This window comes from Phragmites australis, chromosome 2 (genome assembly GCF_958298935.1).
Source record: "Phragmites australis chromosome 2, lpPhrAust1.1, whole genome shotgun sequence".
In the NCBI taxonomy this organism is placed as follows: Eukaryota; Viridiplantae; Streptophyta; class Magnoliopsida; order Poales; family Poaceae; genus Phragmites; species Phragmites australis.
Genome location: NC_084922.1, coordinates 20,344,740 through 20,416,828, shown reverse-complemented (window position 1 = coordinate 20,416,828; position 72,089 = coordinate 20,344,740).

The following is a 72,089-nucleotide window of genomic DNA, read 5'->3' as shown; positions in this document are numbered from 1 at the left end:
CCAAATAAACTCCAAATTGCAAAAAAATAATAGGAATAGAATGATAGACTGGGATTTTTGTTTGGGCTGGGCAAGGAGAACATAATTTGACTGTAGTTTTTAAGGGGAAGGATAAGGTTGTAGGGATCTAGATGTTACTAAGGGAAAATGCTGGAGCAAGAGTTCGTCTTGCCCCAGCAAGTACGGCTAGAGTTTCTTCTAAGGAAGTGACTCAATCTTGGAGACGAAGTTTAAGAGGAAGGAACACCATGAATATATTGATGGTAGAAAAAATGGATCGATCTGGGGGAGTATCACAGCGTTCGTTGTAGGCATGTTCTGTGTCCGTCCAGCCCTCCCTCTTGCCCAGGCAACCAGAGCTCCTATTTATAGGGCCATGCGTAGCTTGGCATACAAGTCATCACAATGTACAAATATCTGGAATCCGACCGATTTACTGGGCCTTATCTCGCATAACTACTTTTCTACCCTACACGGGAGATAAATATCTACCGTTGTAACTATCATGGTGCCTGCCCCTGAAGGGGGTGAGCCGGTCACTAATTGCCGCCCGATGCCGCACCGCCAGGGGTGTCATGATAAGTACCATCGTCCTGGGGTGTCAGAGTGGTGTCCACTAGTCTAGGCATTTAATGCCAGTCACTTCCTCGCAGGCAATGTATGACTGGTTCTTCCCTTTTAGCAGATTTTTTCTGAGGCCTAATGACTCACCCAGTAACCTCCGGGAAGTCGGCCCGGGCAGTGTTAGGCCAAAGCCTCGGGACCGGGCCCTCGGGAGACTGAGCTCTGGAAGGTCAGGGCTTCGGAAGGGGAGGCTTCGAGAGGCTGAAGCCTCAGAGACCAAACCTATGGGAGCCTGGGCTTCGGAAGGCGGAGATAAGCTTAGCCTTTGGGAGGCTGACCTAATTAAGCCAAGGGGCTGTCGGGGATTCTTAATAACGACCCTCTACAGTAGCCCCTTGCAGGGGCGGCTAGTGGAGCGGTCAGGCCCGCGGTTCCTTTGGAGCAAGGCCCCCAGCGGTCCCTGGCTTGTGGTTGATGGCTCATGGTTCGAGAATCGCTTGGCTTGCCCAGGATGATTTGACCCGGGTGATGGAACAACATGTTAGATGACGTTGGCAACAGGAGGCATTGAATGCGCCCTGGGGAGAGGTGTAGTCCTGCCCTATCTGGCGGAGCATGGAACGCGTGTCGTCTTGTCATTGGGGGGGGGGCAAGGGAGTCGATTTTGCTCCCTCATGATTTTGGCCTGGCAGGCGAAAGGACAGCGCGTGCGCCTATCGTCCGGAGGGGGCAAGTTGCTCCCTATTTGTAGCAGGAGGGGGATTGCCCAGAGCAACCCTTTTGCCGACTCCTTGTTCTCATCTGCCTTTGTCTTTGACACCTTTTGCCTTGCGTGAGTTGTTCCTTGATCTCTACTCCCCTCTCTCTCGTAATTCAGCGCCTTTCGCCACCCTCTTGTGGTTCATATGGCTGACCTGAGTACCCCGAGTGTAGTCGAAACTCGGGCGGCGGGGAAGATGGCCGGAGTAGCCGTGGCGAGGGACCCTCAGGTGTCATCGGCTTCCCCGTTGCTGATGGGGCCGCCGCTGGGAGTGGAGCTCCGGCGTTCCAGCAAGAGCCACTCCTGGCAAACCACTGCGTTGGGATCGTCTGTCATCGGTGACGAGGAGCTCGACCGGATGGTTAGGGAGGGGAAGATCCCCTCCCGAGCCGTCGCTCTGCCTTCGCTGGGCAAGGAGGTCCCGAAGCCTCTAGCCCATAAGGTCGTGGTGTTTGAAGCCTTCTTCGAGGTGGGCCTGGGTTTTCCTTCAGTGCTATTGCTTGAAGAGGTGCTCCACCACTTCTACGTGGAGCTCTCGTAGCTCCACACCAAAGCCATTGCCCGCCTGGCCACCTTTGAGTGGGCCATGCGGCGGAGGGTTGTGAAGGGAGGGCAGATTTCTTAGCGGCCCTCCACTTTGCCAGCTGCCAGCCAAAGTTGATCAAGGTCAAGGGGACAAAGAGGCCCCTTAGTTTTGGGAGTATCAACATCCAGATACGGCCGCAATGTCGCGATGCCTTCCCGGTGAAGGCCATCAACGGCTGGTGGTATACCGCTGGTTACAGCGATGGTTTTACTACAGCGTCGGCCCTGCATCGCCCCTTCGCTCCACGAACCGAGATATCGCGTATGTTCCGGAGCTGGAGATGGGGATTACGGATGACCAGTTCGCCTCACGGCTGGCCCTTCTGTGGGGGCTGGCCGAGAAGATGAGCATGTGTGACCTCATGGAGGAGTTCACCATGTTGCGTGTTCAGCCCCTCCAAACGGGCTGGAATTGCGTTTATGAGCAAGGTGCAGATGAGGGACCGAAGGTGTATTCTAGTCCATCTGTCAGCGCTGGTCAGTTCCTTTTGTAGTTGGGTTCTCGATATGCTGATGTGAGCCGTCTTTTTTCTTTTAGAGAGTTGCCTCCCGCTGAAGCGCGTGGTCGAGATCGCGGAGGTGATCTTGGGCCCCTACTATTGCGGAGAGGGAGCGGCAGGTGGCCTTGGCATAAAGTTGGAAGCGGTACAATCGTGTCTGCTTTTACCTTGGCGTGAGGGCTTCGGTAGGCTGGGATCCTCCAGAGCCTGGGGCTGCTGGAAAATGAGCGCGTGCAGGGCCCCCCATTCGTACGAGGACGCTCCAAGCCCGGCGACCTTCAGCATCCGGAGGCTGCATACTAGTTTGATGTCAGAGTCATCGGAGATGCCCCTAGTACACAAGAAGTGCCTAAGGCGGGTTGGGAGTGTGAGCGATCAGTCCGGAGGTGAGGGCCAGGGTGGCGGTGATGATTGGGGGAAGGACCGGGCCTCCCCGGATATTGCGGGTCACGGCCAGAGCCAACGGCGAGGCATGGCCTCCGTGGACTTCGACTTCGATCTTGTTGACTCAGATGCTGAGGATGCTACAGGTCCTCTTGTAAGAGGTTCGGGGGAACCAGGTGTGGTTTGCTTTGTTAACCATTCCCTTTTGGTCGTGCGCTAGGATCTTAATTTGTATTTCTTTTTTGTAGTGATCTTCGAGGTGGATGCGACCTTGACTCCACCCCTTGGGGCCTTGGAGGCCCAGCGGAGATCGCAGACTCCTCCGGAGGGGTCTCCAAGGGCTATCTTGGGGGACGTGGCTTCGTTACTATGGAGCCCGGGGTCACCTAGTGGCCCACCCGCGGCGGCTAGTGCCCGAGGCGCCGTGCCCTCCGCCGGGAGTCCCTTCGAAGCAGTTGAGGGGGGCCCTGGCCTCGGGATATTGACTCCGGATGACTTCACGCTGCGCCCGAAGGCGTCAAGGGCTTTCGCTGTGACCTCCTCTCTGCTTCAGAGTGGGAAGGTCGAGCGATCGTTGGCCAAGCGTCCCCTGGAGGAGCCGGAGGCGCGGTTGGCAGCGACGTCCCTTCAGGTCGGTAGTATTCGTTATGATCGCCAGGTTCGGTGTTGGGTCCTGGGTAGCTTATCTTGTCTTTTTCCATCTTTTTGTGGTGCTTTGTAGCAAGTAATTTGACGAGGGTGCTGGGAGGTGGCGGATGCCAGGCTTTGGAAGAGGCTCGAAAATGGGTGTTCACGGAGGGCCATTTTCATGAGGATTTGGTGCTTCATGAGCGTGCGGAGGCTGAGGCGCAGAAGGCTGCCGAAGACCTCTGGGAGGCGAAGGAGGTTGTCGATGCGGCCAACGCAGCCCATGTGTCTATCGAGAGTGACGTTGACACCCTTCGGGCGACGGTGGTAAATATGTGGCGAGAGCTGGAGGAGGTTCGGGCATCGGAGGGGGCACTGCATTTGGAATGCTAGTAGTTAACGGCACTAGCGTCTGAGGTGGCCTGGATTACCTCTAATGCCTTGAGCGGCCTAGGGGCTCGGTGTCCGCCATTGCCCTCCAACTTGGAGGCATCATTCATGCCGCTCTTCTGGCTTTGGTCTGCAGCGAAGGTTATGGTTAGGGCCACGGAGGTCTATGCGAGGTCCAACGCTCATGTGTCTGCTGCACTTCAGCTGACCCTGCTACACCAGGCGGGGGTTGGTCCCTTCGAAGCACTGGAGTGGCAGGTGCCAGACTCCGTGGTCGAGGCCTTCCAGCCAGAGGTACCTCCGGTGGAGATTGGCGCAGCCTTGGAGAGCTTCCGTCACAGCGTATGGGCGAAGCATGGCCGGAGCGTGACGTTGCGCTTTATGGCCGGTCAGGGGACTCCGGGTGCCTCGGGGGGCCTTCACCCGAGTTCTTCATTGGGAGGCTAGGTGCTTCACCTGGAGTCCATGGGTGCTTCGTGGCCCTTTGGGGGAGATTTGTCTGGCGTTGTTGCCCCTCTAGAGCCAAGCGTGGATGCCCCGGAGGTGTAGCTCTATCGTGGCTGTCTTTGTTTTCTTTTCTTTCCCAGGGAGGGGGACTGAGTTCTATTTTGTTGACCGCCCCCTTCTGCTTTATGTATGTAATCTTTCCTTTATTTGATGGAAACCGCGCTTGTCTTCCTGTGTTTTACCTGTGTTGTTTTTGGGATGTTTGAGCCTTTGAGTTTTAACTAGAGTCTGCTCTGCGTGTATATGTATGGCGGCTTGAGGGCGGAGGAGGCCTCCTCCGTACCTTTGATAATGCCTCTGGGGAGGGATTGAGTGCGTCTGGTGCATCGGGGGCTACTCTATTCGTTCGTCGGTGGAGTCGCTTTGTTATGCCCCGCAATTCCGATGGGTGTGTTGACCCGCAGGTGGCTACCGACGTTTTGGTTAAGGTTGAACCAGAGGATCCCCTGGTGTTCACTCCAGATGTATGCTTTACCGCAAGAGATGACTCGTGTGCGTCCCGAACAGCTTGGGGGGTTGCTAGCTCATGCTTCTTACGGCGCTTCGTCCTTCCCCGGGTTCTGACGGAAGGGTGCCTTCGGAAATTCTCGAGTCTATCTTGGGTGAGGTGAAGGTGGAGGTGGCACAGGCCATGGAGAACTCGTCGGTGGGGTAGGGGAAGAGTTGGACTTCTCGGCCTTCAACTCGTATCCCTTCCTGGCGGATCTTTCATCTTCCCGGGGTCGAGTCTCTGTTTCGGGCAGTAGCCCCTTTGGTCGAGGGGGCTCGTGTTGGCCTCCCATGCGCAGTTGTCCTGGCCGACTCTCCAGGTCCCGTGGTGTGTCCTGAAGGCATGGCGGTCGGGCACCCTCGTCTTCCCGTAGTGGTACAAGGGGCATAGTAGGCTAGCCAGTTTGCTGAGTATAGATTCGATGTACAACGGTTAACTGTATAAATAGACCTTTTGTATGTTCTTTTTCCTCTCCCTTTTTTATGATTGATTGCGCTGATGTTTTGCTTGTGCCCCTTGTCCCAGCCCCTTTGCATCCTGTGGTTGTCTGGCGGCCACAAGGTGCGAGACATCGAGGGGCATCGAAAGGGTCGGGTGACAGACTCAATTTTGTTGGGGTTTTTATCCCCTCCCCATGCCTAGGGTGGCCTGGCCTTAGAAATGACAGGGGTTGTTATGCCTGTCCGGTATGAAGGCACTACCTTTAAGATGCCAGAGTGGTCTTTGCCTATCCGACATTTTAGGTTTGCTAGGCCCAAATGATGATGGACGGAATGCCTGTCCAGCACGGAGACTTTTGCCTTCAAGATGCTAGAGTGGTCTTTGCCTATCCGCCACGTAGGTTAGCTAGACCTTAAAGATGGCGAACGGAATGCCTGTCCAGCACGGAGGCTTATGCCTTCAAGATGCTGGAGCGGTCTTTGCCTATCTGCCACGTAGGTTAGCGAGACCTTAAAGATGGCGGACGGAATGTCTGTCCAGCACGGAGGCTTATGCCTTCAAGATGCTGGAGCGGTCTTTGCCTATCCACAACGTAGGTTGACGAGACCTTATAGATGGAGGACGGAATGCTTATCTAGCACGGAGGCTTATGCCTTCAAGATGCTGGAGCAGTCTTTGCCTATCCGCCATGTAGGTTGGCGAGACCTAAAAAATGGCGGATGGAATGCCTCTCCAGCACGGAGGCTTAAGCCTTTAAGATGCTGGGGTTTCTTTTAGGTATTGAGGTTGGGGTTCTTTATACATAATACTTGCGGAGGGTCTCTGCATTCCAACTGTGTTCGAGGGGGCTCCCCCTCTGTATCGGTCAGTCGGTAGGAGCCAGGTCTATTAGACTTGAGGACCAGGTATGGGCCTTCCCATTTGTTGCGTAGCTTTCCCAGGGCTAGGGCGCGTCGAAGCACTAGTTCGCCAGGTTTGATGTTTCGCGGCACAACCCTTGGATCGTACCAAGCCTTAGTTTTCTTAATGTAGTGATCTAGGTTTTGAATGGTGTGGAGCCGCGTGCCTTCGGCAAGGTCGAGGGAGAGCTCCCTGTCTCTGTTAGTTTGTGGGAGTTGTACCCTGATTGAGTAGGCCTTGACCTCGATGGGGGTCATGGCTTTGTCTTCGTATAGGAGGCGGAAGGGTGTGAACCCGGTGGCCCACGTTATAGTGGTGCGGAGGGACCATAAAACCTTGGGTAATTCGTCGACCCATAGGCCTCGAGCTAAGCTAACGAGGCATCGATTTAGACCCGAGAGGATGTTGCCGTTGGCCCTTTTGATGGCTCCATTAGATTGAGGGTGTTGAACCACTGCAAAGAATAATTCGATGCCGAGGTCATCGGAGAACTGTCTAAAAGGCCCGGAGTCGAATTGTATATCGCTGTCCACCGTGAGCTGTCGTGGGACGCTGAAGTGGTAGATTATGTTCTTCCAGAAGAATTTCTAGACATTTTTTTATGTGATCGCAGTGAGGGGTTCGGCCTCAACCCATTTGGAAAAATATTCCAATGCGACCATTGTGTACTGGAGGTTTCCTTTGGCACGGGGAAATGGACAAATGAGGTTCATACCCCGACGAGCCAGGGGCCAGACAGGGGCGATTGGTTGCAAAGGAGTTGGAAGTCGGTGGCTTCGTCGTCCCATCCATTGGCATCCTTGGCAGGTGCGAACAAGTTCTTCCGCGTCGGACATGATCGTAGGGCAATGGAGCCTCTGGCGAAGTGCCTTACCGGCTAGAGCACGAGGCGCCATATGATTGCCACACAGGCCTTCGTGTATTTCCTTGAGGAGGGTGGCTCCTTCTTGTTTAGTAATGCATCGAAGGAGGGGAGCGCAGACACCTATCTTGTAAAGGGCGTTATTTATGAGATGGTAGCCCCTGACGCGATGTTGGTGCAATTGGGTTGTCTGGTTCTGCTGTTCCTCTTAGGAACAATAGGAGGGGGGGCCTCCAGTCTGCAGTTTGGATGGGGAGGATGGCGACGGCTATCTCGTCAAGGGTTCTAGCGGTCGGCTGGTGTAGGGTTTCGATGAAGGTGCCTATTGGTGGGTTTTTGCTCGTGGCGGCAGCTTTTGCTAAGGCATCTGCCTGATTGTTGTCCGCCCGTGGTATGCTTCGTATTGATACGCCTCGAAAGTGTGCCTCGGCTTTGCGAATGGCCTCGAGGTATGTTATCATGTCTGGATGGTGGACTTGGAAGTCCTTGTTGACGTGACTGGCGATGATCTGAGAGTTGCTAGTTCGGATGATGACTCTGGCTGCTCCTAAGGCTCGGGCCTTTCAGAGGCCAAGGAGGACAGCCTTGTATTTGGCTATGTTGTTGGTCATCTTGAAATCTGGGCAAGCGGCGTGTTGAACCTGTTGGCCTGTGGGGGAGATTAGGACCACGCCAGGTCCAGCGCCCATAGAGTAGTATGCTCCGTCGGTGTAGATGGTCCATATGTCTTGGGTGGGCGTAGTGTTGGGTTCGGTTGTTGCCGGGGTCCATTCGGTGATGAAGTCTGCCAAGATTTGGGATTTTACGGTGGTGCAGGCTACAAACCTTATCACAAAGGGGGCTAACTCTATCGCCCACTTGCCGATGCGTCCCATCGCCTCCCAGTTGCGAAACATGTTGCCTAGCGGGTACGAGGTTGGGACAGTGATGGTGTAGGAAAGGAAGTAGGGCCGGAGCTTGCGCGAGGCCATCAGCAGGGCGTAGGATATTTTTTTGACCTCAGTGTAACATGTCTTGGCCTCGGCTAAGGCCTTCAAGACGTAGTATACAGCCCTTTGAGTAGGGTGATTGCCACTTTTTTCCTCTCGTAACATGGCGGCGCTAACGGCAGATGCGGAGACGGATAGGTACAGGAGTAGTCCTTCGCCAGGGAGGTGCATCATGAGTGTTTTGAGGTGGGAAAGGTGCGCTTTTAGGGCCTCGAATGCTGCCTGGTAGTCTGGTGTCCAGCTAAACGGCTCGGGGCCCCTTAGCGTTTTAAAGAAAGGGAGGTTGTGCTCAACGGATTTTGCGAGGAAGCGACTGAGGGCTACGAGGTGGCCGGCCAGGCGCTGTACTTCTTTAGGATTGACGGGAGGCGACATTTCTACGATATCACAAATCTTGCCTGGGTTGGCCTCGATGCCTCTTCGGGAGACAAGATACCCTATCATTTTTCCAACTCTAGCTCCAAATACACATTTTTCTGGGTTTAGCCGTAAGCTTGGAGATGAAGTTTAAGAGGAAGGAACACCACGAATGTATTGATGGTAGAAAAATGGATCGTTCTAGGGGGAGTATCACAGTGTTCACTATGATGCGTGTTCTGTGTCCGTCCAGCCCTCCCTCTTGCCCAGGCGACCAGGGCTCCTATTTATAGGGCCATGCTTAGCTTGGCATACAAGTTATCACAATGTACAAATATCTGGGATCCAACCGATTTACTAAGCCTTATCTCGCATAACTACTTTTCTACCCTACACCGGAGATAAATATCTACCATTGTAACTATCATGGTGCCTGGGGCGAGCTGGTTGCGAATTGCGGCCCGGCACCACACTGCCAGGGGTGTTAAGATAGGTACCATCGTGCTGGGGTGTCAAAGTGGTGTCCACTAGCCTAGGCATTTAATATCGGTCACTTCCTCGCACAAAAAGTACAACTGGTTCTTCCCTTTTTGGCAGATTTTTCCTAAGGCCAGATGACTCACCCAGTAACCTCCGGGAAGCCGGCCCGGGCAGCAGGAGGCCGAAGCCTGAAGAACCGGGCCTTCGGGAGGCTGAGCTCCGGAAGGCTGGGGCTTCAGAAGGGGGAGGCTTCGGGAGGCTGAAGCCTCGGATACCGAACCTTTGGGAGGCTAGGCTCCAAAAGGCCGGGGCTTTGGAATGCGGAGACAGGCTCAGCCTTTGGGAGGCTCAGCTAATTAAGCCAAGGGGCCGTCGGGAGTCATTAATATTGACCCCAACAGAAAACTACTGTAAAGATATGAGGACTGCTATCTAAACTAGCATGGTTGGATAGATCATATTTTTAGAATTTTTGAGCGTTAGAATCACTCAAACGGAGCTAAAAACGAAAAAGATATGAGACTTTGAAGTTCCAAGGACTTTTCTGCAAAATTCCCTAATTTCCTGGAATTTTTGAAATTATTTTTGTACTAGAAAAGTTTGAATTGCTGACTGGACGTTGACTGGGCTGGCTCTGCTGATGTGGCAAGTTGACTGGATTGACACATCAGCAAAGATGCTATCGTGGAAGGATGGTGTGGCGGTTGACATGGCACATATGCTGACTGGGTTAAAGTGGACACGTGGAAACACAGGGTTGGAGGATGAAGGGGTAAGTTTGGATCTAATCTGAGCTTTTGATTTTGGATCGGATAGTTGGGAAGAGGTGTGGAGACAAACAACACTGGCAGCACAGAGAATACGGCAACGACTGGCTTGGGGTGCGATGGAGGCTCACCGGACTTAAGCGAAAACCTCGTCGTTGGCTTCAGATCACGATGGTGAGTGGCAGAGAGGTAACAGGGACGAACGGGGATCATACCTTGACCAATCATTAAGGTCAGAGAGATGGCGAGATAGGTTGGCGGCGAGAGGAGGCGATGACGGCTCTCCAAAATCAGTGGAACAGGCACTCAGACAGCTGAGAGGAAAAAGCAACAGCTGCGGCGCACTTAGGAGGTCACGGCGAAGGTTTAGGCGAGCACGTGGACATCGCTGTGGCCTTTGTAGCATGATTGATGAGCTTGATAGGAGCTCGACAATGGAGGCGGCTAGGATTTTCGGCGATTCGGCGAAATTAGCATGGGGAGGCTGCGGCTTGCGGCAGAAATGGGATGAGGATGAGACAAGGCATGAGGGTGCTATATAAAGGCTGTGGGATGAGGAGTCTGGGGCACGCATGTCAAGAAAGGTGGTGGTGGCTCAGTTGGCTCGTGCTCGACCGAGAGTCAGGGTTAGGGACAAAGAAGGACACGACTCACATGGCGGTGAGATGACAAAGGTGGCTTGGCGCTGGGCATCTTCCACTAGTTTGCGGCTGGTGGAGGCGGCGTCTGGGCCGAAGTGAGTACGTGCAGCCTAGAGGGGAAAGCTGGGAGTGGTGTGGGAATGAGCTAGGGCGGTCGCGTCCAGGTGGAGAGGGAAGGGTGGAGGGAGAGAGGAGGGATGGCTCGGGCCGATTGGCCAGCTGGGCCAGGAGAAGGGAGAGTGGGCTGGATGGGTGTGGATTAGGCCAAAATGACGGGAACCGGATCGGGCCAAGGAGAGAGAGGGAAAAGATAGGTTGGGTTGGGTTTAGATTAGGGTTGGGCTAGGACTTAGATTAGGGCTTTGGAAATTTCTACATAAGGAAGATAGCAAATAAAATCTAAATAAGATACCAGATAAAGCCTATAAGTTCTAAACTAATTCCTGCAAGCTTTTGAAATCATTTAGAAGCCAAATAAAATGTTTTGAACTCATGAAAACATTTTGGTGTTTTGGAAAATAAATAATAACTCAAATGAAACCAAATAAAAACCAAATGAGCTCAAATAAAATCCAATAGAATCTGGATAACTCCAAATAAAATAAAACCCTAATGTCTACTATTCAGCATGAATGCATATAAACAACTATAACCTAATTCAAATTTGAATTTAAATTTGGAAAATAGGATTTTTTTTTTCTACTCTAATTATTTAAGCAATTAACTAATCTTGGAAAATTTTAGAAATCTGATAAATCTGAAAATCAGGCTGTGACAGAGGTTGACTCTCTATCCTCATGTGTTGAGAACCCCCACCCATGAAGGGCGATGGGACCCTCTTGCGCTTCTTTTCCTCCTAGTGGTTCTTCAACTTGAACTCCACTGTGAGAGAGGTGCTCACTAGCTTGTTGAAGTCAGTGAACTCATGTGCCAATAGCCGGTCTTGCATCTTAGAGTTGAGGTCGTTCACAAAGTGGTATTGCTTCCGTTCATCAGTGTTGACCTCATCCTGAGTATACTGTACAAGGTGATGGATCACCTGCACATATTCCACCATATATCTGCCTCCTTGCTTGAGTTTCATAAACTCCTTCCTCTTGATCTCCATAAGGCCCTTAGGAATATGAAAATCACGGAATGCCTGGCGAAACTCCACCCAAGACACCCGGTGATTGGCGGGGTGCATGGCTAGAAAGTTGAACCACCACACGTGGCCGCACCCTGAAGCTGATGGGCGGCGAAGAGCTCCTTCTCGTGGTCCTCGCACCTGAAGAGAGCAAGCTTCTACTCGATAGTCCAGAGCCAGTGGTCGGCATCCAGAGGATCCCCAACCGGCTTGAAGGTGGGCGGCTGAGTTTGGAGGAAATTCGTGAAGTCATCTCGGTGCCCGGCACCATGTTTTGCTCTATCTGCATCAACATATCTACTATGCTTAGCGGTTGGGGCGGCACGGAGTTATTCTCATTGGAACCTTCAGCATGATCTCTGAGATTTTAACGGGCCTCATCCTATTGTGGCGATAAGATAAAAAGAGAGGTGAAAAAGTCAAATTCCAACATGGATCGATGCTATCTTTGCTATGTCGGATTCAAACAAGTAATGCGCACTAAGGCATCGTATATCAAAGAAAATGCATGTTCAAATGTATGGTACAAAATGAACAATGGAACATGAAAGTATGCTCGATTCTTATCTTCACGTTTATTTTCCAAATGCATGTCTCCCCAAACAATCATCGCAAACATATACATCACCTTTCGCACGAAGATAATAAGTATTCGTATGAATGTTGCTTGTGCAACTCACCGCACAAGCGACACTTCATACGTGGTTGCCCAAATATTCACTTCCCGTACCTTCGCCTTACGTGACACCTCATGTAAACGCCACATAAGTAAACAACCATATCTACCATCGTATGGTAGAGGTTCATACGTTATCGCTAATGTATTCACTTTTCGTACCATCACCGTACGGAACACACCAGACCCCTACCTCACACTTGTTGAGCCCCCAATATGTGCCGCTATCGGGATGCATCAGTGCAACATAATCAACAAATGCATCACAATGAGAACACCACACAATGCATAAACAAACAATGCAAGTTCATCACTTAAGCATACGTTACACTTAGGGGCATAATATAGCAAGTTCATACATATTAATCATGAGGAGCCATAAAGGAAACTTTAGTGGGTTACTTAGTGGGTTTGACACATTTACTAAACAATACTCTTACCATTTTTAGGCTACTTCATTAAACCAAGCTCTGATACCACGTTATGAGGAATTGTCCAAACAATATTCTAATTAATTATTAATTCGATTATTTTTTAATCACAACTTCAATAATTAATCAGAATATCACTCTGGTAGTTCTAGCACGTGTTTGTGCCCAAGATCGGAACACATACCTTTCCAACATTGAACATCACAACAAAGCTTAAGAAAGAGCGAGTAATTAACATTATATTACAACTTCTTAAGCATGCACCAAGTTAATACAATTTACAGCAAAAGAGAGCTAAGAGAAAACTAAAACCGGGTCAACTTCTAACCAACAGAAACTACATAGCAAAAACAAAAGCTAAAGACAACAAAAGATGGGTGCAGCCATATGGCATTAGGTGTCACCCCGAACGCACAACCCCCAAGAGTATGATGCACTACTCATTCCCGCCACTCACATCGGTGGGTGTGAAGTAGCCAAAAACCAGCTCCTTCTCACCTACAAAACCTGTAGAGCAGCTGAGTACAAAGGTACTCGCAAGACTTAATTCATAACTGGCACATATAAGTAGCCCGACTCCAAGGATTATGCATTGGGATGTTAGCAAGAATACGGCCACATGGTTAAGTAAATTCATATGCAAATGCAAATTTGACATAAACATGTGTGAGCATCTATACTTGACCAAAGTAACAAACTAGCCCATCAACATCAACTGAACATAATGTAAAAAGAACCATAGTAGTAACATCTATAACAAACTATCTCAACATCTTAACCATACCAAACCACATTCGTAATTCTACGACTGCTGCAAATAGACAAAAGCATTCTCATGACTGAGAGCGCGACATTTGAAAATGTTTTTACACCCTGCAGGGGTACTCTTTTACTTACACGACTTGAGGACCATACAGCTTCCATGACCATACAGGTCCATACATGGGGTACTCATGTCAACCTTTTCTAATAAGTCATGATCGTTTGATCATAAGCCAATAGGTGCGTGGGTTATCCAGAACTACTCCCAGAGCAAACTAGATACCCTAACCGGCCTCGTGCCCGACACAATCAACCCACACACCAAAGAGCCACAGCTACAAAGGTAATTGTCTTATCGTTCCCATATACAACATGTAGTAAGCACGAAAAGTGCTAAAACCAACTGCAACAACGATCGATGCTTAAACGATGCAAGCATTCTATAGTGTTCGGGTCCCTCTCCTATCCTACCCAGGGGAACTCCATATCCAGGTAGGACAAACACCCATAACACCACCCACATCTCACCTCATCCACCCCCCCCCCCCATCCAACCGATACCATCAACCCATCATTATGATCCTTGTACAAATAATTAAAGCCTATACTCACGAGCGAACGTAATATTTCACCGCTCAACTTCTACCGAGGACATAAGCACTTGCTAAGCATCACGAATAATATTTTAAGTTAGACAACATCATATTAAACCTATGCTACAAGGATATGGATCAACAATTATTCAAGATAGAAGAATTAGTGCATCAACATAGGTTCTACTAATCATAAACCGACATCGACTCGAACTCATACATAACATACATAAAGTGTAATTTACCTCATATGACGCATATGATCCAAATTAATTGGAGAATTATTCTTAGATACTTGCCTTGATGCTCGTGTTAGCCTTATGCTACCCGCGTAACGCTCGCAAAACTCTGGCAGACTGACATCACCTTGAACCACGGTCACAACATGCTCCGGTTGTTCATTCACTAAAGAAGAATGGGAGCAATGATGAGCATGAATAAAATGCTCAATGTATGCTACAATATGCATAACAGCAAGCTAAATGTGTAAGACATACAGAGAAATAATGAAACTTGCGATCTAACAACACTGCAAAAGTAACAAGAGGCCGGAGACTCCGGGTTAAAATCTGAGTATCCAGGTTCCGAAACCTCTGGGTGATCGTCCAGGTGAGAGCTCCCAGTTAGCCATTTATGAAATAACCTGGAACCTCCGGGTGAGTCCTGATACTCCAGATTGGCCGGACACTCCAGGCGAGGCTCCGAGTGAGGCTCTCAGCTATTTACCTGAACCCTCCGGGTCGAGTTCGGATACTCCGAACTGGGTCAGACACTCTGGGTTGATCCGAACTATTCGGGTTCTAGTAGAGTTGAGTTCTAAAGTTTTTTTCACGGCCGATTCAACTCGCATGCTAAATCTATTCAACCAAAATATGGATATACACTATACAAAGGTTTCTACACTCGAATTGCACCCTAAATCGCTATAGTTCACAAGGACAATTCAATGGGGTTAACCCGAAGTATTCGGGTCAATTTGGATTATCCGGGTTGTCCAGAGAGCTTGCTTCAAGGGATAAATTTTGGCCAATTTGTTTGTGAGCTTATCCAAAACAAAGGGAAACATGTTTGAGAGAGTTTATAGAGTCTAGAACTCACACCAACCTAGCAACACGATTCCTAACTCAAAACTCACTCAAATCCTTATTTTAGCTCCAAAGCTCAAGAAATCAAGAACCTTGCAACCGAAGCTTCAAGTCAGGATTCATCCAACCAAAACGTGCGTCTATGCCATGGGAGCCCAGGAGACTCACCCAAGATGCTTTGCCAAGCTTGGGAACTGTCGGTTGAAGGAAGAAAAACTTGGAAAGAGGAAGAACACTGGTGCTCTTTGTTCTTTGTAACACCTTGATTTTTAGAATTTATAACTTTTTAAAATTTTCCAAGATTATTGAATAGCTTCAATAGTAGTATAGGTTTAAAACCTATTTTCTTAATCAGTGAATCAATATTGGTTATTATTTTGTATGCATTGCATGCTGAGTTCTGTTAGGAGCCAGGTAAATGCATTAGAGTTCTTTTTCCTTTTCTTTCTCTTTGGTGTTTTGAGTGAAAAATATTTTGAAAAGTTTTTTACAAAACTCAGTAGTAAATAAGTTAAAGGATCTTATGGTTGGAATTCAAAATCTCTGAATTCATCATCCATTCAATCCTTGATTATACCTGATCTTTCTCCAGTTCAATTCAAATATTATCCAAATCCTTGTTTAAAGTCAATCTCTCCTCTTTCTCAAATTCTACCCAAATCCAAATTCAAATTCCTTATCTACTCCTATTTTTGTTCAACGTCATTTTTTGTTTCTCTTAAATTCACTCCAAACTCAATTCAAATTCAAACCCTATTCAAATTTCTCTTAAAAAGTTTATTTTCTGAACCCTAGATATACCTAAAGTGTCTTTGGGCTCAATCTTTCTCAAGTCCAAACCCTTAGCCAAGTCTTCTAGATGGCCCAACAAAGGATCTATGGAACCTGTAAATTTTCACGGAGTCCTAGACAGCCTCATCTTCTCATGAAGTTTCAGAATTTAAAACGGCCTCAAATGCAAATCTTGAAAATACCAAAGTATTAGGTCTCGTCAAGAACTTCGATTTGAACCTATGGAAGTCCCCTTTTGGATAATGGAGCTAGGAGTTATGGCCCCTGAAACCAGTGCTGCGCAGATAAGTCCGAGTTCAAATAGTTTATCTTGTAGTGCACTTTTGGAAATCAAGATGGCGTTTTCGGAAGTTCCATTGAATACCAAAGTTGTAGATCTTTACAAGTACTTCAATTTAGAGTCAAGCAACGTCCAATTTGGAGTTCGGATGATGGAGATATCATCCTCGGGATAGAGAGCTGCGAAAAAGGAAGCCGTAACCGACTCGAACTTGAATCCGATTCGTGTTCGACTTGGACTCCACCTTAACCAGCCGCTCCTAGCCCTATAAATACGAGTTGCACGCCCTCTCCTACCTCTATTACATGCCACCAAACCATAGAAGTCACTGCTGCCCTATCCGTGTGCCATCATTTGCCGTCCCCGCCGTCGCCGTCGCCGCTCGTGATGCGCTACCTCATCTTCTTCTCCACGAATCCTCCTTCCTCGACCACCAAAGCAAGGTGAGGACCCCTTGTTCTCTTCCCTTAATACTGTTTTAGCATCATACTAAGTCCCTAGCTAAGCTCTAGCATCTGCCAAAGCCCGATTTATGCCACCACGATCGTCGCCATGGCGGACAGCGGCACTGTAGCTGATTGGCATCGACGTTTCCGATCGCCCAGAGGTCAAATCACCAAGCCCTTTCACCGGTGCATGTCCCATGATGTTCCCCACACCCTCACCAACCAGGTCGGCCAGTAGAGTAGCCAAACTACCGTAATCAAGGTCGACATACCCGCTGCCCGGTTTCTGGAGGCATTCTACGCGCATGCCAGATTTGCATTCGCATTCCCCATCAATCTGAAAGTTGTATGGATGCACTAACCGTGTCACAGCGTGTCCCATCGAGTCTTCTACATGACCCTAGGAGCCCCTCCCCGTTTGTGTAGTGACACGACTGGGACGTCATTGCCAACCGCAGCATGTCGCAGCCATCACCCATCTCATCTCTGCAGATTGTTCTTCCTCTCAGTGGATGATCTACCCAAAACTATGTCGTAGCATTGTGTTCCCGGGATATACGAATATCTCTGTTCAAACGGTTTCTCAAATTTCCTACGTCAGTTCACAGTCAACACCAAACCTAGCAGCAATCATCGTTGTTTTGCCGCTACCTCGGATGACCCCTTCCAAAACCAACCATATCACTGAGTTAGTCTTTCCGTGTTCTACACTATGCTTCCCTCATTTCACTGAAACACCACTGAAGCCCGACATCGATGTCTGTGGCAATGCGCCCGATCGCTATCTCTGACAAAACCCGAACCATCACCGCAACATAGAGTCACTAGTAGTATCCTTAACCTAGAAGCACAACATTCGGCCTTTTTGATCCATCAGAGGTGGTTGATACTAGATCTCAGCATATCCCTTCTTTAATCCAAGATGGTACTTGCATAGCATACCAAGTCAGTACCACATCATTATCCTTAGCCTAGTCAGCGAAGTCTAGTCTGCCCTACACTTTTTGAATCTTGCGCAATAATGTTATCAAGTCTGACACAATGATTGTGCAATAAAGCCTTTCCTATAGGAAGATAGTTCCGAAAAATTAGCATTTTCTTTTCAGTCCAATCCATCTCTTGAAAGCTGTTCTGTTTTCATCGTAACTCCGATTTTGGCGATTCTTGCGTATAAATGTTTCTAAAATCATCCCTATCCAACCATAGTATTTTTAAAGTGTTTTGATGATGTTTGGTATGTTGTTCTTAGTGTTTTCCTTTGTGTTGTTTGTCGATAGTTCTCACGATTAGTTGATAACGTTTCGAAGCAGTTCAAGGGACTTCAAGACCAAGATTTCAACAACACTAAGCAGCATTGGTTAAAAGGAAAGTGTCCTTGATCATGTTGAACCTATGTTTTTAAATGTTTTATTTTACAAATTGCACGCAGTGTCTATCAATATGATGGGTAGTCACTTATGTTAGGATTTTCCCTAGATTTTTTCTTATCATCCCTTGAAACCTAGATGGTTTATAGTTAGGTATTTTTGTTGGGTAGATTGCTTAGCCATACTTTGGGATACTGGGAAGCGTCATAAACTTGACTAATGAACATATGCAACAATGATAGTTAAATTGTTAATGGTCTAGCAACATGAAACCTTAGGTCTTGAGCATAGGGATGTTTGTGATAGTGGTCATGGTTATGATGTTGGTTTAGTGTTTGCTCAAATAACCTAAGTAAGGACCGGTACGTGGAGCGACAACCCGAGAAGTTCCATACAAACACGAGACTGATATGGGTAGGCTTAGATGATTAATTAGAATTTTCCCAGTACTGTTTTGGCCAGTTGGAGGCGCTATATACTGAAGGTTGCGTACCTTAGGAACAGCAAGGCACAAGAGGGGGCTTCTAGGTTGGAAGGGAATTCCGTAAACCCTAGGGATGAAATCTAGAGTGATGGTGACACATACTGAGAGGATTCTTTGTAAAGGCTTCATAGAGATCTCCTGACAATACGCCACTGGTGTGTGTATAGTGCTTGACCGGCATTGCAATATAGAGACTTTAGTCATCTACTTGCAGGTGATGAAATCATGATTCGTGGGAAAGTTGTACAACCTCTACAGAGTGTAAAAACTGTTATAACAGCCGTGCTCGCAGTTATGAGAGACTTGAATCCTCACATGATTAGTGGGTTGTGATTATGGGTTGTGGTTATGGATTTAGTTGTGGTTTTGGTTATAGTACATGGAGTATTAGACGGTTATGGTATGCAAGGTGAGGAGCCTTGTGGTGGATGTTGAACTGTATGGGTTATATTCACTTAATAAATGTTTAATGCTTTTGAGTCCAAATATCTTTTCATTACTCACATTTACGCAAATATACAATGTGTTAGCCTATTCTGGATATAAGCCTGCATATCATTATCTTTCCCACACTTGCTGAGCGTGTCATGTGCTCACACTTGTTATTTTCCCTATGCCATACGACATGTGTGTTGCTGCTCAGTGAGTGAAGATGTTGAAGACTATCAAGATGAGGTTGCAACGTTCTAAGCGCGTGTCTCCCAGTCGGTTACTTGCGGTGTTGTTGGGCATCAGTGCTTCTGTTCCGCTGCTGATATCTTCTTAGAAGACAATATATGTCAATTGTTCTAAGGGTTTAACATTTATTTTATAGAAGTATTGCTTTTGTTACTTCACCTGTGACGTCCTTATATGTGTTGAACATCCTGGACACACATAAACCGCATCTACTTTTGACCGTTAAAACCGGGTGTGACATGCTTCAACCAAGAACATCAAAAGATATCAAAACCGACTCAACTCCTTCGGGAAAATAAAAATGAATTGGATGGGTGAATAGCTCATGAGCTTGTGATCGCGTGAGTACCACATGCATGCCTCAATTCCTTCTCTTGAGGTGGGATTTTGGGGGAGAAGGACATTGAGAGCTTGAGAGGGAGAGAGAGAAGGAGCTTCTTGCTCTTGGGGCTGGTGGGGAGCATGGGAGTGGAGTGAGGGAGAGAGAGGGGGAGCAGGTGGGTTACTGCCAAGTGAAGGGAGAGGTGGTGGGTCCGACCAAGTGGGCCTACGTGTTAGAGAAAATGGTCCATTTTAACTGTGAATTTCATTCTTTTCTTTCCTGAAATTCTTTCTCTAGCCCGATTGACTTTAAACAAATTGCACTAGCTTTCCAAAATAAATTTCCTCAAAACTAGTGACGCTAATGACACATAATTAGACTGAATCATGCGATTAGATGTACAGTTGGGATTGTGGTAGTCTTGTTCAAATCTAAGGACTGACTCGTGGGGTGATTTTTCCAACCACAAGCCTGGTATGGGACAGCCTAGCCAATTAATTTGCATACTCCCAACATGGTATAGACCAATTGCTTGTGGAACAGAAAAGTGTGATTCTAGTATGTTCCATTGGAGTAAGAGAGGTTTCCTTTGTTGAGGTCCATTCATGTGGTGGTGAAACCATAGCAGGGATGCACATGCTGAGAGGGGCATCGTAACGGCTTTGTAGTAGATTCCTAGCGCACACCTTGGAAGTGTGTAAGAATTTTCCATCAGCCAACAAATTCTCTGTGAAATGGGATAAAACGTCTTATGGGTAAAGTGTGCGACCTCTGCAAATTTTAAAACTTGTTAATCAGTTGTGCTCATGGTTATGAGCGACATGGAAAATCTACCATGATTAGAACTTGATGGATTGGTTAGCTTGGTCAACGGCGATGGTGGGAATCATAGTTGAGGTGTTGTCAATCATAGTGATGTGAACTATTATTGAGGTGTATTCAACCTTGGTGGTGAGAACCTTGGATGAGGTGTTGGAAAGTTGGTTGAGTCAAGATGGTTGAAATCTTGAGATGGTTGGTCAATTGCAATTATTTACTTAAATACTACTGCTTTTCAACTTTTTGTACTAAAATGTTATTTTCTGCAAAAGAGCTATATTGATATATTCTTGTTAAAGACTTCATGTGCATATTATTTTCTTCACAACTTGCTGGGTATGACAAGTGCTCACTCTTAATATCACCAAACACTCTGTTGGAGAAGGTATGAAGGAGTTCGCCGAGGATGGATTGTTCTAAGATGTTTTCTACGTCGATCATGCTTGTGGAAGAGTCATAAAGGATTAGAGTATTCGTAGTTTATTTAGAGTTATTTGGTTCTTCGACCCTCAAAGGTCACTTTTGTAAGACGCTTTATTCAATTATAGTATGAAAAGTGTAATCATTATCATTAATGAAGTCACTATGCGTTGGGATTGATTACTAGGATCGAAATATGGATTAGATCAGTTTGTTCTTTAAACCAGTCTTGACACACTTGAGAGTTTGTGATTCCACCTCCACCTTCCACCACCTTGTAGCTGATAGGGATAATATATTTTTGTGGTCTCCTGTTTGCTACTAACCATGGCAAGTGAAGCATCGGATGCCGAAGAGTGTGTTTTCAGGGAAGAGCTCATTAAGGTATTGGATGAACACCGCCATGCTATTAATGATGACATTGATAGGAAGCTTGTGAAAACAAATACTACATTACAATGACTCAACGATAGAATTGTAATGCATAATGCATGTTTTGATAGGTTGGCTAGTCCACCACTGAACAATAGGCGTGTGGATCCTCATGGTGTAGCCCATGAACTTGAGGTTGTCGATGATGCACAACCACGATGCCTTTGGTGCACAACAACAGAATCGATTAAACTTCAACCATCAAGGTATGAGAGGTAATAAGTTTCACGAACATAACGCATGTGTTAATGATGATCCATTTGCTAAATTTAAGTTTATCATACCATCTTTTGGGATGTTTATGGTGCTAAAATGTATCTAAATTGGGAGATGATGGTAAAACAGAAATTTAATGCTCACTTAGTTCCTAAAGTGTATAGAGTGAGGCAAGCCACTAGTTAATTTAAAAATTTTGCTATCATCTGGTGGAATAGGATATGCAATGATTGGTTAGCACCTACTACATAGGAAGCTTTAAATGTTGATATGCGTAACAAATTTGTTCCACCCTCTTCTAACTGTGACTTGGATAAGAAATTACAGTGCTTAAACCAAAGAAATAGACCTGTAGAAGAATATTATTAGGAGCTACAAATTAGTACGTTGTGTTGTGATATTATTCAGGATGAAAAGGCTGCTATGGCACATTTTTATGGAGGGTTAAGATATGAAATTTAGAACACAGTTGATTACAAAGAATATGATAGTATTCCTAGACTATTCCAATTTACATGTTTGGAAGAAAAAGAATTGCAGGGACGACAGCAGCGGTCAAGGAATAATTTTGGAAGCATGACTACACCATGATCATTATTGGGACAAGTAAAAAACAGCCCCACCTTCTGCTACAAGGTCTGCTGCCCCCTCCTTGAGTAGGGTGCGTTCAGCAACACCTTCAAACCATCAAATGCATTTGACGTAAGCAAACCTACTAGTGTGTAGGCTCCATCCAAGAGTTCTTCGGTTGCTTCCATGGGTCATATGTCTGGTATTGTTTGCCGTCGTTGCAAGGGAATGTGCTATGTCATGAAGGATTGCCCAAGTCAGTGAGTGTACATTGCAATAGAAGATGAGGGCTATGTAAGTGCTAATGATATTTAGGATGATTATGTTCTTGCAACTCACCAAAGATACTTTGCCGAGCTTGGGGACCATCGGTTGAAGGAGGAAAAGCTTGGAAAGAGGAAGAACACTGGTGCTCCTTGTGCTTCAACCAAGAACACCAATAGACATCAAAACCGATTCAACTCCTTCGGGAAAATGAAAATGAATTGGATGGGTGGATAGCTCATGAGCTCGTGATCGTGTGAGTACCACATGCATACCTCGATTCCTTCTCATGATGTTGGATTTTGGGAGAGAAGGACATTGAGAGCTTGAGAGGTAGGGAGAGTGGGAGCTCCTTGCTCTTGGGGCTGGCGGGGAGCATGGGAGTGGAGTGAGGGAGAGAGAGGGGGAGTAGGTGGGCTACTACCCAAGTAAAGGGAGAGGTGGTGGGGCCGACCAGGTGGGCCCACGTGTTAGAGAAAAGGATCCATTTTAACTGTGAATTTCATTCTTTTCTCTCCTGAGATTCTTTCTCTTGCCCGATTAACTTTAAACAAATTACACTAGCATTCCAAAATAAATTGCCTCAAAACTAATTATGACGCTAATGACACATAATTAGACTTAATCATGCAATTATGAATTTGAGACATGATAGATGTACGGTTGGGAATGGGGTAGTCTTGCTCAAATCTGCTCAAATCTAAGGACTGACTCGTGGGGTGATTTTTTCATCCCCTAGCCTAGTATGGGACGGCATAGCCAATTAATTTGCATACTCTCAGCATGGTATAGACCAGTTGGGTGTGAAACAGAAAAGTGTAATTCTAGTATGTTCCATTGGAGTAAGAGAGATTTCCATTGTTGAGGTGTATTCATGTGGTGGTGAAACCTTAGCAGGGATGCATGTGCTAAGAGGGACATCGTAATAGCTTTGTAGTAGATTCCTATCGCACACCTTGGAAGTGTGTAATAATTTTCCATCAGCCAACGGAAGCTCGGTGAAATGGGATAAAACGTCTTGTGGGTAAAGTGTGCGACCTTTGCAGATTTTAAAACTTGTTAATCAGTTGTGCTCATGGTTACGAGCGACATGAAAAACCTGCCATGATTAGAACTTGATGGATTGGTTTGCTTGGTCAACGACAATGGTGGGAATCATAATTGAGGTGTTGTCAATCATAGTGATGGGAATTATTATTGAGGTGTATTCAACCTAGGTGGTGAGAACCTTGGTTGAGTTGTTTGAAAGTTGGTTAAGTCAAGATGGTTGAAATCTTAAGGTGGTTGGTTAATTGCAATTATTTACTTAAATACTACTACTTTTCAAATTTTTTACTAAAATGTTATTTTCTGCAAAAGAGCCATATTGATATATTCTTGTTAAAGACTTCATGTGCATATTATTTCCTTCACAACTTCCTGGGTATGATAAATGCTCACTCTTGATATCACCAAACACTCAGTTGGAGAAGGTATCAAGGAGTTCGCTGAGGATGGATTGTTCTAAGATGTTTTCTACGTTGATCATGCTTGTGGAAGAGTCATAAAGGATTAGAGTATTCATAGTCTTTTTAGAGTTATTTGGTTCTTCGACCCTCGAAGGTCACTTTTGTAAGACGCTTTATTCAATTAAGGTATGAAAAGTGTAATCATTATCATTAAAGAAGTCACTATGCGTTGGGATTGATTACTAGGATCAAAATATAGATTAGATCAGTTTGTTCTTTAAACCAGTCTTGATACGCTTGAGAGTGTGTGATTCCACCTCCACCTTCCACCATCTTGTAGCTGATAGGGATAATATATTTTTGTTGTCTCCTGTTTGCTACTAACCTTGGCAGTTGAAGCATCGGACGCCAAAGAGTGTGTTTTGAGTGAAGAGCTCATTAAGGTATTGGATGAACACCGCCATGCTATTAATGATGACATTGATAGAAGCTTGCAAAAATAAATACTACATTACAATGACTCAATGATAGAATTGTAATGCTTAATGCATGTTTTGATAGGTTGGATAATCCACCACCGAACAATGGGCGTGTGGATCCTCATGGTGTAGCCCATGAACTTGAGATTGTCGATGATGCGCAACCACGATGCCTTTGGTGCACAATAACAGAATCAATTGAATTTTAACCATCAAGGTATGAGAGGTAATAACTTTCACGAACATAACACATGTGTTAATGATGATCTATTTGCTAAAGTTAAGTTTTGTCACACCCAGTTTTTACGGCCAAAACCAGATACGGCTTATGGGTGCACAGGATGTTCAACACACATAAGGACGTCACAGGTGAAGTAACAAAAACAATACTTTTATTAAATAAATATTAAATTCTTACAGCAATTGACCTATATTATCTTCTATGAAGATATCTGCAGCGGAGCAGAAACACTGGTGCCCAACAACACCGTAGACAACTGACAGGGAGACACGCGCCTAGAACATCACAACCTTATCTTGATAATCTTCAACATCTTCACTCACTGAGCAACAGCACACATGTCGCATGGTATAGGGAAAATAGCAAGTGTGAGCACATGATGCACTCAGCAAGTGTGGGAAAGATAATGATTTGCAGGCTTATATCAAGAATAGGCTAACACAAGGGTTTATAGTACAGGGAGTACTAGACGGTTATGGTATGCAAGGTGGGGAGCTTTGTACTCCCTGTACCAGAACCATAACCACAACCAAAATCATCCCACCACCAACTAATCATGTGAGGATCCAAGTCTTTCATAACCGTGAGCACGACTGATATATCAGATTTTGTACTCTGTAGAGGTTGTCCAACTTTACCCATAAGTCGTGATTTCCGTGTTACCATATTTGCAAGATACTTAACACACGCTAGTGGTATGCCGCTAGGAGATCATTACGAAGCATTATCCATTGGTTAGGTCCTGATACTCCAACAAATGTCAGCCAGGTGTCTAATCAATATGCTAAGCCTTACCCATGTCGGCCTCGTGGTTGGTACGGTAATTCTTGGGTTGTCGCTCCACGAACTAGGCCTTATATGTGATACTTGGGCAAAGGCTATCCAACAGGGAAATAACCAACAAAACCTAACACCTCTGCTTGGAACGTATCCACAAGCCCACCACCATTATCAAACCAACAAATTTCTTGGAACGTATTCACAAGACCACCACATAAACCACCATAATCAAACCAACTCTTTGGCCAAGTGCTAGGGTTCCATGTTGCTAAAACAAGTTCATCATCACCCTTGCATTTATCAACTGAACATATATATGACACTTCCCAACATCCCAAAAGCATGGCTAAGCAATTCTACCCATAAGACACCTAACCACTAACCCCTTAGGCTTCAAGGGATGATAAAGAAATATCTAGGTAAAAACCCTAACACAGGTGACTACCCATCAAATTGACAGACATTGCATGCAGTTTATAAAACAAAATATTTAAAAACACAGGTTCAATATGATCAAGGACACTTGCCTTTTACCCAATGCTGCTCAATGTTGTCGAAATCTTGGTCTTGAAATCCCTCGAGCACATCCGAAGCGTTGTCGACTAATTCTGAATTCTATCGGCAAATAGAAGAAACATCGAATAAACACCAAATAAAACTCCAGAAGGAACAAAACGATAAACTGGGATCTTAGATTAGGCTGGACAAGAGAAATAGAATTGACCGGACTTCTATTGAAGAAAGATGAAAATATAGGAACTAGGGTTTCACATGAGATGATAAGAAAGGATTCACATGAAATGATAGAAAAGATTAATTGAAGTTCTTCTAGGGAAAAAGATATGGTTGTAGAGACCTAAATGATAATGAGGAAAAACTACTGTAAAGATGTGAGAATTGAAACTTGAAACTGGCATGGTTGGATAGATCATATTTTTAGGAAAATTTGAGCACAAGAATCAATCAAATCGGAGCTAAAATGAAAAGGATATGACTAAAACAATTCTAGGGTTTAATCTGAAAAAGAAAAGGTGATGAGGACATCACTTTCTCGGATACATACAATGATCCTCCATTGAACTTTCAAGGTCCAATCACAAGGGCTCGCGCACGACAATTAAATTTAGAGGTGAGCTCGTTCCTAAGCAACTCTTTATATAATTTTGAGAATAGATTACTACCTAATGATTATGTGTTGCTTAGGAATCATGGAGAGGACAAGGAGACACATAGAGGAAGGCTTGGAGGCGTGGAGGAGCAGCTAGGACATCCAACAACAGCAGGAGGTCCAGTCCAACTCGAGTCCGAATCAGCCTCGACCTCCAGGACCAGCGAGCAGTAAAACGGACGCCCAGGACGCATCCGGACTCCGTTTTCGACGATTCACATATGGTTGGAAAGATAATTTCATAAGGAAACCAATGGCATTGGTTTGAGGTCCAAATTCCTTCTGAGTCAACGGGAAACGTCGAAACAAGTCAGCGTCCAGAATCTGTCCCGGTGCTGCGTCACCGTTTTTGGTCCGTTGGGCCATGTATCGTGTTGGAGTCCATTAGGAACGCGTCCAGGGGTCCTTGGTCGACCCTAATCCTTTATATACAGTAGCCGCCGCCCTAATTAGGGTTGGGTTTTGCTTAGATTATTCTGTCAAGAACAGTTTCGCCGTTTCGTCGGTTTGTGAGACCCCAACTCGTGAGATTAATCATTCATCTGCAATTTGGTTGCATTCTTCCTTGTTCTTGCTTGTGTTCTTCGATTCGCAGGCAAGGATTTTAGCCTTCTTGGTGAGGTCAACCGTGCAACGCCGGTTGATAACCAGAGGAGACGTGGTGCTGCGATTGCGGGGTTTCGGATCGTGTTGTTCGGAAGCCGGATCGACTTGTGCCTCGTTTCCACCAAATCGAGAGTTACCAGAACCTTTCGGAAGATCGGGAACCCTTGTTCATATTAAGTGGTATTCAGAGCTTCAGGTATACCGTCAGGTTCATATCTACCCTTAGTTTTGAGTGTTTTCGCCTTCATTCCATAGTCCACTGCCATATCGTTTTTTTTTCCTGTCCTATAACCCTTCCGCGCCTTTAGCTTTTGCATATTTCAGTTTCAGAGTTCGTCGTGTTGAGTTTGTGTCCTGGTCAAGGTCTTGTTGCTGGTTAGGTCGTGTTAGAGTCCAGTTCGTGTGTTTTCCCCCACCGTTTCCATCAAACCCTAGCCTCCGTCGCATATTTTCCCCACTTTCTTCCCGTTTTGTCCTCTAATTCGGAGTCGTTTCTCAAATCGGGCATAACTTTCGCGTACGAACTCCGTTTTCAGAAAAGTTACAGAGTTTTTCGCATCGAAACGGCGTTTCGGATCCGTTCGTCCCCCGCTTTGACGGGTTCGGCGAAATCAGAACTCCCAAATTCGCCTCCGAAGTTTGAGTTTTCAATTTCCAAATATTTTTCTCATTTTCCGGCTGAACTTCAGAAAATTCTACAGGCTACGTCTTTCACTTGTTTAAGCTCAAATTTTCTGTGGTTCCCTCTTGTGTGCTCCTAAGTGAAAAAAAAAATATCAAAAAAATAAAAAGAAAAAGTCGAATTTTCCCAAAAAAATAACGACAGCCCAAAAAAATAGAAAAAAGAGAGGGGCAAAAGAGGAACAATATCTAGAGGAGCACATAGAGAAGGGCAAAGTGAGCTGTGTTAGCGTGTGCTGTTTAGTTCTTTGTTTCTGTTGCTCTTGCTATCCATCATACTTGTTTCTCCACCTTGTTTATCACACATACTTGGTACTTGCAACACTTTAGGCCAGCAACGAGAACAAGTACTTGGGACTATAATTCAGTATTACTATCTGTTTCTGATTTGTGTTCCACATATACATATTTGTTCTCTTTGTGTGCCTTCCAAGCTCCACAGATTCTTCTGGACAGCACTGGTTTGCATCCCTGCAATCGCTCGCACGCCTTCCAGGTATCCTTTGCTTTGCTGGTAAGAACCCTGGTAAGAGCTTGGTAAGGTGTCTACCTTTGCTGATCTTGATTGAGAGGCACCACTCCACCTTTGTAGTACGATTATTAGGGATAACCTTCACTGTTTGTTGTTGTGTTTATTTCCACAATGTCAGTTGAAGGAGATAAAACGCCAAAGGACTTCAAGGAGTGTGTCAGCCAAGAGCAGCTACAAGCTGTTGTAGACAATGCTCAGAAGGAGATGAAGGAGACAGTCATCAAGGCTGTCACTGAAGCGATAATTGAGATGAAACTCGCAAACACGGTTGAGCGGGTGGACAAACGGTTATCCGAGCTCACCGACAGGGTAAATGCGTTGGAAAACCGTCCTGTGCACAACGAAGATGTGAATGGAAGCAACACCGGTGATGAGTTGTATGATGACGATGTTAATGTTGATCCAGCGGCGACATTGCAAAACAGATTACGGCGTCGTCTTCGCACTAACACCACAGGTATGGGTGGCGTTCCACATCACCACCACCATCGAGGTATGTATAATCGAGCTCCTGAAGATCCTTATGCTAAGGTTAAATTTACTATACCTTCTTTTTCGGGACATTATGATGCTGAGGGATATCTTGATTGGGAGATGACAGTAGAGCAAAAATTTAGTGCCCACCAAGTACCTGAACAACATAGAGTTAGACAAGCCACTAGTGAGTTTAAAGATTTTGCTATTATTTGGTGGACTGGTTTAGCTGCAGATGGTGCCACACCTCGTACATGGGAAGAGCTTAAGGTTGCTATGCGTGATAGATTTGTTCCCCCATCTTATCATAGAGACCTGCGTAAGAAATTGATGCGCTTAGAACAGGGAGATAAATCTGTGCAGGATTATTATGGTGAGCTTCAAAAGGGCTTGATGCGTTGTGGCATAGTAGAGGGCAACGAAGATTCTATTTGTCGATTTTATTCGGGTTTGAGACGTGAAATCCAGGATATTATTGATTATAAAGAATTTAACAATGTCAACCAGTTGTTTCAGTTTGTTATGCTTGCAGAGAAGGAGTTGCAGGGGCGTGAGTAGCAGGGCAAGTACAAGGCCAGCACCACATACACGCCGCGCACAGGACCATCCTTTGGGCTGTCCAAACCATCCACTTATAGGGCTCCCTCACCAGCGAGCAAGCAACAAGCAGCTACGGCACCAAATCCGGTCACTACACGACCTTCAGGCTCAGGTAAAAATTCTGTTTTGCAGGGACCTTCCAAGAGTGCTTCCTCTGTTGCATCAACGGGACGCACCTCTGGCATTCAGTGCCGTCGCTGCCATGGATTCGGTCATGTGCAGAAGGATTGCCCAAGTCAGCGGCCATACATTGCAACGGAAGATGGGTACATCAGCGCCTCTGACATTGAGGAAGAAGAAGAAGAAGAACCAGTTGTTGAGGAGAGCAACGAAATCTTGGGCAGTGATGACACAGCGACCTATAGGAGCATCATTGTGCAGCGGGCGCTCAGCACAAAGGTACAACAACCAGAGAAGCTGCAACGCCATAACTTGTTCCAGATTTTCTTCGTCATCCAAAATCGGCGAGCACGTGTCATCATCGATGGAGGTAGTTGTAATAATTTGGTGAGTTCAGATTTGGTCAAGAAGCTTGGCTTGACCACACGCCAACACCCCCATCCATATAACCTTCAGTGGTTTAATGATGCTGGAAAAGCTAAGGTAACACAAACTTGCAGAGTTTCTTTTTCCATTGGTTCCTATGCTGATTATGTTGACTGTGATGTGGTACCTATGGAAGCTTGCTCACTTTTATTGGGTCGACCTTGGGAATTTGATAATGATGCTATACACCATGGTAGAAGTAATACATATACTTTTATGCATAAAGGAAAGAAAATTACTTTGGTTCCTATGACCCCTGCTGAAATTGTACAAGCTAATAAAGAACGAGCTGCTAATTTGCGTGATACTAAATCTGAAAATCAGCAAGTTGCTAATTCTCTTTACCCACCTAAAAAGGATAAGTCTGCACCTAGTTCTAAGGTAGAGGGCATAAAATTGAAGGGTGGTGTTATGCTTGCACTAAAAAGTGACCTTGCTGAAATTTCTAATAATGATATTTGCTACACCTTGGTTTGCAAACGAGTTTTGTATTCGCTTGATGATGTTATTAGTTCGATACCTCCTGCTGCCACTAACCTTTTGCAGGAGTATGAGGATGTGTTCCCAGCTGAGATACCCCCGGGACTGCCACCTATGAGAGGGATAGAGCATCAAATCGATTTGATCCCGGGAGCAACATTGCCAAATCGTGCTGCGTATCGAGCCAATCCCGAGGAGACTAAGGAAATTCAGCGGCAAGTCCAAGAGCTTTTGGACCGCGGGTATGTACGTGAGAGCCTTAGTCCTTGTGCTGTTCCTGTGATTTTGGTTCCTAAGAAAGATGGTACTTGGCGTATGTGTGTTGATTGTAGAGTCATCAATAACATTACTATTCGATATCGCCATCCTATTCCTAGACTTGATGATATGCTTGATGAGTTGTGTGGCTCTGTAATTTTTACAAAGATCGACTTGCGTAGTGGTTACCACCAAATTAGAATGAAACTTGGAGATGAATGGAAAACAGCTTTCAAAACTAAATTCGGATTATATGAGTGGTTAGTAATGCCTTTTGGTTTAACTAATGCACCTAGCACTTTCATGCGTTTGATGAATGAGGTTTTAAGAGCTTTTATTAGACGATTTGTGGTGGTTTACTTTGATGATATATTGATTTATAGCAAGTCTTTGGATGAACATATGGATCACTTACGTGCTGTTTTTAATGCTTTACGTGATGCACGTTTATTTGGTAACCTTGAGAAGTGCATCTTTTGCACGGATCGAGTCTCTTTTCTTGGCTATGTTATTACTCCACAGGGAATTGAGGTGGATGAGATGAAAATTGAAGCCATAAAGAGTTGGCCGGTGCCCCAAACCATCAAACAGGTGAGAAGTTTTCTTGGACTTGCAGGTTTTTATCGTCGTTTCGTGAAGGATTTCAGCGCCATTGCTGCCCCCTTACACGAGTTGACAAAGAAAGGTGTGGTGTTCCATTGGGGTAAGGCACAAGAGGAGTCTTTTGACACTTTGAAGCACAAGCTTACGCACGCACCATTGCTGCAACTTCCAAATTTTGGTAAGACCTTTGAGCTAGAATGTGATGCTAGTGGAGTTGGCATTGGAGGTGTTTTGATGCAAGAAGGTAAGCCCGTTGCATACTTTAGCGAAAAATTGCATGGCCCTGTTCTTAATTACTCTACGTATGATAAGGAATTGTATGCACTTGTACGTTCTTTAGAGACGTGGCGTCATTATTTGTGGCCTAAAGAATTTGTTATACATTCAGATCATGAATCGCTTAAGTATCTTCGTTCTCAAAATAATCTGAATCGTAGACATGCTAAGTGGGTGGAATTTATTGAATCTTTTCCTTATGTTATCAAACACAAGAAAGGGAAGGATAATATAATTGCTGATGCTTTGTCTAGACGATATGCTTTGTTGTCCCAACTTGATTATAGAATTTTTGGACTTGACTCAATAAAAGAACAATATGTGCTTGATCCTGATTTTAAAGATGTATTGCTGAACTGTAAAGAGGGACGTACATGGAACAAGTTTGTGATCAATGATGGATTTGTGTTTAGAGCTAACCGTCTATGCATTCCAGTTGGTTCCGTTCGTCTTTTGTTGTTGCAGGAAGCACATGGAGGAGGATTGATGGGACATTTTGGTGCTAAGAAGACGGAGGCTATGTTGGCCACACATTTCTTTTGGCCAAAGATGAGGAGAGATGTTGAGCGGTTCGTGGCACGCTGTACCACATGTCAAAAGGCTAAGTCTCGCTTGAATCCACATGGTTTGTATATGCCTCTTCCTGTTCCTTCTATTCCTTGGGCAGATATTTCGATGGACTTTGTTTTGGGATTGCCTAGGACTAAGAGAGGGAGGGATAGCATTTTTGTTGTTGTGGATCGTTTTTCTAAGATGGCATATTTTATACCTTGTCATAAAAGTGATGATGCCGTTTATATTGCTGACCTCTTTTTCAAAGAGATTGTTCGCTTGCATGGTATGCCTTCTACTATTGTTTCAGATCGCGACGCTAAATTTTTGAGTCACTTTTGGCGCACTCTATGGAATAAGTTGGGTACAAAACTATTGTTTTCTACTACTTGCCACCCACAAACTGATGGCCAAACGGAGGTAGTGAACCGCACTTTGGGTACCATGTTGAGAGCTATTTTGAAGAAAAATTTGAAGATGTGGGAAGAATGTTTACCCCACGTGGAGTTTGCTTATAATCGGGCAACACATTCTACCACCAAGGTAAGTCATTTTCAGGTAGTGTATGGTTTTACCCCTCGCGCTCCTATTGATCTTTTGCCTTTACCTACCACTGAAAGAACACATAGTGATGCTAGTGCACGTGCTGATTTTATTCGTAAGTTGCATGAAACAACTAAAATAAATATCGAAAAGATGAATGAAAAGTATAGAATTGCTGGTAGTGAAGGTAGGAAAGAAGTCAAACTTGAACCAGGTGATTTAGTGTGGTTACATTTAAGAAAAGATAGGTTTCCAGAGCTGCGTAAGTCTAAATTAATGCCAAGAGCTGCTGGTCCTTATAAGATAATTGAGAAAATAAATGATAATGCATATAAACTTGAGTTGCCACCCGAGTTCGGGGTTAGTCCTTCTTTTAACATTGCAGATTTGAAACCTTACTTGGGAGCCGATGATGAGCTTGAGTCGAGGACGACTCCAATTCAAGAGGGGGAGGATGATGAGGACATCACTCCCTCGGATACATACAATGATCCTCCATTGAACTTTCAAGGTCCAATCACAAGGGCTCGCGCACGACAATTAAATTTAGAGGTGAGCTCGTTCCTAAGCAACTCTTTATATAATTTTAAGAATAGATTACTACCTAATGATTATGTGTTGCTTAGAAATCATGGAGAGGACAAGGAGACACATAGAGGAAGGCTTGGAGGCGTGGAGGAGCAGCTAGGACGTCCAACAACAGCAGGAGGTCCAGTCCAACTCGAGTCCGAATCAGCCTCGACCTCCAGGACCAGCGAGCAGTAAAACGGACGCCCAGGACGCATCCGGACTCCGTTTTCGACGATTCACATATGGTTGGAAAGATAATTTCATAAGGAAACCAATGGAGTTGGTTTGAGGTCCAAATTCCTTCTGAGTCAATGGAAAACGTCGAAACAAGTCAGCATCCAGAATCTGTCCCGGTGCTGCGTCACCGTTTTTGGTCCGTTGGGCCATGTATCGTGTTGGAGTCCATTGGGACGCATCCAGGGGTCCTTGGTCGACCCTAATCCTTTATATACAGTAGCCGCCGCCCTAATTAGGGTTGAGTTTTGCTTAGATTATTCTGTCAAGAACAGTTTCACCGTTTCGTCGGTTTGTGAGACCCCAACTCGTGAGATTAATCATTCATCTGCAATTTGGTTGCATTCTTCCTTGTTCTTGCTTGTGTTCTTCGATTCGCAGGCAAGGATTTTAGCCTTCTTGGCGAGGTCAACCGTGCAACGCCGGTTGATAACCAGAGGAGACGTGGTGCTGCGATTGCGGGGTTTCGGATCGTGTTGTTCGGAAGCCGGATCGACTTGTGCCTCGTTTCCACCAAATCGAGAGTTACCAGAATCTTTCGGAAGATCGGGAACCCTTGTTCATATTAAAAGGGCTTCTTTTGAATAAAACAGAAAGTTCAGGGACCTTTTTGTAAAAATAGGGGGACCTAATTGTAATTATGGAAAAGTCTAGGGACTAATCTATCAAAAGATAGGGCCTTCTAGGTAATTACAGAAAAGTTCATGGGTCTAATTGCAAAAGAGCTATTTCTTGGAATTTTCGGAACTATTTTTGTACTGGAAGTTCTTGAAATATTGACTGGGCTACTTTGGCTGACGTGGCACGGTGACAGGGATGACACATAGGCAGTTTTGCTGATGTGGTGACGACATGGCGGCTAACATGGCACATATGCTGACTAGATCAAGTGAGACACTTGGCAGCCTTTGATTGGTAGATGAAAAGGTAAGAAAAGATCTAATCTGGGGTGTTGGCTGAAGATCGGATGGTTGGAGCTTGCTCCCGAAGGGTTTGGCCGGCGCCGGAAACTGGGCGGCGGGCGAAGCTCGGGATGGTGGCGGATTTCACCGGAGTTGGCTGGATCGGTGGAATAGAACTAGGGAGGCGTCGGCTTTGGAACGAGACGAGAATGGAAGGGGTTCCTGAGCTTATATAGGTGAGCTAGAGAGGCTTGGGCGCGTCGGGACTCTAAGGTGGCGGTGCAGCGTGTTCGAGCCGGACTCGGCCGAGAGTTCATGAGGAAAACGACCGGTGTGGGTCCACATGGCAGCGGCACGCGGTGAAGGCGGCTTCGGCACGGGGCGCCAACGGCTGCGGGCAGTGCGGCTCTGGGCTGAGGCACGCGCGAGTTGGGCCGAGGTGGAGGAAGAGCAGGGAGGAGCAGCGGGCCGGCTCGGGCTGGCGGCCCAAGTGTTTAAAGGGAAAGAGAGGGAGAGGGAAAGAGGAGGGTTGGCTTGGGCCGGTAGGGGAGCTGGGTCATGCCCAAAAGGATGGGGGACCGGATTGGCTATGGAGAGAGAGAGAAGATGGGGTTGGGCTGGGTTTGGATAGGATTAGGTTTAGGGTTTTTATTTGGTTTTGGAATTTCTAGAAGAGAAGGAAAACAAACAAATACCCAAATAAAATCTAATTACTTTAGGAAAATTCCATCAGACTTTTGAAAACATTTAAAAGCCAATAAAAATGTTTTGAACTCATGAAAACATTTTGGAATTTTGGAAATTAAATCTAGCTCAAATAAATTCGAATAAACTCCAAAAGGGCTCAAATAAAAATCCAAGGAAATCCAATAACTCAAAATAAAACCTAGATGCCTATTTCCAGCATGAATGCATTAAAACAATTATAACCTTAATTCAAATTTGAATTTGAATTTTAGAAAATAGGCTTGTTTTCCTATTCTAATTATTCAACCTGTAATCAAATCTTGGGAATTTTTAGAATTTTGAGAAATCTGAAAATCAGGGTGTGACAAGTTTATCATACCATCTTTTGGGATGTTTATGATGCTAAAATGTATCTAAATTGGAAGATGATGGTAAAACAGAAATTTAATGCTCACTTAGATCCTAAAGTGCATAGAGTGAGGCAAGCCACTAGTAATATAAAGATTTTGCTATCATCCGGTGGAATAGGATATACAATGATGGGTTAGCACCTACTACATGGGAAGCTTTAACGGTTGATATGCATAACAAATTTGTTCCACCCTCTTCTAAATGTGTCTTGCGTAAGAAATTACAGTGCTTAAACCAAAGAAATAGACCCATAGAAGAATACTATGTGCTTTTATTAGAAAATTTGTGGTGGTTTATTTTGATGATATCTCTATTTATAGAAGTCACATGAACTACACTTTGATTATTTGCGTGTTGTTTTTAAGTTTATGATAGATGCACGTTGTTTGATATCCTCAAAAAATGCACCTTTTAGACCTATCGAGACTCTTTTCTTGGTTATATTGTTAGTCCATAGGGAATAGAGGTGGGTGAAGTAAATGATCAAAGCCATAAAGGGCTGACCAATTTCTGTGACTGTCACACATGTGAAAAGCTTTTCTGGTCTTGTGGGGTTCTATGGGTGCTTTGTGTGGGATTTTACACCATTGCTGCCCCCCTTGAACGAGTTGACAAATAAAGAAATGGCTTTTAGATGGGGACCTGCATAAGAAAAGGTATTCTGGTTGTTGAAAGAAAAGCTCACCCATGCTCCATTGCTCCAACTCTCAAATTTTTGTAAGACTTTTAAGTTGCATATTTCTACCTATGATAATGAATTGTTTTCTTTAGTTCATGTGTTTCAAACTTGGCAACATTATCTATGACCCAATGAATTTGCTATACATTTTAATCATAAATCGCTAAAACACATTAGAAGTCAAACTAAATTGAATAAATGACATGCAAAGTGGGTAAAACTTATTGAGTCGTTTTCATATGCCATAAAGTATACGAAAGGTAAGGACAATGTGAGTGTTTAGGCTGCTCACGTCCCACTCTATATATATACAATAGCCAATGCTCACGTCCCACTCTATTTTAGACGATTTTGTCATATATAGGTTTATGGAACCCCAACTTAGAGTACTTTATTAGTAATTAGCAATATTTAGATTGCATCTACCTATTCTTGCTTGTGTTCTTGATTCACTTGTAGGAAAAGCATTATTGGTGAGGTCAACCACATTTTGTCACGGCTGATAACCCAGGAGTAGTGGTTTAATGGTTGTGAGGGTTCTCGATCTATTTTGGTCAGAGCCTTTGGATCATCAACATCGAAACTCTACCAAATCAACTTATCACATTACCTTTTGGAAGATCGTGCAACGCTTCCACCACAAAAGCCCTCTCTTGCACCTCATAGTTCCTAGGAAGTCTCATCCCTTCCCCGTACCACCACCTGGTCTACTCTAAAACTAATTATTCAGCCAGGCTCATCCCATACCAGGCTTCTGGTTGTATAGTAAAGCTTTCTCAGATCGCGCCATGAATCGGTCCTTAACTGAATTGAGAAAGACTACCATCCACCTACCCTTAGCAACCAATCCAACCTCTTGCTCAATTTCCTAGTCCATGTTGCTAAAAACTCAATTTTATCTCATTGCATAAAACCTTGTTAAGTTATCAAACAAAGTTTTTCCCAAGCAACGCTAAGCATTTCTACCCTTGATCCCACCAAAACTAAGGCAACAAGGAAAATTTGGAGGAACTAAGGTATAAGCCTAACATGGGTTCCAACTACAAATGTAAGCACGCAATTTCACAAAATGAAAAACATTTAGAAAACATAGGATCAAAGTGCATCAAGGACAACTTGCCTTCACCGTGGTACTTAGCGGAGTCTTCGAATTCCTTATCCTGTAAACCTACAAAGTCTTCCTCCAGGACGGCGACATCTAATCACAAAAGAAAACAATGCAATAAACACTAAAAGCCAAGAAAGAACTAAAAACACAACAAATAATTTGATTTATTATTTTTATGATTGTTGGTGAGTTATTGGCGAAGGAAACGATTAGATCGGATTTGCAACGCTGGAGATATGGCATGGAAAGGGTGAAAGAAAGGCGTAGGAATTTTTCTGGGATTTTCTAGAGGCTCCTAGTATTTTCTGGGAAATTTCTTATTTTCTAGGATTTTAGGAATTAAAAAATACTATAAGGAATTAAAGAAACACTAAAAAGATTTAAAACAAAATATTCCAAATTATTTTACTCAATAAAAACCTTTTCCATAATTATTTTCAAATTTTCTAGAATTAAAAGCATTAAAGAAAACCTATTAAACATTATTCTAGATTTTCTAAATCATTTTCACAATTAAAACATTTATTTTATCACTAAAACAGAATTAAAAACATTTTCCTTAAATCTATTTCACTGAGAAAACATTTCAAAACCTTTATTTAAAATTAGTTTAGCAAGGAAGTCATTTAAAAACATTTTCCTTCTTTGTTAAAGAATTTACAGAATTATTATATTAAAGAAAACCTATTTTCTGGATTCATTGGATTTTTAGAATTATCTTTGTAAAGGAAAATTGATTTATGATGTTGGTAGAGAACTTCTAAAAGAAAACAGGAAACGAAAAGCTGATGTGGCACTGACTGGGCCGATTGTGTTAATGTGATCTTTGATCCGACAGTAGAGATTTGCTAGCGCGAAGGGGTATCTCACTTTTTAATCTTTGCCATACGCGGGGAATCGGACAGTTGTGCGTCACCTGCTCCTTCTCCGTTGTGTTTAGACAACAGCGACGGCTCGGGTGCGGTGGCTTACGGTCGAAGAGAGGCGGATGAGACATTTGCCTCTATTGGGGACCTCTAGTGAGCGGCAAAAGATGACGTGGAGGTGACGGTGAGAGAGATTAGGGACGTGTAGATATCAAAGCAGCTCGCAGTGGTGCAATGATGGCAAGGCACCGCGGTGGAGGAGGAAGCTCGTCGGAGAGGGCTCTAATTAGTGTGGATGTCGATGATGAGCGGCGGAGTAGCATCCTAGGACCTCGGTGACTCCGTTTGAGGGGAATGTCAGTGCTGGGGTGGCCTCCAGTAGCTTGGCAAAGGTGGGGGAGCTCAGCGGTAAAGCACCTAGGTGGCGCTCTCACTCGGGAAAGGTGGCCTTTTGATAGGCTCATCCTTGGGCATCACTATCTCTGCCTCTAAAAAAGTTTCCGCGTCCCTACGCTCCCTCCGAGCTTCTAGCACAAAATTGTCGAAGCTCTCCCCGAACTCTGAAGCCTCAATATTATACGCATCTTGGATAGCAAGTGTTCACGATAATAATATTTGAAGTCCTTGTCAGAATGCCGAGTAGAAACCTTTGCTAGGTTGCACGAAGGATGTAAAGGCCTTTGTAATTCATGACCAAAGGCCATACATCCTTCAAACACCCCTTCGGCTCGGGACTTGAAGATGAAGTTTTCTCTCGCCTCCGAAGGGGCCAAGGATCATGTCCTGCTACTCATTTAAAATGCTAAAACATGTAAATACAGTGTGCCAAATGAGGCACGAGGGGAACAAAAAAATTTCATTCATAAGAAAGCATGATTTATAAAACCAGGACAAGATAACACCTAAGACATTTACAAAAGCGAAGCAAGCCTTCAAACTACAACCTATCATATGACCTAATAAATGTGGCAGAGCCAGGGCCAAAGGTTCACACTCGGGTGCTATTATGCCGCCTTCGCCACCTCTGTGCCATCCCCCGATGATGCCTCATCCCAAAGCCATGGTGCTAGCACGAACGCTCCTCACGGAGGCACTAGCCTCTGCACAATCGTGGGAGAACCATTACTTTTGGAAGGAGGCCTTGCATGCCTTCCTCACTCTGTGGTTTGAGGCCTTCGCATCTACTGAGCTGGGACCTTGTAGTCAAACACCTTGAGGGCCTCAAAATGCATGCACCCAACCACCTTCAACAATCTAAGGGTGCCCTTAGTAGCGCCCTAGTGTAGAACTCATCAAAGGCATGCACACCGGCCTCGAGGGCATGTGTAGTGTGACGTAGTCGACCCAGGGCCCCTCGCAGATCAACCTTGTCCGAAGGATAGGAGGCTTCACCCAGGCCCAGATCTTTGAAAAGTTGGGACACCTCGGTAGAGATCATGTCAGTGTCCTCGGTGTTTTCCACCATCCCTAGCCTTCGAGCCATCTTCTCCTCCATGAGGGTAGCATCTACGACGAGTCGCTGCCTTTTTTCCTCCTCAAGGGCGTCGGCTACGGCGTCATGCTCGCCCCTCTTTGCCTCAAACATGGCATACGAGGCAAGTTGCTGCATGCGCTCCACCTAGAGGGCAGCCTGAAGATTTTTGGCCTCCTCTTCGGCGTGATGGCACTTATCTAGGGCCTCCTCCAGCTAAGATCCGGCTTTGGTAATAGCCCTTCGAGCACCTCATGTTAGAAGCATATTCTGTGAGAATTAACAAAATCATTTAAGTAGTAGAAAGTGATGATGACTAAAGAATCAACTGCGAAGCCTTACCCTCATTTACATGGCAACAAGTTGGTCCATCAAGATGGATGAGGTGAACTCCTTAGCCACCACTTCAACCTCCGTCTACAGAAACACCTCCCCAAGTGCAAGAAGGGAGCGCGGAGTGATTGTCCTTCTGAAGAGATCTGAGCTATCGAACCCTTTGAAGGCCGAAGCTCTACCACTTGTCCAGGGGACCTCGAGTGTCCCCATTAGCCCTTTGCCTTTTCCGGGTCAGAATGAAGGGACTTCTCAGAGCAAAATACTTTTTGCTCAAGAACAAAGTATTAGCTATTGCAATTAAAAATGAAGCGAGGATATAAGACATTTACCTGAAGTTTCCTCTCCAGTCAGGTCATCGGAGTGCACCTCGAGAGACACCTCATGAGGTCTAGCTTTAGGAGGTCCTTCGGGGGGGTATCATGAGGGGAGGTTTCGGTGGCAATGACCTCCTCATCTGAGTCCAGATCGAAGATGCGGAAGGCATCCTACATCTCGAAGTCCTATTCCACCATAGGAGGGATGAAGGTGAACAAAATCATAGTGATTGGGGGAGCGTCGATGATTGAAGGCTCTTCTACAGCCTCCACGGTGACGGGTGCGATCGCTAGCTCATCGTCATCGGTAAGCAGAGCCGAAGCAGGTGAGCTTTCGCCCTATCCTTCGACTGTGGTGGCAGCCCTTCATCTAATGGGGGCTGAGGCATGCGAAGCCCCCTTACCATGACATTTCACCATCAAAGTAGCAGCGGAGGCGGAGGCATCATCAGTTGCGACCTAGGCTTCTACGGCTGTGGAGAGAGGTGTACACAACTTGGACTCCGAACCCGACACGCTTACAAGACTCGGTAAGGGTCAAAACGGTGACATAACAGCTTATTTCAATAACTCTAACTAATTCTTAATGAATCTAAGGGTGAGACCAGATCCGTTGGAAAGGCCATATCATAAGCTTTCCAGCAAGTCCAATAACGCCTCAATTATACTCCATATGCGAAAGTTATGCCCATTTTATTGACATGCTATCATAAGACTCTGAGTAGACTTTGGAGTCTGACTAGGACTCAACTTTGAGTCCGAGTATACTTGGCCGGTGATGTCTAGATAAGGTTGTGGTGCATCTAGATAAGGTTAATACTTCGCCTATGTTCCTAAGCAACAAAACAACACAAAAACTTAGTAGTATCCAATTCTTTACCAAGAAAGTATGAATAGCGAGGAACGATTCACCTTATGTTTGTATCCATAGTAGCGATGCCCTCATCATGCTCCCCTTCTTTGCAACAAACTGTCCAGGTTTTGCGTATAGCATTATCTTGCCCATAGACTTCTACACAAAGCCAAATGCGCAAGGAACTCTCCTTATGTAATATCATAAGTTCTTTATCCAACAATTCTAATTCTCTTTTAAATGATTGTACCTGATCATAATTGGCCATAGTAGACAACATCGGTACAATATATGCATGGGTCACTTCTTGCTCCCCTTCTTTAAAAGAAGTGATATTGCATGACATCCTGTTATCAATTTGCATCTTCTGTTCAATGAAAGGTGAAGCAATGGTTGTGGTGTATGGTAACATCCAATAACTCTCTCATTCTTGTGAACTATTCGGTGGTATGCAAATAGAACTAGAAAAATTTGGCATGACATTATTTGTGCTACTGCAGTCCTTTAAATGATCAATTTGTGACACAATAATACAATATTTCAGATTTGAACAAATATAAACTCGATGCACCATAAATTCTAATTTATCATTGTATTTGCCAGTAACATGAAAAGTATCCTGTGACAATCATGGAAATTTAGAATTAAGTTTTAAATTCTCCTCTAAACTATTCAGATCACAAAGGACATCAAATTCAGTATAACCTAAAGTATTTAGAGAAGATATCAATTTCAGCTTTCCTTGCTCACTAGCAATGCATTGAATATGTTTAATTTCAGAAAAACTATTCATTTGTAAAACAAAATTAATACGTTCATGCACAAGTTGTTGTTGTGATATAAGTAAAACATTACCACACAACTCTTTTTTATCACAAGGAGTAGCAAGCAAATCATCTTTTGACAAAGATAAATCAGGAATTGGTTCCACTAACATTTTCTCTACATTAGCATCATTGGTGGGCAACTTCTATACATCAAAACAATTCCGACCTTGAGTGATTGTTACATATTTTTCATTACCTTTGTTCTCTTCCTCAGCTGATATAGGTGCATAGGTATTTGTACCTTTGTGTTACATGCATGGGACAATAAGTGTCTCCTCTTTCTCCTTGTTCTTCTTCGCTTCAATTAAAACTAAGGCATTGAGTTTGTTATCCTGCAAAAGGTTAGCAATATTAGGAGGCAAAGAGCTAGATATATCTTCAATTAAAACTAAGGCATTTTTGCATTTCAAAATGTAGCATGACATCTCATTATCATAAATTTTAGCAATATCAGATTTAGTTGTAAACATAACTATTGGGGAACGGGCAGGGTACACTAGCCTAAAACAAAAAATTTCTGCCGCATTCACTCAGAAAATCATGCTAGTAGGAGATCATAGATTGTTACCACTCGACACGCAGTGCAGCGGAAGAAGAGTTGGCGTAGACTGATCCAACGTCATGCGCATCAAACTCCTCAAACAACTTCTCAATCAGATCCGCGACCAGCCCAGCGTAGGTGGTCACACTCCTCGACCAACTCCGAGCAGGTGGTCGTGCTCCTTGACCAACTCCTCAACCAACTCACATTCGACTTGCCAAGAAGATCAGCGCCACAATAGCAACAGCGCCTCTACGGTATCCACACGTACTGGGCAGAAACACCGAGTGCCGATGTGCTAGCACCACACACACGGCTAGGGTTTTGGGAGATCATGTGGATGGTTGCGGCTCCCTACCCACGCCTCTTCTTATATAGAGCTTGCCAATGGGCTCTCACATTGGAAGCCCTTTAGGATTCTAACTTCTCATGGATCACAATCCAATCAAAATCCATATACGAATCCAATTTGCATGTTTTGTTTCAACCCATTAAGTGTGTGACCCATTAGGATCATGTACAAATGGCTACAACTCGGAAACCATTTTCAAATCGAAATCAATAGCAGTCCCTAGCAGGATATGTTGACTCCTGAGTATACATAAAATATCATATCGGCTGAACCTTGATATACACATGCACCGATCCCTTCGCCTCACGATACCTGTCAAGCTCAAGGCGAGATACGTGCCACCCTTGTGATAGCCCGACCATTCACTCGATCAAATAGTTGATTCATCATAATTAACTCTTTAATCATATTGGCATGGCTATTCACTTTATCAATCCAACTACCTCGAGGGGCCCAGAGATATCTCTCCCGTTATCAAGGAGAGGCAAATTCTATCTTGATCGCTCATACCCCACGACATGTTTCATGACAAACCCAAAAACTACCTTTATGACTACCAAATTACGGAATAGCGTTTGACAGCCTCAAAGTATGCCACTACACATTCTGAGAATCAATGACGATCTCAGGTCTGAGGATCCTGCAGGTACACTATTTGAGATAACAACTAGTGGCACATCAGAAATAACAATCCCAGCAGTATCTCAAGGTGGTTCTATCCAATATTATATTCTCTAACATAAATATCCACATTATTGACCCGGTGTCTCTATACCTATGATCCATGAAATGTGATCATCAATCAATACATGTGCAGATCTTATGTATCATCACAATGATATGCGACCAGGGATCGACTAAGAATAACATCATGAAATAAACAAAGAGTTTCATGAACAAGTCACATACTTACCAATCAATGTAAACAATGTCCATTCTTGGAATAACACATTATTCGGTATTACATGGACACAGATGTGTGATACAATCATCTCTATGATTGCCTCTAGGGCATATCACCTTCAATAACACACCCTTGTTGAATTTTAGATTCATTCTTAAGCACTTTTCTCTCATCTTCAACTATCTCTTTTTCATTTGATAATTTCAACAGGGGTTAAAGGTAGAAAAGTTATGTTCTGTCCTTTATGCATGAGAGTGTACTTATTACTTCTACCATGATGTGTTGCATCAGTATCAAACTCTCATGGTCGTCCTAACCAAAGTTAGCTTGCTTGCATGGATACTACATCGAAATTAGTATAATCATGGTATAAACAAATAGAAAAATGCAACATATCTACTTGGATTACCTTCACCTTACCACTATTGTTGAACCATTGAATGTCATATGAATAAGGATGTATTCACGTCAGCAAGTAAAGCTTCTTTATCAAATCTGAACTTACCAAATTGTTGCGGCTCCCTCCATCAATAATGACACGAACATGAAAATCATTGACTATGAGGAACATTTGAAATAAATTGTGGCGTTGTAGCTTTTCAGCTTGCTCCATTTGAGTGTTTTGTACTCACTACACAATGAGAGTCCTATAATTCTCCATGGTAGTGGCATTGAAGACTTACTCGATATCGCTATATGTCTCATGTTCGTCCTCATCACCTGCATAATTAGCTGCAAGAGCATATTAATCCTCAACATCACTAGCACTTACATATCCACCATCTTCTGTTGCAATGTACGCTCATTGACTTGGGTAATCCTTCATAACGTGGTCTATTCCCTTGCATCGGTAGCAAACAATCCCAGTCATACTGCCCGTAGAAGCTAATGAAGAGGTACTCTCTGCTGGAGCCTGTACACTAGTAGATTTGCTTGCATCAGGTGCTTGTGACGGTGTTAGAGGTGCTGTTGAATACGCCCTACTCGAGAAGGGGTCAACAGACCAAATAGCGAAAGGTAGGGCTATTTTGACTTATCCTGATGTTGATCTTGGTGTAGTCGTGCTTCTAAAATTGTTCCTTTACATCTGTTGTCATCCCTACAATTCTTTTTCTACCAAACATGCAAGTTGGAACAATCTAGGAACACTATCATATTCTTTGTAATCAATTATATGCTGAATTTCACACTTTAACCCACCATATAAGCGTGCCTTTATAGCCTCTTCCTCCACAATAATATCACAACACAATATACTAATTTGTAGCTCATGATAATATTGTTCTACGGATCTATTGCCTTGGTTTAAGCGCTACAATTTCTTACACAAATCACGTTTCTTACACAAATCTGCTACGCATAGCAACCTTCAAAGCATGATATGTCATATGCGCTAACTCACTGTTGCATACCCTATTACACCATATGATAGCAAAATCTTTAAATTCACTAGTGGTTTGCATAACTCTATGAACTTCAAGAACTAAATGAGCACTAAATTTTTGTTCTACTGTCATCTCCCAATCTAGATACATTTCAATATCATAAACACCCGCAAAAGATGGTATGGTAAACTTGACTTTATCAAGTGGATCATCATTAACACGTGCATTATGTTGTGGAAAGTTATTACCTCTTATACCTTGTCGATTGAAGTTCAATCAGTTCCTTTGTTGTCCATCAAAGGCGTTGCGTTCTTGCCTCAAAATGTCATCATCCACGACGGACATCTCATGTTCATGGGCTGCACCATGAGGATCCACATGCCGGTTATTCAGTGACTGCTTGATTAACCTATCAAAGCGTGCATTGAACATTAAAATACTACCATTGAGTTGCTGCAATGCAGAATTTGTTTCTGCAAGCTTCTTATCCATGTCGTCATTAATAGCTTGGTAGTGCTCATCCAACACCATCGTGAGTTCTTCCCTCAAAATACATTCTTGAGCATCCGATACTTCACCTGCCATGGTTAGTAGCAAACAAGAGACAACAAAAATTTATTATCCCTATCGACTACTAGGTGGTGGAGGTGGGATCACACACTCTCGAGCGTCTTACCACACTCTTGCAAGTGTTCTTATCAATCACAACAGGTGGCATAATCAGTGGCTGGTTCATGATACCGTATCGGGTGGGAGTAGGTGGTTGCAAGGGAAGAACTGTTGTAATCAAGAGAATATAGAGCTCAAATAAGCAATATTTAGTAGCAATAAATAACTATAACGAAATTAGATTAACAAAGCTGAATAAAAGTCCACAATACACGTCACAGTTGTTGGCCTGAACGTGTTCCTAGAACTACTTCAAGCAAGATGGAAAATAGCATAGATACAAGTATAATAGAACAAAATTCGCAATGCGGAGTGAATTCTCTTTCTTTCTTTTTCTTTCTAATTTTTGTACTCTTTTTTTGGCACTCTTTGCTTTTTACTTACTTTTTTATGGCACTCTTTGCTTCTTGCTTTTCTTTTTTTTTTCCCTTTTTTCACGAATGTTACACAAACTCAGAACTCTTGGTGTGTGTGTCCAAGAGCAACCAGAAACAGAAAGACTCCAACTAGGTTGTAGGGACAAAACCGAGTATGTGGGCGAATTTGACTAGGTAGTTGAACCTGAGTAGGTGGTCAAATCTGACTAGGTGGTTAAACTCGAGTAGGTGGTCAAATATGACTAGGTGTTCGAACCCAAGTGGGTGGTCGAATTTGACTATGTGGTCGAACCTGAGTAGGTGGTTGAATCCGACTACATGGTCGAACCTGAGTAGGTGGTCGAATCTAACTACATGATTGAACCCAAGTAAGTGGTCGAATCCGAGTAGGGGATCGAATCCGAGTAGGTGGTGGAAGCGGCTGGTAACACAATCTCATCTATAGCAAACAAAACCCTATTTACAACGGATGCAGCCAATGGCAAGCTGAGATACACGATGACCAAAACAGTAAAGACTCGATGCTATAAACAAGAACATGATGACTCGAGCAGCAATAAAAACACTAACAATGGACTCAAACTCAACAACGCGAAAACTGAAAACAAAATTGTAAAAGGCACAAAGTGGTTTGGACAGCGGAAGAACTAATATCTAAATATTTTTGTGGGGCAATTTTCTGGACTCTAGGTAATGGAACACGACTAAACAAAAAGGGGATAAATGATATTACCTAATTGGCAACCGAAGCATTGATACCATTCGATGGAGAGCATTGCCCGATCTTCCAAAAGGTAATGTGATAAGTCAATTTGGTGGAGTTTCGACATTGATGATCCAAAGGCTCCAACCAGAATAGATCAAAAACCCTCGCAACTACTTTGGAATTATCAACCGTGCCAAAACATGGTTGACCTCACCAAGAAGGCTTTTTCTACAAGTGAATCGAGAACACAAGCAAGAACAGGTAGATGCATTCTGAATATTACTAATTACTAATGAAGTATTTGTAGTTAGGGTTCCACAAACTGATATACGACGAAACTGTTTAAAATAGAATAATCTAAGTAAAACCCCAGCCTAAACTATGATGGATATTGTATATATATGGGGGACATGTGAGGAGGTCAAATTAGGGTTGTGCGGCCATGGAGAAAGGTGTACACAACCTAGACTTCGACCCTAACATGCTTACAAGACCCGATAATGTCCAAAACGGTGATGTAGCACCTTATTTCAATGACTATGACTAATTCCTAGTGAATCTAAGGGCGAGACCAAATCCATTGGAAATGCTCATCATAAGCTTTCTAGCAAGTCCCTTAACACCTCAATTGGACTTCGTATGCGGAAATTATGCCCATTTTATTGATGTATTGTCTTGAGACTCCAAGTAGATTTTGGAGTCCAACTAGTGTTCGACTTTGAGTTCGAGTAGACTTGACCTTCGATGGGTGACATCTAGATAAGATTTTGGTGTGTCCATATTTGTGGTGCTTCTCCCATATTTCGAAGCAACAAAACAACACAAAAACTTAGTAGTATCCTATTTACCAAGAAAGTATGAATAGTGAGGAACGAGTTCACCTTGTATGTATCCGAAGGAGTGATACCCTCATCATTTTGTTGTGGAGGTTATTTGTGTCATGCAGCAGTGAAAACTCAGTGGGTAGACACTTGTTTGGAGAAACTTTGTAAAGGCCTTACAGTGATAATCTTGGCCGCATACATCAAAAGTGTGTAAGTGTCTAGCTAACATGGGCATAACGGATAATTACGTCATGTGGGTAAAGTGTACAACCTCTACACAGTGTAAAACTGATATATCAGTCGTGCTTATGGTCATGAGCAGTGAAGAATGCCAAACATGATTAGAATGTTTTGGAAAACCTTAGTTTGGATGGGTCATTCATGGTTGTGGGAACTATGTTTGAGGTGGTCAACTTCGGTTGAGGTGTTCAACTACGGTTGAGGTCAACTTTGGTTGAGGTCAAGAATGTTAATTCTTGGGGTTATTTATTTTTAGCATTTACTTACGCTTTTATTAAATGTTTTTACTAAATTTTGCCTTTATGCAAATAAGCCCCTACAAGCTTTATTATTTGTGAATGCCTTCATATCATATTTTACCACAACTTGCGGAGTAGGAGACGTACTCACACTTGCTATAGTGTAAGTCAGGGAAGATTTTGATGACTACTGTAAAGAGGACGTGTTCTGAGGTGGTGCTCTCCATCGACTGCCTGTGGGAATGAAAGAATAAAGGATCTACGCTAGCTATAGTTTTATTTGTTTCTTTTCGACCCTCGAAGGTCCCATTGTAATGTCGGATAATAATGATAAGTTGTGATATTGTGCTTTAATTCTCATCTATGAAGTAAATCTATATTGAGATTGATTCCTAGCTCAATTTATGGTGTGGGTATTGGTATGTTCTTAGACAAGCCCCTACAGAGGTGGGCGAAGGCATCAGAGCTAGGGGCCTGACCTTGGGACCTCTAGGCCCACGCAAAGGTGGACATTCAGACAATGGCATTCAACACCAGTTGTTGGATCTCTAGCTCGTACAGCTCCAACACGCTAGCTAACACCTCTGATTATGTGTAGTAGAGGCCGATCGCGAAGAACTCGATGAAGACTACAACTTCGCCGTTGAGAGGATGCGTCCTCATCTCCTCTGGAGAAGGCACCCGGGTTTAAGGTGGAAATTTTTCCTCATCACCTTTGTCAATTATAGATAATTTCATTTAAAGTTAATCACCATTTTAATGATGTTTTTGAGTTGACTTTGGCAGGCCAAAGGAGGGAAACTGAGCGAAGGGGTACCATCCCGCTTTTTCTAAAGAATCTTGGCTTCAGCCCCGAAGTCAAACCTTAACTACTAGGGGCCATTATTGGGGGAATGGTATTATTTATGTTGGTTCTCTACCCCCCCCCCCACCGGTTCGCTTCGGCCAGCCTTGAAAAATCCCAAGTAAGGATGAACAATGCTAACATAATGGAGAATTGGTTATGTAATTTCTTGCAGAGATTGGACCAAAGGAGAAGGCCATCACCAAGTACCAAAGTCAGAGGTCTCAGCAGGCATGCCAAAGGCTCAAAGAGATGCTGGGCGGAGGACGAAGGCCCGGAGGCTAAAAGCACCCATTCGGGAGGTCGAGATGGCTCGAGGAGATGCTGGGTAGATGATAAAGGACCGGAAGCCAAAAGCACCCCTTCGGGAGGTACGGGCGAAGAGCGGAGCAAAAGGCCAACCACGACGAAGTGAGGGACCAGAAGGAGAACCTGGAGGTGATCAAGCACTAGCCAAAGGGAGACTCGAAGATGGTTCGCCATTGGCCTGAAAGGGTTGGCCATTGCATGTGGTCATAGACACATTGCATGTACTAGTTGATGTAATGTTGCAATAGTGTATTGGCTGTAATACCCCTAGAATATTTTTAATAACATTCTGGAGAACAAGGGCATTAATGTAATGATGACTTGGGTGGTCGAGGTATGACTATAAATACACCCACCCAACTGATGTGATGGAATGAACAACCAATACACCATTAATTTATAGTCCATTCTGTGAGCATTGTTCCCTCTGTTTTGATCAAGGTCCCAACACATATGATTCTTAGGGTTTTTGTCCAGATTGTAGTGTTATGGTTTTAAATTGGGTATTTCTTGATATTTATGATAGCATGTAACTAAAATTTGAATCATTTATAAATGATAGGTAATTTGATGGAACAATTTTATAAAAACGAAGGCACCGGAGCCAGATAGCAACAATGATGCATGGAACTCATGTCCTAATAATATTTATTGGGAAGAGGAGATTAAATATGATCCAGGCTAAAGAAAAGAAATTGATGTGTACCATCCTAATTAGAGGGAGAGGGTGAGAACAAAGTACTTGGAGAACATGCCTCGACAACCATGCAAATGCAATTTTCCATTTCCACACGAATGAGAAAGCCTGAGGTCTAATCCGGAATGGTTAGATGAGTTTAGAAGTGGCATGAATACAATGAGTCCAAAGATAGAGCATATTGTTTTGTTGTTTCTTGTTTAGAGAAAAGAAGGATGCCGGATTTGAAGCATTTGTTGTGAAGGGTTGGAATGGTTATCATAGGAAAGATAGGTTAAAATTGCATGTAGATGGTGTCGATGGCTTACACAATAAAGCAATGAATAAGTGTGATGCTTTATTACAGTGAAATCAACACATAGATGTTGTTTTCCATAAACAAAGTGGATTATTTTACATGGCCAAATGGGTGCATTGATACTGCTAGGTTGTAATTAAAGCAAGGTTTGCCTTTTCGGGGTCATGATGAGTCGAATGAATCCTACAACAAAGGGTACTTCAAGGAGTTTTATGGTTCCTTAGTGTTACCATTAGTTATACACCACATTTAGCATTCATTTGAGCTGCTATTTTATTGATATTTGATCAATTGTGCCACTTGGTGACTAACATTAACCCCAAACATACAAATGTTGTCTGTCCTGCATGGTTTTGTTGTACCATAAGAAATAACAACATTATGGCAAACACAATGGAATCATGGAGGAACCTGCAAGAACCAGCCCATTGATGGATGGTAACAATGAATAATGGATAGTTACTATATCTAGGTACCCCAAGTTCCTGTAATTCTTAGGGCATATCTTTATCTCTAGGAAAGGAACTTCTAGAAGAAAGGAAACTACTCGCAAGCACCCAATGCATCCTGTAACTGGGAAGATCTATCTCCAAGAATAGGAAGGAAGAGTCTAGAGGACATACGACACTCCTATATATATATGGAATCGAGGGACCCTACAGAAAACAAGCGAGAACAAGTCGTCACAAGCGATACGAGTTCCACAAGCCCATACAAGCCAACAGAATCCAAGGAAGAAGTCACCGACTAAGTTTAGATCCATTTAGGCTAGCCACACCCTCTTGTAACAGGCTCAGATTAATACAAGACAAACATGACGTAGGATTATTATCCTCAGGGAGGCCCGAACCTGTCTAAAAACTCCTTTGTATTTCTCTTGTGATTTGTCTACTCAAAGCAACATCCTATTCTTTAACAAGTTTGTTAGATCAGCGATTTATCAATTGTTGACAATTGGCGCTATCCGTGGAGATCATTACAAAAAGCATTGAAGAGTCTACCCATGACATGCCATCGACATCACCTAAAGCTTCGCCAAAAACTAGTTTTTCGGATGAGGGGTTCTATGATAACTTTACATCTCTTCCCGATGAACCGGTGATCAATCGGGTAGATTTTGAAGATGAACATTCTGGGACGATTCAAACGATGAGATAAGTCGGTTTATGGATCAATGCACCCAGGATTACGATATTGAGGTTGAACCACTCGGTTGCCAATACAACTTTGAATATCTTATTCACAGCAAGTCAGGATCAATCCCCGCAATGTTTGACAATATGGATTGTCAAGATACCAATTCAGGGCAATCTGATGAAGCATTCATGATGGATCTAGACACCTCCTCCAGCAAAGGTTACCCTTGAGAAGTTTTCACCATCTGAAATGGGGGTGGTGATCTATGTCATCATGATGACGACCCTGTAAATGCTTGGGGTCCTTCGGTCCCTGCGACAGGCAATGGTCAGCCTCAAGCGGACACACCACCTCTAGCCCTTATCAGGGCCCCTGTCATACAGTCTCTTGATAATTAACAAGGGGCTAACCATTTAAAATCCACAGCCGCAAAGGGGATCCTCCTTCTACAGGAGGCCCTCAAGCACCCTCCGACCACAAATCTGGCTACCCCAGCTGGTAAGGATTGGGTAAACTTGGCGGTTGACTTGACGAAAGAGATCATGCTCCAAGACGAGAACTCTCATCTGACCCTTGCCAAAAATAGTGTTAACTAGGTCAGGCTAGGCAATTCTCCGTCACAAGATGCATTTGACCCGGAGAGGTGTAACCCTTGGAACAGGATTTCCTGGGATGACTATCGAGCAAACAATCACCGCCATACCTCACCAGTCAAATGTAATCCGATCAACGACTTGCATCAGGTCATCAACAACTGCTGAAGACACCCAGAGGCTTCTAAAGAAGCTTTGTCTACCCCCCATCGATCTAATCAGGAAATGTCCCAACATCGATCAAATCGAGACCAATCTCGAATTGCTGTGGAAAAGACTCCAAGGGGTGTTGGAACCAAGCAATGCGCCATCAACGTATACCTGGCCTTCTCTCCAGACTTATAGAACGTAAGCTCATCGATAAGGTTCCGCCCTGGGACGATCGAGAAATATGATGAAAGCAGAAATCCCATTAAGTTTCTCTAGATCTATACCATGACTATCCAAATAGCTGGTGGGAATGAGAAGGTAATGGTGAATTACCTCTCCATGGCCCTTGAAGGGGCAGCCAGGACATGGTTGACCAATCTATCACCAGGGACAATCTACACGTGGGAGCAGCTCTGCGACGTGTTTTGAGCTAACTTCTAGGGCACGTATGTTCGTCCTGGAATGAAGAATGATCTCCACCCATGTGAGCAAATGGCGAACAAAACATTATGTGAGTTTGTGCGATGCTTCAGCAATACCCAGAACACTATCCCCAATATTAGTGACTATGATGTTATCCAAGCACCCACTAAAGGGGTTCAGAGTCGATGTTGCGTTGAAGATATTGCTAGAAAAGAGCTTGAAACGATTAAGGAGCTCATGCAAATTATTGAAAAGTCTACCAAGGCCGATGATGTGTTCCTCCACATCAAGGAAAAGACTCAGGGCATCAAGCGTCCTCAACCCAGGCTCGGCGGTGACAAGGTTTAGAAAAGCGCAAGAAAAACACCAAGGAGGTAAGAGCAAGAAAGCTAAATCTAATGAAGTTTTTGCATATCTGCCCGATGTTCATCCCAACCAACGCTTTGGTATTTCTCAGAGCAGAAGCTTTATACTAGGCACCTTGGTGCGACTTCTGCCAAACTGACAACCACAAAACCTATGAGTGCCGCCTTTGGAAAAGGTTGGTCAAGGTGGAAGTAAAAAAGACAGCCAAGGGAAAGAAGGCCCAGGTTGTGACCCAAAGCATGGACTCCGACTCAGATGGCAGAGGATGACATGGACACGATGTCTTTCCAGCCAGAGGAGAGGATGATTGACCACATTTTCAGTGGTTCGGTGTCCTACAAGTCCAAGCGGCATAACATGATAGTGGCCTGAGAAGTCATAGCTACTATTCCTAAGATTCATCAAGTCGTGAAGTGGTCAGATGTAGAAATCTCCTTCGGCTAAGGAGGCTGCCCTGATAACTTTGTACGGTCAGGTCGCTTTCCGATAGTGTGGGGAACCGTCCAAATAATATTCTAATTAATCACCAGGAGGATCATTATTCATAATCACCACCTTGATGATTAATCATAAAATCATCCCGGTAGTCCCGACATGTGTTTTGTGCCCAAGGATCAGAACACATGCCTTCCAACATGTACATCACAAAAGAACTACGCAGTGGAATGTTAAACTTAAGAACAACAAAAGAGAACGGCGTCGCATGCCCTCAGGCACCATCTCAACACGCCACCTTCAGAGTAGGATGTACTCTTACCCGCCGCCCTGATCAGTAGGCACGAAGTAGCCAAAAACAACATCATCCTCAGCAGCAGCAGAACCTGCAACAACTTAAGGATAGCACCCTAAGTACAAAAGTACTCGTAAGACTTACACAATATGGATATATAATATTCCGACTCCAAGGATTATGCATTGAGCTATTAGCAAGGACATGCCATAAGGTTAAGTAAAACATATGCTGTAAGCAACCTAGATATATGTGTCAGCACCTATACTTAACCAAACATGACATTCTACCCTGCAATAACCAACTGAACATAAATGCAACTGTAACATAAATGTAACCTAAGTACTTGAACATAAAAGTAAATTGAACCAACTCATCCATCACCATAATAACTAAAACATCAACCACATATCCGAACCATCAACCACATACGAGAACTCTACGACCGAGTGCAAATGAAACAATAGCATGCTCATGACCGAGAGCGCGGCAGTTCGAACTATTTATACACTCTGCAGGGGGATACTCGTGGACCCATACGACACGAGGAACATATGGCTTGTGCCACCCGCTAAAGTGCACACAAGGGGGTACTCGTGACAACCTTTCCCAACTAGCCCCAACCGTGTGGATCGTGCATCGCTCGGCGCAATGGTACTAGAACTACTCCCGGAGCAAACTAATACCACTTACAAGCCCGCCCGCTCACACCGTCGATGTTCAGGCCCACAAAGCCACAGCTGCGAAGGTATTTAGCTCGCCTTACCATTAGATCAGTATGTGGTGAGTACGGTAAGTGCTAAAGCCAACTACCCTGATAATCGGCCTTAAACGATGCAAGCAGTCTACGATGCCCGGGTTCCTTTCCCAAACTACCCCCAGGACTTTCCTTCGAGGTAGACGTCACCCCTAACACCGCCCACACCTCGTCTCACACTCACCACTCATTCAATCATCATCCACATAACCATATACATGAACAAGTAATCAGCCCTAAGCTCGCGAACAACGGTCGAACCATTGCTCCTTTTCTACCGAGGACCTATGCATTGCTAAGCATTTCGATCAACTCTTAGAAATTTACCACGTTACCAAGGCTACAAGGATATAGATGAACATCTCAAGGTAGGGATTATGTAATCAACATAGGTTCTACTCATAAAAACCCGACATTGACTCCCCATACATGCAAACCTATATATAAGCATAGTTTATCAATATTTAGACTTCATTCAATTCGACAAAGGTGCAATATGATATATGATTACCTTGCTGCTCAGGTAGCTACCTATAGTTACCCACGCAACACTCACCGAAATCCAGAAGATCGGAGTTGTCTTCGACTACGGTCGCCTCCCGCTCCGACTCCTTGTTAGCTAAACAAGATTGCGTGCAATGATGAGCATGAACGAATGCAACAAGGCATGCTACAATGCTTAACAACATGCTAGAAGTATAAGATATGCGAATCAATGCAATACTAAGCGATCTAAATGAAAACCAAAAAAATAATAGCCATCCGGAGTATCCGGATTGGTTCGGAGTATCCAGGCTCAGACCCTCCAGATGACCCTTCGGAAGAGGTGCTCGGTTAATGCTTTTTACTTGATTGGCCCGGAGTATCCGGGAGAATCCAGAATGTCCGAGTTCTGGAGTATCCGGGTCGTCCTCCGGTGAAGGCTCTCGGTTAGCACTATTCTAACTTGACCCGGAACCTCCGGGTTGGTCCAGACTATCTGGTACCATACACTCTGAGTGAGATTCCAAACGAAGCTCTCGGCTACACGATCACATAACTACCCGGAGTCTCCGGGTTTGACCATATTATCTGAGTGATACAGACTAGGGTTCTTCATGATTTTTTTCCCTCGGGTGATTTGACTCATTTTACAAATGTGTACTACACAAATGTCCATATGCCCTATCCAAAAGGTTCGAAACCAAACTCGCACCCTAAACCCTAACTAATTTTGAACACAATTCAATGGACTACTTTTGCTAAACCCGAAGTATACGGGTGAGTCCGGAGTATCCGAGCCAGCCCAGAAAAGTTGTTCTTTAGTGGATTTTTGGTTGATTCGAGTTGCGATCTTTTCCAAGCCTAAAGGAGACATGTTAGGGATAGTCCAAGGGTACTAGAACTTACTCATCAACTATCAACACGACTCTAGAGCTCATTTTTGACTAAAACCCTATTTTGCTCCAAAAAGCTCAAGAATGCCAAGAACTTCAAGAACTACTCGATCCTACAATGAAAACGAAAATAGATTGGATAGATGAGTAGCTCATGAGCTAGAGAATGCAATGGTACCACATGCATACCTTGAATCCTCCACTTGAGCTCAGATTTTGGGAAGAAAGGGAGAGTAAGCTTGAGTGGGAGAGTGAGAGGGGAGGGGACAGCAGCTGTGTGCTGCACGGTGGGGCGTGGAGAGTGAGGGAGGAGAGAGAGAGGGCAGGTGGGGCTGCCCCATTTGGTGAGTGGGATGATGGGGCCACATGTGGGGCCCACAAGTTAGAGAAAATAGGTATTTCCAATGCAACTTCAATTATTTTCTCCCCCAATTTTCTTTCTATTATCCAAATGATTTTTTAATGAAGTGCATTAGCGCTCTGAATTACCATTACGCAAAATTAAGCACAATGCTTAAGAAGCATGATCTTGCTTAAATGTGTGGTTAAGAATTTGGGACGTGACAGATAGTGGTTGAGCCAATGATAAATAACTGTAGGGTTACCCGAGTCCTTATTGATGGTGGAAGTTCCTTGAACATCCTCTTTGCTAATGCACTCAGAAGAATGCAAATATTTTACAAGTTCATAGGATCAGTTGTTCACCAATCGTCGACAATTGGCACCATCTGTGGGGATCATGACAATAGGCATTGAAACATCTAAACACAACATGCCGTCAACTTTTCCCATGCCTACATTGAGGATCGGCTTCTCGAGTGAGGGGTTCTACGACAACTACACCCCTTCAACGGATGAGCCGATGATCGGTCAAGTGAACCTCGACTAAGAACTATCTGGCGATGATTCAGGTGACGAGGTAAGTTGCTTCATGGATCAATGCGCCAAGGACTATGTCATCGAGTTTGAACGGCTGCCAAGATAATAGTGAATGCGATATTCACCGCAAGTTGGGATCCACCCCAGGTAGCTTCCGACAACATGGATTATCGAGACACCTACCCAGAGCAATCCAATGAAAAATCCATGATGGATCTGGACTCCTTCTCTGGTGGAGATTACCCCTGAGAAGTCTTTGCCATCGGAGATGGGGGTGGTGGTAGGGTCAATCATGATGACGATCCTACAAACACACAGATCCCTACTGCTCTGGTTCCGGGCGACAGCCAGCTTTTGCTGACCATGCCTCCTTAGATCCAAAACCCTAATAAAGCACAGGGTTTGTTATCTCCTGACCATCAGTAGGGGCTCAGCGCTATAGATCTGCAATGGCGCAGAAGCTCCTCCTTTTACAAGAGGCTCTATTGCACCCCCAGATTAAAGATCTGACAACCCCCGTTGGTAAGAGTAGGGTGAACTCAGCGACTGGCATGACAAAGGAGGTTCTCATTCAGGTCGAGAACTCCCATTTGGCTGCCACCGGGAATAGTTCTAACCGAAGGAAGTCTCACACTGCTCCTTCTCTAGATGGATCATACTCAGAGAGGAATAATCCCTAGAATAAGATGACCTGGGAAAACAACCAAGCAACTAACCACTGTAGGACCTCGACAGTCAAAAGTCATCCTACCAATGACCTGGGCGAGGTTATCAATGAGCGGAGGTGCTCGAACACCCTTGAAGCGGCATCAACTGTGCCTTGACGATCTAAACGAAGGACATCTTGGCACTGCTCGTGCCAGGGCTAGTCTCTGACCCTCATGGATAAGACGTCCGAGGCCGCTCGAACCAACAAAGGTGCCATCAATGGGTGCCAGGCCTTCTCTCCGAATCTACAAAATGTGAACTAGCTGGCAAGGTTCTGCCCTGGCTTGATCGAGAAGCACAATGGGAGCACGAATCCCATTGAGTTCCTCCAGATCTACACCATGGCTATCCAAGCGGCTGATGGGGACAAGAATGTAATGGCAAATTACCTCCCTACAACCCTTGAAGGGGCATCTAGAACCTAGCTGACCAATCTATCACCAAGAACAATCTACTTGTGGGAGCAGTTCATGTGCTACTTTAGTAACACCCAGAACATCATCCCCAAGATCAGCGACTACGCTATGGTCCAAGTGTTCACTCAGGGGGTTAGGAGCCGATGATGCATTGAAGACGTTACTAGGAAGGAGCCTGAGATGGTCAAAGAGCTCATGAAGATCATAGATATGGCTGCCAAGGCTGAAGGGGCACTTCTCTTCGTCAAGGAGAAAGCCCAAGGCATTAAGACTGCAACTGTGCTCAACAATGACATGGCCAAGAGCAAGCGAAAGAAGAAAATCATAGGAGGTAAGGGCTAAAAAGCTAAAGCTGATGAAGTTTTCTATAAATCTACCTGACACCCGTCACGACAAGTGTTTCGGTTCATCCTGGGGCAAAAGCTATACACCAAGCACCAATAAACACGATGGTAAGCATTAATGTGATCTCCACCAGACCAACAACCATAGCCTCCACGAGTACCACCTCTGGAAGAAGATGGTCAAAGCGGAGATCAAGAAAGCGACTAAGGGAAAGAAGACCCAGGTCACGGGTCAAAGCAGGGACTCCATCTCCAATATTAGCAAGAATGACTCTGATTTGATGTCTTTTCAACCAAATGAGACGACCGTTAACCCCATGTTCAGTGGTTTCATGTCCTATGAGTCCAAGTGGAAGTACAAGACGGTGGCCCAAGAAGTCTTAGCTGTCATCCCCCAAGGGTCGCTAGCCCATTAAGAGGTAGAACATTGTAATTCTTTCAACCAGGATGAGCGCCCAGAGAACTTCATATGACCAGACCACTTTCCAATAGTGGTCGAGCCCACAATAAATAACTGTAAGGTCTCCCGAGTGCTTATGAATGGATTGAGCTCCCTCAACATCCACTTCACATGTGCACTTGAACCGATGCAAATCTCCCAATCTGCCTTCAAGCTGGTTACACAAGACTTCCAAGGCATACTACCTAGATCATCGGTGATAAGCACACGCCTAGGCAGCACGTGTAGCAAGTTGTTGTGGCCCGATCTTCTCGTAGGATCTGCGAACTTGATAAATTGTCGCTGCGTGACCTGGTGAAGAGGCAGCGCACCGCGAGGCTGTCCACGCGACGAACTACCGAGACAATCACCCTTCCACGTATCGACGAAACAGCCCACGCAATCACGCCCTATAGACGTGAAGGCACGAACTGGGTGAACCGCAGTTCGGCGTTCTACAACTCCCTCAGGGGTCGAAAGAACAAATGTTGCAAGCCTCTCAAGACTCACGCATAAACAAACTCCACGAATTTGTGTATTCTGAATTCAATAAAAAATAAGATCTGTCTTTTCATTGTCTAGTACAAGATATAGAGATAGGGGCGTTCAGCTTTGAGTAAATGGCTGCATGCGCATGCTCTAATGGATTTCGTGGCTGGTTCGCGCGTCTTTTCAGCTTCTGGCAGCAGTTACTAAAATGAGCATAACTCCTTATTGGGACGTCCAAATAATGAACCGTTTGATGGGCTGGAAAGTAGACTTGAAGACGCTTCCATCCACTTATAGAACACCGTCTAACTCCTTGTATTCTGTCCGCAGTGATGCTTGGAATTCGTACCATGTGTCAGTCATCTAGCTTCTGGTTGCATTCCCATGCTAAGGTGATGAACCACCATTTTATTCATGCACACCATAGGCTTCTTGGTTCAGATGTCCAGAGGCTTGAATCCATCTTGATCCCATGCTGGTTCATACACTCCATCATTCCTAAGGACATTGAAACAAGAACTCAAAAGCATAGGCTCATTCAACATAGACTGATTATTAAACATAAGGTTAGCGTTCACCTGAGAATGAATTTCCTTCTGCAATTGTTTAGCTCTACTCCTTGTAATTGGACCAGCTATATCAAGTGGAGTTTCATTTGAAGATGAGTGAATGCTAGGCATGTCCTCATTAGCCTCCCCCTCTTGAGAAGGAGTCGTCCTCGACTCAGGCTCACCAACAAATGGAAGCAAGTCTTTGACATTGAATGTTGTACTCACATTGGAATATTCAGGTGGTAGCTCAATTTTGTAAGCATTATCATTTATCTTTTGGAGAACCTTGAACGGACCATCACCCCGAGGAGATAACTTACTCTTACGCTGTTGGGGAAAGCGATCCTTTCGTAGATGCAACCATACAAGATCTCCTGGCTGAAATGTAACCTTCTTCTTACCTTTGTTTGCTTGCTTTGCATATTGTGCTGATTTCTTCTCAATATTCTTTCTTGTCTCCGCATGTAACCGCTTGATAAAGTCTGATCTTTTTGTGGCATCCAAGTTAACTTGTTCCTGTAATGGTAAAGGCAAAAGATCCATGGGAGTATGCGGTTTAAACCCATAAACTATTTCAAATGGACAAGAGTTTGTTGTGGAATGGACTGCCCTGTTATAAGCAAATTCAACATGTGGAAGGCAGTCTTCCCAGAGCTTCAAATTCTTTTTCAACACAGCACGCAACATGGTTGACAAGGTACGGTTGACAACTTCAGTTTGCCCATCCGTTTGTGGATGACAAGTGGTTGAAAATAACAACTTTGTGCCAAGCTTAGCCCACAATGTCTTCCAAAAGTAGCTGAGAAATTTTGTATCCCGGTCTGAAACAATAGTCTTTGGAACTCCATGTAAACGAACAATCTCCCTGAAAAACAAATCAGCAACGTGTGAAGCATCATCGCTCTTATGACAGGGGATAAAATGTGCCATTTTAGAAAAGCGATCTACAACAACAAAAATAGAATCCCTCCCCCTCTGAGACCGAGGTAACCCCAGAACAAAGTCCATAGATATATCTTCCCAAGGTACATGTGGAATAGGTAATGGAGTATATAAACCATGGGGATTGAGGCGGGACTTAGCTTTCAAGCAAACGATGCAGCACCCAACGTGCCGCTGGACATCACGTCGCATATGTGGCCAAAAGAAATGATCGGAGAGCATGTCCAATGTCTTTTTGACACCAAAATGACCAGCTAGTCCACCTTCATGTGCTTCCTGCAAAAGAACTGGGCGAATCGAACAAGCTGGGATGCATATTTTGTTAGTCCGAAATAAGAAGCCATCATGCACATAATATTTATCCCAACCTTTTCCATCAATGCAACGAGAGAAAGGTTCTTTAAAATCAGCATCAGCAGCATAAAGTGTTTTAATGGATTCCAAACCAAGCACTTTTGTATCTAGTTGTGTAATCAATGCACATCTTCTAGACAAGGCATCGGCAACAATGTTATCTTTACCACGCTTATGTTTGACAACATAGGGAAACGTTTCAATGAACTCAATCCATTTAGCATGTCGACGGTTCAGCTTGCCTTGGCTTTTAAGATATTTCAAAGCTTCATGATCAGAATGGATTACAAATTCTTTAGGGAACAAGTAATGTTGCCAAACTTCCAAAACACGAACTAACGCATAAAGCTCCTTGTCATAAACTGAGTAATTTAGATGTGGACCATTTAGCTTTTCAGAAAAGTAGGCAACAGGTTTACCTTCTTGCAGCAGTACACCTCCTATGCCAATACCACTTGCATCACATTCGATCTCAAATGTCTTACCAAAATCAGGAAGTTGTAGCAGCGGTGCTCCACAAAGCTTTGTTTTCAGCTCATTGAAGGCTTGGTCTTGTTCATCTCCCCACTTGAATGGAACATCCTTCTTTGTCAAATTATTGAGGGGTGCAGCGATCATGCTGAAATCTTTAACAAAACGCCTGTAAAAACCTGCAAGACCCTGAAAGCTTCGAACTTGGCTCACATTTACCGATGTAGGCCAATCCTTTATTGCTTTAACCTTCTCTTCATCAACCTGAATACCATCTGCGGAAACAACAAAGCCAAGGAAAACAACACGGTCTGTGCAAAAGGTGCACTTAGCAATGTTGCCATACAATTTCTCTTCCCTCAAAACAGCAAGTACTTGACGGATATGATCAAGATGTTCATCAAATGATTTGCTATAGATCAGAATATCATCAAAATAAACAACTACAAACTTGCCAATGAAAGCTCGTAAAACATGATTCATTAAGCGCATAAAAGTTGAAGGAGCATTTGTCAAGCCAAATGGCATCACAAGCCATTCATAGAGACCAAATTTAGTTTTAAACGCTGTTTTCCATTCATCACCAAGTTTCATGCGGATTTGATGATAACCACTACGCAAATCTATCTTGGTGAAAATGATAGAACCACTCAATTCATCTAACATGTCATCAAGTCGTGGAATGGGATGGCGATATCGAACAGTTATAGCATTGATAGCACGACAATCAACACACATGCGCCAAGAGCCAGCTTTCTTTGGGACTAAAAGAACGGGAACTGCACATGGTGATAAGGATTCACGAACATACCCTTTGTCCAAAAGCTCTTTTACCTGTCGCTGAATTTCCTTTGTTTCTTCAGGATTGGTGCGGTAGGCTGGACGATTTGGAAGCGAAGCACCTGGTACTAAATCAATTTGATGCTCAATTCCACGGAGTGGAGGAAGTCCAGCTGGTATCTCATCGGGAAAAACATCTTCGAAGTCCTGTAAGAGATCAAGAACAACACTAGGCAGCGATGAAGGTAAATTGTTAGTTGAAAGTAGGACCTCCTTGTGCAAGAGCACAAAGAATGGGGCTGTGGTGTTTCTCACTTCTCTCAAATCACTCTTGCTCACAAAGAGACACTCAGTGTGGCGTGGCTGTTTAGGATTGGCATGAGGCTTTATGTGGCTGGATGGGTTAGAACTCTCTCCCTTACTTGGGTTGGGGGTCTCACTCAATTTTCTTTTGTCTGATTCCTCTCTTTTCTTGCGAGCCATATCTGAAGTATGTATCTCCTCTGGAGATAATGGAACAAGAACCACCTTCTTGTCATTGTGAATGAAAGTGTATTTGTTAGACTGTCCAAAATGCACCGAGTCCACATCAAATTGCCAGGGCCGACCAAGCAGCAAATGGCATGCTTGCATGGGGACAATATCACAATCAACCTCTCCATGATAATCACCAATAGAAAATGACAAACGAATCATCGCTGAAACCTTAACTGTCCCAGAATTATTCAACCATTGCATATGGTATGGATGTGGATGGCGACGTGGCTGCAAACCAAGCTTATCAACAAGCAAAGCACTAACAATATTATTGCAGCTCCCACCATCTATGATGAAACGGCACACTTGTCCTTTCACTTTGCATCGGGATTGAAACAAATTATGGCGTTGTCCTTGTTCAGCAGCAACAAATTGAGTGGAAAGAACTCGCCTAACCACCAAAGAAGGAGATGGTGTGTTCATTATAGAAGGCTTCAAATCAGGAAAATCAGCAAGCAACTCATCAAAATCAGCACTAGTAATCTCGTCGGAAGATGGAGAAACTACATCGTGTAATATGTCATTGTGAGCAAAAGTTGGAATAGGTTGAATGGCTAAATAATTCAGACCTAGCTCAAATGTACCATCCTCTGCTGAATACTCACAAGTGTCAAGATTAAGATCTGCAAATACAGTGGTAAACTCGTCCTCCTCTTCACTTTGTGAATCATAAGAACCATCAGCAAGTGCAATAATAGTACGACGATTGGGACATTCAGCTTGCTTATGCCCATGACCACCACACTTAAAACACTCAATCTTGCTTGTCTTGCGTTGGGTGGCTGCAGTAGAAGAAGTGGGCTGATTTGAACTCACAGCTTTACCTTTCGCATCCAATTGTTTCGAAGAAGTTGGAATAGATCTATTTGCTCCACGAGATGAGGATTTGGGCGTTGCAGCTCCTTGCTGTTGGAATTGAGGCGTGACATCCCCTTGCTGTTGGGAATGACGCCATGAAGCATTGTATTTGTAAGACGTAGCAACTTGCCGTTCAGCCCTCTTTGCAAAATGAACCAACTCAGTGAGACAAGTGTAATTTGTCATATCCACTTTATCAGCAATGGATTTATTGAGGCCAACCATAAACCGGGCCATTGTGGATTCCTCATCTTCAATTATCCCTGTACGAAGTAAACACATTTCCAATTCTTGAAAATATTCATCAACAGTACGAGTACCTTGCACAAGACGTTTCAGCTTCAAATGTAGGTCACGAGAATAATATGCAGGAACAAAACGACGTCGCATTTCCCTCTTCATGTCTTCCCAAGTTATACGGTCATGCCCAACTCTATGATATTCAGTACGGATCTGATTCCACCAAGTTATGGCATAGCCTTTGAACTCAATGGCTGCAAGCTTTGCCTTCTTTTCAGCAGGGTATTCATACAAATCAAATAGTTGCTCCACTTTGGTTTCCCATTCAAAGTAATCATCAGCATTCTCCTTGCCGCTGAATGGAGGAATGGACACTTTAACCTTGCCCAAACCATCATCATTGTGACGTCGTTCATGATGACGCCGACGGTGATCACCATAACGACCACGGGTTCCAAAACGGCCAAAGTTGTCACCACCATGATCATCATATGCACCACGGCGACCATAAGGATTACCTCCATGTTCAGCACTATAATTTGAAAACGTTTCAGCATCAAAATCAGGAGGATGCCCAACAGGGACACGTCGTGCACGACCAAAACCAGCAGCAAATCCTCGGCCACGGCCACCTGCAAAGTTATCAAAACCAGCAGCGAATCCTTGGCCACGACCACCACCACCGCCACCGGCATGTTGATCATCATCCTCAATGTGTTCATCATCATGAGGTGGATGCTCCCCGTGTTGCTGCTGTAGTGATTGTTGAAGCGCTTGCATCCCTTGCATCAATTGTTGCATTTGTGCACGCACTTCCTGAATTTCTTGAGCAGAAACAGTGTGAGAAGGGGAATCTTCATTTCCTGCCATGTTAGTAACAAAGGGAGAAAGTAATAGGACAAAATATATGTGGAATCACTCCCTCACCACTTACAAAACAAGTTCTTTCTCTCCCTGAAAAGAGCAAGAACCGGGGCTGCAATTTGTAGTGGAAGAGTGATTGTAACAGCGACGACGGTGCAACAACTCACGGTGCTTTTTAAGTGGAGCTTGGTGGGGTAATATGTAAGTGGAATGCGCTGAAAAATGTAGTGATGCAAAACCGAATAATAATCCAAGAACACAAGTCTAAGTTGCTGAATATAAAGGAAAAGATGCACAAAGAAAGGAACAAGATGTAGGAAGTGGATAGATGAACACCAATTGCACCAAACAAAACTTGTTGCTGCCCAAACCCCTTTTTGGTGTGCTGAACACAATTCTCTTTTATTTCTTTTCTTTCCTTTTTTTTTTTGAACAAGAACTCGTTGTTTTCAGTCCTTCTTTTGACCAATATACATCTTTTCTTTTAACATTTGTGACAACACAGCACAACTTTCAACTGAGGGGGCGCACAAGGATCAACCAAGATGGATGGTGCAGCACAAAAACAAGAAACTCGGGAGGGGAATATGTGGCGGGTAGAAAACAAGGGTGGGACGGGTGGGTATTTTTTTGTTTATATATATGCAGCAAGCAATGACGATCAGATCAAGGATGGGATGGAACAAAGATATCAGGTAGAACGATGAGGGGGAAAAAAAATTCAGCAACTAGACAAATCTTAAAGGATTAAAACTCGATAAAGCAAACTACAAAATCAGTAGCACGTATGAATTTGGGCTGTAGGTTTTCTTTTTGGCTATTAGTGGACAGTAGGTATATAAAATCTATCCTACCAAAAACAAGAACAATCCTACTGAGGAAACGGAGGCTTTGATACCAGATGATAAGCACACGCCTAGGCAGCACGTGTAGCAAGTTGTTGTGGCCCGATCTTCTCATAGGATCTGCGAACTTGATAAATTGTCGCTGCGTGACCTGGTGAAGAGGCAGCGCACCGCGAGGCTGTCCACGCGACGAACTACCAAGACAATCACCCTTCCACGTATCGACGAAACAGCCCACGCAATCACGCCCTATAGACGTGAAGGCACGAACTGGGTGAATCGCAGTTCGGCGTTCTACAACTCCCTCAGGGGTCGAAAGAACAAATGTTGCAAGCCTCTCAAGACTCACGCATAAACAAACTCCACGAATTTGTGTATTCTGAATTCAATAAAAAATAAGATCTGTCTTTTCATTGTCTAGTACAAGATATAGAGATAGGGGCGTTCAGCTTTGAGTAAATGGCTGCATGCGCATGCTCTAATGGATTTCGTGGCTGGTTCGCGCGTCTTTTCAGCTTCTGTCAGCAGTTACTAAAATGAGCATAACTCCTTATTGGGACGTCCAAATAATGAACCGTTTGATGGGCTGGAAAGTAGACTTGAAGACGCTTCCATCCACTTATAGAACACCGTCTAACTCCTTGTATTCTGTCTGCAGTGATGCTTGGAATTCGTACCATGTGTCAGTCATCTAGCTTCTGGTTGCATTCCCATGCTAAGGTGATGAACCACCATTTTATTCATGCACACCATAGGCTTCTTGGTTCAGATGTCCAGAGGCTTGAATCCATCTTGATCCCATGCTGGTTCATACACTCCATCATTCCTAAGGACATTGAAACAAGAACTCAAAAGCATAGGCTCATTCAACATAGACTGATTATTAAACATAAGGTTAGCGTTCACCTGAGAATGAATTTCCTTCTGCAATTGTTTAGCTCTACTCCTTGTAATTGGACCAGCTATATCAAGTGGAGTTTCATTTGAAGATGAGTGAATGCTAGGCATGTCCTCATTAATCGGCCACTCCCATCAGCCAGATATCGCTCCCCATTACATTCGGGAAGCATGACAACTTCCAGACGAAAAAGATTTTGTTTGATGTGGTCTTCGTGATGACGCACAATGCCATCCGAGGACGACCAACTTTGGCAAAGTTCATGGCTGTCACACACTATGCATACCAGTGCGTGAAGATCTCGGGGCATGAGGGAGTGTCCAGGGCTACCCAAAAGCACGCCTCCACTGTGACAAGTGGAGCCTCAACATGGCAACACAGCACCAACCCGATAAGGAGACAAAGAACTTGAGGCCTAAGGTGGTCGTAAAGTCCCATGGCGAAGTCAAAAACAGTCCCCTTGGATCCAGCAGAGATGTCCAAGACCTTTCAAATAGACTCTAACCTGGATCCTGAATAGAAATTCGCGCTCGTCACCTCCCTTCGGGCGAACGCCAACGTGTTCTAATGAGGACATGTCCAGTAAGGATCCAATATCCAAATCTGATACAAGTGCTAATGACATTGTGGGACCAATCACTAGAAGCAGGTCTAAGAAACTAGAGAAGGAAATACAAGCCCAGGTGAATGCTAACCTTTATTCATCTAATTCTGATATCTCAGGAAATATGCTACTTTCATATTCTTCTTTTATGATTCTCAGAAATGACGGTTTACCCAAAGGCATTTAGCATATGAAGGCACTGTATCAGAAATAAAGAGCTACAAGCAATTAAATCATTGAACAGCTCTTAATAAAGGAGAGAAGACACTAGAGGCAACCATTGCGTGCAGAATTGAGTGGCTGTTACCTGCTGTTAAAAAGAAATAAATAGCCATAAAACTCATAATAGACTTTATGCCCACCATCTGCATGCATGCATGTGTGCACGCACAGATTTCAGTTTCTTGTAAGCATTATATATAGCTATGTAGAGGAAGGCAGGGGGACTTTTTTGCCATTCTGTAATCAGAACATATATTTGTGATAATATGAATTCTAGTGAGCCTTGAGGGGCTTACAACCTTTGTTATTTCGATTCCTGAGGGGATTGCAGAACGCTGAACTGCGGTTCATCCCGTTCGTGCCTTCACGTCTAAACGGCGTGATTGCGTGGGCTGGTTCGTCGGTACATGGAAGGGCGATTGTCTCGGTAGTTCGTCGCGTGTGCAAAATCTTGTGGTGCACTGCCTCTTCGTCAGGTCACGTGGTGACAGTTATCTCAATTACTTACTTCCACCGTGAAGATTGGGCCACAAAAAGTGTTCGCGTGTATTTCTGTAAGCGCGATCCTATCATCTTGATATCAGAGCCTCCGTTGCCACGGTTGGATTATTCTACCCTGTTAGTTTAGATTAATTTGTTTTCTGTCCTATAGTCCAAGAATATTCTAAAAAAAAATATTACCTAGCCTCTTTTTGCATCTGGTTTTAGTTTGTATTTTCGATTTTTAATCCATTGGGTCATTGTCTAGTTGTTGATTGAATATTTCTGCCTTTGCTGCTACAGTACTATATTCAATTTCCCACATACTAGTTTTACTTCTTGAACTACAATGTGTTTCATGTGTATCAATCAGCCCACAAAAAATAGCCTGAACTTTCACATATATCTTTTCATGCATGTTCCTAGACCAGCCTATTCTGGTGATATGAGTTTGTTCCGCTGAGAGTGTATATGCAGAACAAAAAAAAAAGAAAGAAAGAAATACATTCAGAAAAAAAAAAGAGACACCTGAAAAGATTGAAAAAAAAAATAGAGTCGTTGAAAAGAAAGAGAGAGAACATAGTTTGGGCTAGCATTCAGTTGGTGCAGATCTTTCAAGTACTTGTGCTTTCACTGTGTTGGTTGCATTCCTATCCATATATCTTTGATCAGCAACATAGGCTTGTGATTCACTTGGATTATTATTCGATTGTGCATCACTGATTTGCAGATTGCAGCCCTGTCAAAAAAAATTTCCCACCCAACCCCACCCAAAGCAACCCGAGAATTGTGCACCGTCGTCTCTAGTACAATCATTCTTCCGCTGCTGATTACCGCCACGGTTCTCAACCTTTAGGGTGACAAAGAACATTGGTAAGTAAGGGGTGAGGGAGTGATTCCACATACATACACATATTTTTTTCCTACTACTAACATGGCAGGCAATGACGATACACATGCTTCCACTTCAAATGTGGGTGCTGGTGTTTCTCTTGAGGAGTTCCAGCAGATGCGAGCACAAATGGCACACCTTCTACAGCTGATGCAAGGTCTGCAGGTTACACCACCTCAGGTGCCACCTGCGGCTCATCTAGTGGATGGCAATGATGACCGTACAACTTTGGAGAATGAGGCTGCACGTATTCAAGCAGAGGCTGCAGCTCGTGCACCTGCATCTGCCCCTTATCTTGGACAGGCCACTGGTTGGGGCCGATTGGATGGCCTCAACAATATTCCAGCGGTTCTTGGTCGACCATAATTTGTTGGTCGTGCCCGCAGAGTTCCTATTGCACATGCTGGTTATGAAGAACCAGACTTCATAGACTATGATGACCATCAACATGGTGAACATATTGGTCGTCATCACGATTACGAGGATCGCCCTTTTGCTGGTCAAGATGGTTGTCGTGCCAGACTGCGTGGTGCTCCTGAACGACGTTGTGATGATGATGGTTTGGGAAAGGTTAAAGTGTCCATCCCTTCATTCACAGGAAAAGAGGATGCTGATGCTTATTTTGAGTGGGAAACCAAGGTGGATCAAATATTTGATTTATATGAATATTCTGCAGAAAAGAAAGCAAAGCTTGCTGCAATTGAGTTTAAAGGCTATGCTGTCACTTGGTGGAACCAAGTCCGTGCTGAATTCCACCGTGTAGGACATGATTATATCACTTGGGAAGAAATGAAGCGAGAGATGAGGAGACGTTTTGTTCCTGCATATTACACTCGTGAATTGCATTTGCGGCTGAAGCGTTTAGTCCAAGGAGATCGCACTGTTGATGAGTATTTTCAAGAAATGGAAATGTGCCTACTTCGTACAATGATCAATGAAGATGAAGAGTCCAAGATGGCTCGTTTCTTAGTTGGGCTGAACAAACAGATTGCAAACAAGGTGGACATGACAAGTTACACTGATATGACTGAGTTAGTTCATTTTGCTAAGCGGGCAGAATGACAGATTATTTCCGAATCTTCTCAACGTCGAGCTACTGTTGCAGTTGGTAATACTTCAGCTCCCTGGCGTTGTCCACAGCAGCAAGGTGCTGGATCGCGATCATCTGCATTTCGTGCACCTTTTACACCTTCACGTCAAGCATCGTCAACAGCAAAGCCATTTGAGGCAAAGAACAAAGAAGCACCTTTCAATCGTTCTACTTCTTCTCATTCCGATAGCAAGAAGAAGACAAGTAACATTGAGTGTTTTAAGTGTGGTGGACATGGCCATAAACAAGCTGAATGTCCTAATCGTCATACTATTATCGTTCTTGCTGATGGTTCATATGATTCACAAAGTGATACAGACGACGCACAAGATGACATACTTTCAGAAGATGAGAATATGGAAACTTATGAGTATGAGGCTGAGGACGGTGACTGTGAGTTGAACCTGAATTGTTTGGCACGCCCATCATTTCAGTTTGTTGGTGAGCTGAGTGGTCCATCAATTACCACTCCAGATATTGCCCAAGATATTACTCATGCTGATTTTGATGCTCTTCTTGCTGATTTGAGTGATCTGGAAGCTGATATTTCTGCTCCTGTATTGCTGAGCACTCATTCAATAGTAGATAAGGTTATTTGTGTCCCTGAAGTAGGCGAGGAGTTGCCACTATTGTCTTTTTCATCTACTCCATCTCTCCAATCTACTTCTTCAAGTTTGTTCCATGACATGGATATATCAAATCATTCTTTGGTGGTTTGTCGTGTTCTTTCTACACAGTTGGTCGCAGCTGAGAAAGGACAAAGGCATAACTTGTTCCAATCACGATGCAAAGTGAAAGGGCAGGTATGTCGATTTATCATTGATGGTGGCAGTTGCAATAATATTGTAAGTGCACTACTTGTTGAGAAGCTTGGTTTGCAGACACGCCGTCATCCACATCCGTATCATATGCAATGGCTCAATAATTCAGGAACTGTCAAAGTGTCCTCCATGGTGAGGTTATCATTCTCCATTGGTGATTATCATGATGAGGTGGATTGTGATGTTGTTCCTATGCAAGCATGCCACATACTGTTGGGGCGTCCCTGGTAATTTGATGTGGACTCTATACATTTTGGTCGCTTTAATAAGCATACATTTGTGCATAAAGAGAAAAAAGTTGTTCTGGTTCCATTATCGCCGGAGGAAATCCATGCTTCTGATGTTGCTCGGAAAAAGAGAGAGGAGAGTGAGAAAAGACAATTGAGTGAGAACCACAGTGGTAAGAGAGCAGATCCTAAGCCATCCTACTCCAAAAAGCCTACTGACAACACCACACGAGTTCAACAAAAAAATGAGTGTTTGTTAGTGAGGAAGAGTGATTTGAGAGATGTGAGAAATGCCACAACACCATTCTTTGTACTCTTGTACAAGGAACATGCTGAAACTAATGACTTAACATCTATATTGCCTAGTGCTGTTCTTGATTTATTACAGGATTATGAAGATGTGTTCCCTGATGAGGTGCCACCTGGTCTTCCTCCTATTCGCGGCATCGAGCATCGAAACAAAGGAAATTGAAAAGCGGGTAAAAGAACTTCTGGATAAAGGGTACGTGCGAGGGTCTCTTTCTCCCTGTGCTATTCCTGTGCTTTTGGTACCTAAGAAAGATGGATCTTGGAGAATGTGTATTGATTGTCGTGCCATTAATGCTATTACTGTGAGATATCGTCATCCCATTCCTAGGCTTGATGATATGCTAGACGAGTTGTGTGGATCTGTCATTTTCTCCAAAATTGACTTACGTAGTGGTTATCATCAAATCCGTATGAAACCTGGTGATGAATGGAAAACCGCTTTCAAGACAAAGTTTGGGTTGTATGAGTGGTTAGTCATGCCATTTGGTTTGACTAATGCACCTTCTACATTTATGCGTTTAATGAACCATGTCTTGAGATCTTTTATTGGCAAGTTTGTTGTTGTATATTTTGATGATATCCTGATTTACAGTAAATCTTTGGACTCACATATTGATCATATTCGTCAAGTATTAGCAGTTTTGCGAGCTGAACAGTTGTATGGTAATATTGCAAAGTGCTCCTTTTGCACAGATCGTGTTGTTTTCCTTGGTTTTGTTGTCACATCACAGGGAATACAAGTGGATGAAGGGAAAATCAAGGCAATAAAAGATTGGCCTACACCTGCAAATGTGAGCCAAGTTCGAAGTTTTCATGGCATTGCTGGTTTTTACCGCTGATTTGTGAGAGATTTCAGTACAATCGCTACACCTATGAACAATTTGATAAAGAAAGATATTCCATTCAAGTGGGGAGCAGAACAAGAAGAAGCTTTCCAAGAGTTAAAAAGATGACTTTGTGAAGCACCACTACTACAACTACCAGATTTCGGTAAGACTTTTGAAATTGAGTGTGATGCTAGTGGAATTGGTATTGGAGGTGTGTTACTCCAAGAGGGAAGACCTGTTGCATATTTTTCTGAAAAGCTAAGTGGTCCACATCTGAATTACTCTGTTTATGATAAAGAACTCTATGCCGTAGTTCGTGTCTTGGAAAATTGGCAACATTACCTATGGCCTAAAGAGTTTGTTATCCATTCTGATCATGAGGCATTGAAATATCTTAAAAGTCAAGGAAAGTTAAATCGTTGTCATGCTAAATGGATCGAATTCATTGAAACATTTTCCTATGTTGTAAAACATAAGAAAGGTAAGGATAATATTGTTGCTGATGCTTTATCAAGAAGATGTGCTTTGATTACTCAACTCGAAAATAAAGTGC